Raw genomic sequence first — 72089 nt, 5'->3', positions numbered from 1 at the left:
AACAATGTGAGATCTCTCTAGCAAACTGAAAGGATCAGAGATTATCTACCCAAGGCAGATGGAGAGTCTCGTGAGCTAAATCTGCTATCACAATATAATGTTCAATTAAACTTACCGGACCTGAACCACAAAAATCCAGAACACAACTGGGTTGGTTGCAAAGAGATACAGAAAACATTATCTCTTTGCTGCTACCTAAGTTTATGGTGCTATAAACTTGTTGTATACTGATGCTCTATTTCCCACTTCTGCAACAAGATGACAGAAATCCAGGCACGGGGAGAGAGATGCACCCAACAGATTTTAAGGTAAAGGTAAAGGTTCCCCTTGCACATACATGCTAGTCATTGCCGACTCTAGGGGGCGCTGCTCATCTCCGTTTCAAAGCCAAAGAGCCAGCGCTGTCCGAAGACGTCTCCGTGGTCATGTGGCCGGCATGACTCAATGCTAAAGGCGCATGGAACGCTGTTACCTTCCCACCAAAGCTGGTCCCTATTTTTTCTACTTGCATTTTTACGTGCTTTCGAAACTGCTAGGTTGGCAGAAGCTGGGACAAGTAACAGGAGCTCACCCCGTTACACGGCAGCACTAGGGATTTGAACCGCTGAGCTGCCGACCTTTCGATCGACAAGCTCAACGTCCTAGCCCCTGAGCCACCGCGTCCCCTTCAACAGATTTTACCTTTTGTCAAAATTTCTGTGGCTCTAAAAATAGAATTAGGAAGCAGCTGCCATTATCTGGTACAGGTAGTCCTCAACTTACAACAGTTCATTTAGAGACCGTTCAAAGTTACAACATCACTGAAAAAGGTGATTTATGACCGTTTTTGTACTTACAACCTTGCATAATCCCCATGGTCATGTGATCAAAATTCAGATGCTTGGGAACTGACTCATATTTAAGTTGGTTGTAGTATCCTGGGGGTCATGTGATCACCTTTTGCACAAAGATTATCACAAAGGTGACAAGCAAAGTTAATGGGGAAGCCAGATTTACTTAACAACCAGGTTATTAATTTAACAAGGGCAGTGATTCACTTAATGACAGTGGCAAGAAAGATCGTAAAATGGGGCAAAACTCCCTTAACAACTGTCTCACTTAGCAATAGAAATTTTTGGCTCTATTGTGGTCATAAGTGAAGCACTACCTGTACTGGGGACAAATGCTATCATTGCTCAAATGTAATGGCAAGAATCTAACCCACAATATCCAAGGTAAGGCTATGGCCCAGGCAATTAAATACAGCTTAACTGCTATCTCAAATCCCAGCAGGTAGAATTCATATAAGCAAGAAGATAATTTTTTTTATCAGGTTTTTCCTGAAGTTGAAATGAGCTGCCTGCAATTGATTCAATGTCTTCCATGAGCAGATAACAGCAAGAAGGAGAATTCCCACCGATCTTAACTTAATGCCTTTAGAATTTGATTTTGATAGAAGAGAATATTTGATAGAGGAATATTTGGTAATTGATAGAGGAGAAAATAGCACTGATCTGATGATGTTACCTAGTTTGGGTAATGAAAGGTCTGCAAGAGAAGTTATTTCCATAATATATTTAAGGTTATATTTAAACTCTTCTTTTCAGTATAGAAGCCCTTAAAGTAGCAACAGTAGGAAAACAATTAACAAAATGTTACTTTCTAACAAGCTTTTTCTCATCAGAAACTCGCTTTAAGTTTTAACATATGCAGCGATATACAATAATTATTTCAGTTTATAGCATACCTGGGCATTTTACAGCCCTTGGGCCACATCTGGTCCTTTGGCTGTCCTTGTCCAGCCCATACGGATTGCTTTTATTTTAAAGGTGACTGCTTTTTTTTCCACTTTACATAAGTGCATGCGTGCATGACTAGCTACCTTCGCAGCCATACTGGGTCAGCCCTCCACGATAATTCCAGGTTCTGACGTGGCCCCTTGGGGAAATTATCTGCTCATCCCTGGTTTATACATTAGATTTTGACAAGTAATGAATTTATCCTGGAGTATACAAATATAATTCCTCTCCCCCCACCCCACTCCCTGGCACTCATGTAATGCATTCAAAAGTTGTCTTGTAGCAAAATGGGCAACAAATAAGTTTAATGAACAAATAATTTTTTTAAAAAATTTGAATTTTTATCCCACCCTTCTCCGAAGACTCAGGGCGGCTTACAATGTGTTAAGCAATAGTCTTCATCCATTTGTATATTATATACAAAGTCAACTTATTGCCCCCCCAACAATCTGGGTCCTCATTTTACCTACCTTATAAAGGATGGAAGGCTGAGTCAACCTTGGGCCTGGTGGGACTAGAACCTGCAGTAATTGCAAGCAGCTGTGTTTAATAACAGGCTTCTTACAGCCTGAGCCACACCGCGGCCCTATATATATCGCCAAGACACTTCTAATTTTACACGGGAGAAAACCCGAACAACCAAAGACCTACATACAAACACCCGTGAAAACCTCAGAAAACATATATATATATATATATATGTATATATATATATATATATATATATATATATATATATATATATATATATATATATATATATTTATGATGATTATGATTATGATTATGATTATGATTATGATTATGATTATGATTATGATTATTTATTGAATTTCTAGACCGCCCTTCTCCCGAAGGACTCAGGGCGGTGTACAGCCAGGCTAAAAACATACACAATATACAATATTAAAAGCTAAATTAAGACACTTATTACACAATTTGGCCGAAAAATTAAAATAATTAAAATCTAAAAAACCCCAATTTAAAATATAATAGAATTTAAAATTTAAAACTAAACAGTTTAAAAACGTTTAAGCTAGCCCCGCGCGAATAAACAAATATGTTTTCAATTCGCGGCGAAAGGTCCGAAGGTCAGGTATTTGGCGTAATCCAGGGGGAAGTTCATTCCAAAGAGTAGGAGCCCCCACAGAGAAGGATCTTCCCCTGGGGGCCGCCAGCCGACATTGTTTGTCTGTGAGAGCGTACGGGACAGTGGGAGGCATGAGGTAACAGCAGGCGGTCCCGTAAGTACCCAAGCCATGGTCCCAAGCCATGGAGCGCTTTGAAGGTGGTAACCAAAACCTTGAAATGCACCCGAAAGGCGGTAGCTAGTGCAGTCTGCGCAGGAGAGGTGTTACATGGGAGTTACGTGGAACTCCCTCTATCACCCGCGCAGCTGCGTTCTGGACCAACTGAAGCCTCCAAGTGCATCTCAAGGGGAGCCCCATGTAGAGAGCATTGCAATAATCCAGGCGAGAGGTAACGAGAGCATGAGTGACCGTGCATAAGGCATCCCGATCAAGGAAGGGGCGCAACTGGCGAACCAGGCGAACCTGGTGAAAGGCTCTCCTGGAGATGGCCGCCAGATGATCTTCAAACGACAGCCATGCATCCAGGAGAACACCCAAGTTGCGCACCCTTTCCCTTGGGGCCAATAACTCGCCCCCAACAGCCAGCTGCGGCTGCAGCTGACTGTATCGGGGTGCCGGCATCCACAGCCACTCCGTCTTGGAGGGATTGAGCTTGAGCCTATATATAAACAAACAAACAAATAATATAAATAAATAAATAAATAAATATTAAGTACTTTCTTGCCAAACTTTCCATCCTTTCTGGATTTCTAAGGAGTGGAGTTGGAGAGTAACACTTTGCCAGACATGACAACGTTGTGCAAATGATACAGTTTACGTACTGCATCATTTGTATCATAAAACAACTGGTGCAAATAATTTGTTTTATTTGCACGATGATCTTGTGATGTATGTAATGTCATTATGATTTCCACCAGATGCCTCAGCTGTGGCAATCATAGTGCTGGCAGGGATCCAATTCTTCCAGTCAGTTATGCTGTCATTTATGAGGGAAGAATAGAATTAGAATCACAATAGAACTTTATAAAAAATATATTTCAATTATTTTACATGTTCCAGAATTGACTGCAAAGGGCTTAGATTGTTAAGGGCATAGAACCTTGTTGCTTTCCCAAACCATAGATGGACAAATTATGGCCTGCATTTATATTTCTGAATGTCTTTTTACAGTCTTCATCATCATGGAAAATTGTATTGCTGAAATTGCAAGTCAAATTGCCAAATGGCAGAGATGCAGTTTTTGCAGTTTATACACACACATTGCTTGATAGGTAGATAAGTAGGTAGGTAGATGATGATAGATAGATAGATAGATAGATAGATAGATAGATAGATAGATAGATAGATAGATAGATAGATAGATAGATTTCATTTCATTTCATTTATTAAATTTCTATACCGCCCTTCTCCCGAAGGACTCAGGGCGGTTTACAGCCAGTAAAACATAATTTATAAACAGACTTAAAATACAGTATAAAAATCTAATTCTATTTGGCTAATATCAATTAAAAATTATGCTAAAAACAATAATAAAACCCCATTTAAAACAATAGTAACGTAGGCCAACCCTGCACGGTGGAATAAAAAAGTCTTGAGCTCGCGGCGGAAGGTCCGGAGGTCGGGGAGTAATCGTAACCCCGGAGGAAGCTCATTCCAGAGGGTGGGTGCCCCCACAGAGAAGGCTCTCCCCCTGGGGGTCACCAGCCGACATTGTTTGGCTGACGGCACCCTGAGGAGGCCCTCTCTGTGGGAGCGCACAGGTGTGTGGGAGGCTATCGGTGGCAGAAGGCGGTCCTATAAATAACCTGGTCCCGTGCCATGGAGCACTCTAAAGGTGGTTACCAACACCTTGAAAGATAGATAGATAGATAGATAGATAGATAGATAGATAGATAGATAGTTTTATTACCAAGGCCCAAGTAGTGATTACTAAACACAATTCAGTCCTCAACAACTTATTTTATTAAAACAGCTGAGAATTAATTCATTCTCAGCTTAGTCCAAAACAAAATTCTTAATAACCAATCCATCTGCCTTATCATCAACATTTGATGTTTTTGGCAACATGCCAAAGGCTTTTCTTGGCAAAAAACCCACAAAGTTCAAGAGACGCTGATAAGAAGCACGGAAATCAACGTTGTTTTCCTACAAAGAACCCAATAGCTCGTTGCTGCTCTTTTAAGCCTTATGGGAGGGGCCAATCATCTTCTGGCCTTACTCCCAAGTTCTCCTTTTTTCTTCAGCTGCTCTTGCCTTCTGGCAGCTCTTCGCATGTGTGCACTAGGAACAGGCTCCTCCTGTTCCTCTGCCTCTCTGCTGTCTGCCTCTGGAGGCTCCAGAGTCCATGCATTGCTCCCAGATGGCCATGGCTCCATTTCTGCCTCTGATGCAGAGCCCTCGTCCGGGCCTTCCCCTGACTCCAGGACTGGCCCATTGTCCTCTGCAGCCTCCTCACTGTCTGACTCTGTTGCTAGGTCTGCAGGCTACTGGCGGACCACAACGGATAGATAGATAGATAGATAGATAGATAGATAGATAGATAGATAGATAGATAGATAGATAGATAATGGATGGATGGATGGATGGATGGATGGATGGATGGATGGATGGATGGATAGATAGATAGATAGATAGATAGATAGATAGATAGATAGATAGATAGATAGATAGATAGATACCCTGTTTCTCCTAAAATAAGACATCCCCTGATAATAAGTGCAATCAGGCTTTTGAGCGCATGCGCTAAATCCCCCTCCTCAAAATAAGTCCTTCCCCAAAATAATTCCCCCCCGAAAATATTTAACCGCATGCACAGCCGGTCCCTGCCATTTCCTCTGGTTAGGGTTAGAGAGACAGAGCTGGAAATCCAGTAAGACGGCAAGAGGAGCCCCATCTTGTTCCACGCGTCCCAAAGTAATAACACATCCCCGAAAACAAGGCAAAGCACTTATTTTGGGGTTCAAAAAAATATAAGACAGGGTCTTATTTTTGGGGAAACATGGGTAGATAGATGAGAGAGAGAATAGATAGATAGATAAACCAAATACAAAAAGTACTACTATCTCAATTCAGTCATTCATGCTATTCCTACCTATCTAACACATGGCCATTAAAAACGTATATATATTTCCTTAAAATTCTTGCACACTATAAAAATCATCTGGCTCATCTTCATGTCTTGCTAACCATGGCACAAGAATCTGTTACTAACTGTTATTACAGGAGGACACAGTCTGATGACATCACCTTTATCTTATTCCCAGCCTCCTCCAAATTCAACCTTTTACTGTTTTAAAGCAGCCTTTCTTCCTTCCCATGGCACCCTGGCATTGTCAGGGGCTGGTATTTGTCTACTTCCTGCCTGCTATTTTTTATTTTAAATTATACTCCATTTATTTTAACCTTTCAGGATATATCCATAAGGTTTTACAAGAGAGACTGTATAGTGACAACAATATCACTATTAACACTTCAGATATAATTATATTCCAATGCATATTTAGCAGCTTTCCAAAATCAGGCCTGATTAAAAGCTCGGAATAAGAAAAAGATTGCACCAACATGAAGGCAAGAACACAAGTCTGGAACACGGAAAGAAAAGTGACAAAAATATTTTACTTTTTCAGCTGCTCAACAGTCTTCATATGGAAATCATTTTCGATTGCTGGGGACAGAAATTTTTAACTGATATAGAAAATTTCTGTCCCCAGCAATCGAAAACTAAAAGGGTTATCAGTGCATGTAACATAGATGTCTGTATGGGTAAGACTATCAACCATGCTATCAAGCAAAACCAAGCATTTAACAGTGAATGCCATACCATGTGCACTAAACCAACAGGTGGCATGAAAGTAGGGGCAGTCAACACAGGTTATGTAGACAGTAAACACAAGATCAATCCAAATGGACTCAAATGTCTATACACCAATGCACAGAGTATGAGGAATAAACAGGGTGAATTAGAAATCCAAGTAAATGAGGGTAGATATGATATTGTTGCCATTACGGAAACTTGGTGGGATGAAACTGACAAATGGAACATACAGCTAGAGGATATAAATTATTTAAAAGAAATAGACCAAATAAAAGAGGAGGTGGAGTTGCACTATATATAAGAAATAACTACATCTCTACAGAAATAGAGCACAACAATGATGAAAATCATCTTGAATGTATTTGGGTCAATATAAAAGGGTGAAAACGATATTGCCATAGGTCTATACTATAGGCCACCCAACCAAACAGAGGAAGTAGATGAACTTTTGCTAGTCAGCTAACTAAGGTATGTAGGAAGCACATCACAGTAGTAATGGGGATTTTAACTACCCTGACATCAACTGGGAAACAAACTCTGCACCAAGTGGAAGATCCAACAGGTTCCTAACAAACCTAGCAGACAACTTTGTTTCCCAAAAATAGAGAAGGCGACAAGGATCAGCCATATTGGACTTAATTCTCACTAACAGAGATGAAATGATAGAAGGTGTTGAAGCTACAGGAACCTTGGGGCAAGTGACCACGCAATATTGGAATTCAACATTAAGCAAATACAAGTAGTAGAACAAAGTCAAACTAGAGTCTTGGACTTTAAGAGAGCTAATTTCAATAAACTTAGAGAGATCTTGAGAAGGATTCAATGGATGAGAATCCTCAGGGGGAAAACAACTCAAGAAGCTTGGGAAATTTTGAAAAGTGAGATTATAAAAGCACAGTCTAACACAATACCAATGAAGAAGAAAATAGTAGATCACAAAAGAAACCAGCATGGATGCATAAAGAACTATCTGACAAATTGAAAGACAAAAGGACAAATATAAAAAGTGGAAAGAGGGCAAATAACTAAGGCAGAATATCAGCAACAGCCCGAGCCTGTAAAGATGAAGTGAGGAAAGCTAAGGCTCACAATGAACAAAGGCTAGCGACAAAAGTAAAAATAATAAAAAGCTTCTTCCAACATGTTAAAAACAAGAAAAAGTCAAGGAAACAATTGGCCCATTGCTGGGAGAAAGTGGCAAGAAGATGACAAGCAACAGGAGAAAGCAGATCTACTTAACTCATATTTTGCATCTGTCTTTACACAAAAGGAAAAACAATCCAACCTATCAAAAACAGCACTACAAAAACAGATTAGAAACACAAGTTAAAATAGGGAAGAAAATGGTAAGTGAACACCTGTCTACCCTAGACGAGTTCAAATCACCAGGACCGGATGGATTACACCCCAAGGTTCTGAAGGAACTGGCAGACGTGATCTCAGAACCACTGAACTATATCTTTCAAAGATCCTGGAGCACAGGGAGCTGCCAGAGGACTGGAAAAGAGCTGATGTAGTTCCCATCTTCAAAAAGGAAAAAACAGATCCAGGAAACTACAGACCTATCAGTCTGACCTCAATACCGGGAAGATTCTGGAAAAGATAATCAAGCAACGAATCACCGAACACCTAGAAGCAAACAAAGTAATAACCAAAAGCCAACATGGGTTTGTCAAAACAGATCATGCCAGACTAATCTTATCGCATTCTTTGACAAAATGACAAAATTAGTAGACCAGAGGAATGCTGTTGATATAATTTACTTGGACTTCAGTAAAGCATTTGATAAAGTAGACCATAACCTACTACTAGATAAAGTAGAAAAATGTGGGTTAGACAGCACCACCACCAGATGGATTCGTAACTGGCTGACCAACCGCACTCAACGTGTAGTCCTCAACGGAACTACATCCACATGGAGGAAGTATGCAGTGGAGTACCCCAAGGCTCTGTTTTAGGCCCAGTACTCTTCAACATCTTCATCAATGACTTGGACGAGGGATAGATGGGGAACTCATCAAATTTGCAGATGACACCAAGCTGGCAGGAATAGCCAACACTCCAGAAGATAGGCTCAAGTTACAGAAAGATCTTGACAGACTTGAACATTGGGCTATCTAACAAAATGAAATTCAACAGTGAAAAAGTAAGGTTCTACATTTAGGCCAAAAACAAAATGCACCAGTACCGTATATGTGGTACCTTGCTCAATAGTAGTACCTGTGAGAGGGATCTTGGAGTCCTAGTGGATAACCATCTAGATATGAGCCAGCAGTGCAGCAGCTGTTAAAAAGCCAACACAGTTCTGGGCTGCATAAACAGAGGATAGAATCAAGATCACGTGAAGTGCTAGTACCACTTTATAATGCCTTGGTAAGGCCACACTTGGAATATTGCATCCAGTTTTGGTCGCCACGATGTAAAAAGATGTTGAGACTCTAGAAAGAGTGCAGAGAAGAGCAACAAAGATGATTAGGGGACTGGAGGATAAAACATATGAAGAACGGTTGCAGGAACTGGGTATGTCTAGTTTAACAAAAAGAAGGACTAGGGGAGACATGATAGCAGTGTTCCAATATCTCAGGGGCTGCCACAGAGAAGTGGGAGTTGGGCTGTTCTCCAGAGCACCTGAGGGTAGAACAAGAAGCAATGGGTGGAAACTGATCAAGGAAAGAAGCAACTTAGAACTAAGGAGAAATTTCCTGACAGTTAGAACAATTAATTAGTGGAACGACTTGCCTGCAGAAGTTGTGAATGCTCCAACACTGGAAATTTTTAAGAAAATGTTGGATAACCATCTGACTGAGATGGTGTAGGGTTTCCTGCCTGGGCAGGGGGTTGGACTAGAAGGCCTCCAAGGTCCCTTCCAACTCTGATGTTATGTTATGTTATGTTAAATGTTCAGGATCCATCTGTTAGGATATGGAGTCACTTTTCTATAGTCTGTTCTTAGAAAAGCATTCAGTCCAGCTTGGCCTTCCATGTAGGCAATCCTTGAAGCTCTTACTATCATATGCTGTCCAGCTTCTTTAAAACAAATGGAGTGATGCGCAGCACGGCTACGTAGATGAGGAAATTGCGGACCGAAGAGAGAATGTTCTCACGCATTTTGCGCTTCAGCTCCTCCGGGTCCAGCTTGGGCTCCAGACCCTCAAGGTGGAACATGGTCTCAGCTGCCAAAGAAGCTCCCGAAAAAACTACCCAGGGGCTCTCCTACTTCCCACCTGCTATTTGTGGTGCTATAGGTATATGCCATTCCAATCACTGGCATGGATTGTCAGAGAGACCGGATATTATGGAGATTCTTTTTAGAAATGGGTTTAATACTCTTCGGAAAGAATCCTAGACATGTTCTTAAGCATGTGTTCAGTGGTCTTTTGAAAGAGTAGTAGAACCATCTTTTTTAAAAAAAAGACAGGAACTCCAATTAATTTAAATTGGGAAAAGAGCCAAATTCTGCAGCTCTTTGCATCTGATTCTGCCCCAAAGGCCTGCATCCTAAAGTTTTTAATTTGTTGGTGTTGATGTTGCTTTGGAGTTTTGCATGGCTGTACTCACTGTTTTATTATTTGAGGAAATGCCATTCAATTCCTGCCAACACTATTTGGGGTACCTTCTGGATTATTTCCAGATCCACAGCTGCTTGCTGTCAATACTTCATCTTGCAGCATTTATCAATAACTCCTTCCTAATTCATCCCATGTTGACTGACAAGAGTACATACATAGTGAAGACAAAGAGCAAAGCAAGACAAAGCTCTTTTGTCTTGTCTCTTTGCACTTTGGAAAAAGTGCAAAGAAGAGCAACTAAGATGATTAAAGGCCTGGAGACTAAAACATGAAGAATGTTTGCAGGATTTGAGTTTGGCTAGTCTAGAGAAAAGAAGGAGCAGGGGGGATACGATAGCAGTAATCCAGTATTTGAGAGGCTGCCACAAAGAGGAGGGGGTCAGTTTATTTTCCAAAGCACCAGAGGGCAGGACAAGAAACAGTGGATGGAAACTAATCAAGGAGAGAAGCAACCTGGAGTTGAGGAGAAACTTCCTAACAGTGACGACAATCAACCAATGGAACTGTTTGCCTTCAGAAGTCATAGAGGCTTCATCACTGGAGGTTTTTAAGAAGAGGCTGGACAGTCACTTGTCTGAAATGGTATAGGGCAGTGGTGGTGAACCTTTTCAGCACTGAGTGCCCAAACTGGAATGCGCATGCAGGTGCGTGCATGTGCACACCCTGGAGTGCCGGAAACCCAAAGACCAGCTGGTTGGCGCACGCATGCCTGTTTAACAACAGGGTTGTTAAATGAATCTGGCTTCCCCATTGCCTTTGCTTGTCAGAAGGTTGCAAAAGGGGATCACATGACCCCAAGACTCCGCAACCATCACAAATATGAACCAGCTGTCAAGCATCTGAATGTAAATCACGTGATCATGGGGATGCTGCAATGGTCATAAGTATGAAAAACGGTCATTCAGTGCCATGGTAACTTCGGACGGTCACTAAATGAACTGTTGTAAGTCGAGGACTACCTGTATCTATTAAATGACGGAAAGGTGTGCTGGCGAGGGTGAAGCCTTTGTGCAACTTTCCCTCTCCTTCTCCGGCAGCTGTGTGAGAGAGCAGCAAGACAGACAGGTGCCACTCACCTTCATCCTCTTCAGAAAGATATCAGGAGGTTGTGGACGGGCTGCTTTACGATACTCCTGGTTGAAGTCACTCCTGCATCTGCTTCTGTGGTTGCCATAGAAACCACTGGCGTGCTAAAGAAAGATAAGCAAGAGGGAGTCCCTAATTAGTAACTGGTCAACAGGATCTCACGGATGCTCCAAACTTTCTTGTTAGCTTGATACTATAAAACAGGGGGAAATCACGTTTTGTCTTTGACAATGAGAGAAAGAACTTAAAGAACTTAAAAGGATTTGTTATTACAAACCTGGGCCGTGGATAGCTCAGGCTGTTAGGAGCCTGTTATTAGAACACAATAGCCTGCAATTACTGCAGGTTCAAGCCCGGCCCAAGGTTGACTCAGCCTTCCATCCTTTATAAGGTAGGTAAAATGAGGACCCAGATTGTTGGGAGGGCAATAAGTTGACTTTGTAAATATACAAATAGAATGAGACTATTGCCTTATACACTGTAAGCCGCCCTGAGTCTTCGGAAAAGGGCGGGATATAAATGTAAACAAAAATAAAAAATTACAAGTGAAGAACCAAAGAACTAGGCGAAGAAATATTACGGGTGGTCTTCGACTTATGACTAGTGGCTTAGTGACTGTTTGAAGTTCCAGTGAACCCATCTGTGGGATATTTATGACCCAGATTCAAAGTTCCAATGGTCTCTCTACCCCACTCTCATGGTCACGTGACTGCACTTCAGGTGCTTGGCAGCCAAGCACGTTTATGGCTGTTTCCAAGCATCCCACAATCACATGAAGTATTGGTATGCTTAATAACCACAGTGTTCACTTAATGATCGCTACAAAGACAGTCGTAAATTAGGGTTAATCACATGACTGCTACATTTTTGCCACCATCACGTGGTAACGGGCAGTTATGACATGATGGGCAGGCTTCATCATGATCATAGCTCACGGATTACCCGTATTTGAAGAAAGGCAGATTCCCAAGCCAACCATTAAGCCATTAAATTCAACCTGAATTTAATCTCCCTGTTTAGGATTCTCTCATGAATATTAACTATTCTCCATTGATGGCTGCTTGGTTCACAATAATGTCTTGGTTGAAAGGTTTAACAAAGGTTGGTTATAGCATATGCTACAAAGAAGCACGGTGGTTGAATCTCTTAATACATTTTAACGCAGCTATTTCACAGTGGAGTTAATCTTTGTAATTTTTTGGCTCAAGGGTCAGCACTTTAATTGGAGGTGCCAAATTTGAAAGATTTATTAGTTAGAATAACAGGCCATATCCCTGTATTCCAGTACAGGAACCAAGCTTGGCAGCAGATCTGCATACCTCTATATCTATTCTTCCTCTGTTCTAAAAACTTAGTACCATGTCCCACAACACTGTGAAATCACACAACTGCAAGCTTTTGAATGTGGCATGCGCAATCTTCTGTTAGCATTACACTATAAATTGGATAAATTGGCTAATCCTTACATAAAAGAACAGAGACAAAATGCAGTATGACAAGATTATATTTGTTGGAAGAAATGTCCATCTGGGTTCAGTTCCAAGTGGGAAGAAAGACACTGGAAACATGGTGGCTGATTGGAAAGATGGTTTTTAATGGTGGACAGGACCACATGGTTTGAGGTCCTGAGCAAAAAAAGAAGAGATGGAGAAAGTCCCTGGGTTTTATACCCTCTCTGGCTTTGAACTTCCTGGGGCACAGGAAGAGTATCCTGATTGGTTGCTGTCAGAGGTCATAGCTAGCTTTTTAGATTGTCTCTGTGTTAAGTTTGGTTGAATCTTGCTGGGTGATAGAATAGAATAGAATAGAATAGAATAGAATAGAATAGAATAGAATAGAATAGAATAGAATAGAATAGAATAGAATTTTATTGGCCAAGTGTGATTGGACACACAAGGAATTTGTCTTGGTGCATATGCTCTCAGTGTACATAAAAGAAAAGATACGTTCATCAAGGTACAACATTTACAACACAATTGATGATCAATATCAATATAAATCAATATCAATATAAATCATAAGGATTGCCAGCAACAAGTTATAGTCATACAGTCATAAGTGGAAAGAGATTGGCGATGGGAACCAGACAGTTATAGAGGTGCAAATGACAGACTCAATAATTCCTCTGTAGAATTGGATCAGCAGCTCCTTGGGCAGTTTGAGCTTACTGAGTTGGCGCAGAAAGAACATTCTTTGTTGTCCTTTTTTAATGATGTTTTTGATGTTAGCTGTCCATTTGAGATCTTGCGATATGATAGAACCCAGAAATTTGAAGGTTTCTACTGTTGATACTGTGTTGTCAAGTATTGTGAGAGGTGGAAGTATGGAAGGGTTTTTCCTAAAGTCTACCACCATTTCTACGGTTTTGAGTGTGTTCAGTTCCAGATTGTTTTGGTTGCACCACAAGGCTAGTCGTTTGACCTCTCGTCTATATGCGGATTCGTCATTGTCTCGAATGAGACCAATCACTGTTGTGTCATCTGCGAACTTCAGTAGCTTAACAGATGGATCATTGGAGATGCAGTCATTGGTATACAGAGAGAAGAGAAGTGGGGAGAGCACACAGCCTTGGGGGGCCCCTGTGCTAATTGTACAGGTATTTGATGTGATCTTGCTTAGCTTCACCTGCTGCTTCCTGTTTGTTAGGAAGCTTGTGATCCACTTACAAGCCTGTTCCGGTACCTGTAGCTGGTTTAGCTTAGTTAGGAGAATGTCTGGAATGATGGTATTGAATGCTGAACTAAAGTCTACAAAAAGGACCCTTGCATAAGGTCTTTGGAGACTCAAGATGTTGTAGGATGTAGTGCAGAGCCATATTAACAGCATCATCTATTGATCTATTTGCTCGGTATGCAAATTGCAAGGGGTCTAACAGCGGATCCGTGATGGTTTTCAGGTAGGAAAGCACTAGCCTTTCAAAGGTTTTCATGACTACAGATGTTAAAGCAACTGGTGATGATGTAATGAAAGGGCTTTGGGCAATTCATACTATGGCTCTGCCTGAAGGAGGTAAATCTTTGTTATGCAGAATAGACTGGCCCATTGACAAAGTGGGGGGGGGTGAGTTTCTGCCTCCCTTTTAGGGGAAATATCCTGCCCTTTTAATATTTTCTAAAATATCTCATTTTCCTAGGAGAGGGGTGGGTGCTAACTTCCTACATATTCAAAAATCAGTTCCTAGGAGAGTCCGTCACAGGCCTCAAGCAGGAAATTATTGAGCAAAGAATTAAAAAAAACTAATTTCATAATGAGGCCGCTGAGCCAGAACTTTTAATATTTTAAGTCACACTATAAATATTAATTGATCAAGGCACGATATTATAAACATAATATTCAGGCACTGTACTTCTTCTATTTAATTCTACTACTTTTTCTCCACTCTAAACATGTCTGTACCAGAGGTGGGTTCCACTTACCTTTACTACCGGTTCGCATGATGCAGATCGCTTTTGATGATGTTCAGGTCAGTGGGCGGAGCCTCCCGCCGGTTTTACTACCGGTTCTATAGAACCAGTCTGAACTGGGGGCAACCCACCACTGGTCTGTGCTTCTCTGTCTCAGAATAATGCTCTGCGCATCTGATCAAATGCCTCAAAGGTGCTTTTCCCTTCCGAAAAAGCACCTTTGAGACAACTATGATCTGGATGAATTTCCACAGACATCTGATCAAATGGATTAAAGTGCATATTAAATCTGTTTAGCTTTTAAACCATTGCAAAACACCCAAATATTTTTTTTGTTGAAAAGAGGGTTACAGTCTAAACCAGTGGTAGTCAACCTGGTCCCTACCGCCCACTAGTGGGCGTTTAGGCTTTCATGGTGGGCGGTAGGGGTTTTGTCCTTTTTTTTAATTTAATTGACTTTAAAAAAAAATTTCATAGCATTATTTAAAAACATTTTCAATAGGTTTTGATAAAATTCCCCGTGACAATTTAAATTTCTGAAAATATACTATTTGTATCACCTGCGCATAAGTTTAGTTCACGTTACGTAAGTGAAATTAAATGACGCTACAGTGCAACCGCAAAAAAAACAGCCTTGTCCCAGAATAGCTCGCGCATCTCCTCCCACACCACCCAGCTGTAACAGACAAGCAGAGCTGGTAGCTGGCGTCCCCCCCCAAACCCAATCCACGATGCGCGAGAGGCATGCGCAGATGACGATACACAGCGCATTACCGTGGAACCGGTGGGCGGTTAGAAAATTTTACTACTTACAGAGATACAAAAGTGGGCGGTAGGTATAAAAAGGTTGACTACCCCTGGTCTAGACTCTAGACCAGGGCTCTCCAACCTTGGCAACTTTAAGACTGTGGACTTCAACTCTCAGAATTCCTTCCAGCAGAGCTGGCTGAGGAATTCTGGGAGTTGAAGTCCACAAGTCTTAAAGTTGCCAAGGTTGGAGAGCCCTGCTCTAGACATTGCCACAGTTTCCAAACACTAGTGCAAGACTTAGAAGCTGCAAATGGACCAGTATAATAGAAAGTATGACATAATGTATAAGTAGGGGTAAGTGTGCTCTTCACTTAAAAAAATGCCCTGCACCTATTTTATATTAATTTATGCTGTGATGGTCTCTCCTACACTAATTTAAAAGGCAAAAGAGAAACTATTTTTCTTAAAGAAGTGCTTGCAAGAACTATTTTGTACTATTAATTATTCAGAATATAACCCCTACATAATCTGGAGGGTAAACTGGCAGATTGTGCATTTTATGAACTTTAAGCGATTCTTCAGATGTAATTATCTATATTGTAGATAAGTGACATTCATCCACATAGAAGTTTAACTTGCCTTTACTCAAATAATAATAACTCTAATAACTCAAGCTCTTAGCAACACAATTCCCTGAACAAAAGCCGGGACAGCAATTTACTGCCAATCAGAATTAGAAAATAGAAGCTATTTCTGGCAAAGAGGAGAACCGAGATGCTTGTAATTATGAATAATAGGCCAAAAAGGATCTTGGATTATCAGACATGACACTGAATTCCAAAGCAATGTTTAGATTCTTGCCCTTAGATTTTCCAACTTATTTTTACTGACTTTACTGGATTAAAAAAAATTTTTTTTTAAAGTGAATGCCATGATACGTTGACTTCTGCACCTCTTTCATGCATGAGATTTTAGAATAGTCACATAGCAACATACAGCAAAAGTTCTGTATTTGTGCTTCTGGAAAAGAATGGAACGAAATGGAAGATGGAGACAAAAGATTTCTCTGCACCATTTTCTCTGAGTCTCATTTTTGACATTTATAGACAGCTCTCAGGGCTACTGCTAATACACAGTTCCATATTTCATCTAATATGGCAGTCTATATCATACAAACTGCCACCCAAGGTAGGTTGTGATTACAATGCATCTTCAGCTTTTCTTGGAAGGAAGGAAGGGTTGAAAGAGGATAAATTGAATGTTTCCTTAAGCTGTATTTCTAAATCAGGCATTGTGAAGGACATTTTCAGAAAAACATTAGGAAAATTCTCTACAGATGAGCAGAATTTGGAAATGGGTTGCTTTCATTGAAGGTTTGCTAGAATAGATCAAACTATCATAGTATGGGTCTTTTATAAGCATGCTGCTTCACGGCAGAATCTGGACCCAACGTGGAATAGCTATGATTTAAGGATATTTTTCTGGAATTCAGAAGTAATAATAATCAAGCAACATCATCTGTCTATCCCAGGTCCCTGGGAAAGACTTGATAGATGGATAAAAATGTCAAATGCAGTCTAAGCATCTGGCTGAACATGCAATGAGCCATAATAATAATATGTGGCAAAAGAAAGCAAAGATAGTTCCAAGAGTTTCAGGTGCCCTTGGGTGCAATTCCAAAACATCTGGACTACCACTTGAATACCGTCAGCCTTGACAAAATCGCCATCAGTCAATAGCAAAAGGCAGCTTTATTTGAAACAGCTACATCCTGTGATGATACATTAACACCATCAAACAACAACATCTGCCTATACCAGCTCCTTGGAAAGGATTTAATAGGTGGATAAAAATGCTAAATCCAATCTAAACATCTGACTGACTGCAACTAATTAGGAAACTTGCAAGCTGCTCGACTCTCAACAACACAATGGAGGAAAAGTTAACACTTATTGTATATTTGAGCCTAGATAGTATTATTTAAAATGCTATCAAATTCCAAATCTCAGCATTTTATTTTATGATTCATGTTCTTTCTACCAACTAGTCAGCTTGTCATTATACTTAAAAATGTACCTTTGGAACACAAATATAACATAATCTATATGCTACTAAAACTCTTGAATCTGTAACCCTTAACTGGGCAAACGGGGCATCATTATGCAAAACATTTTCAACACAGATAGCTCAAATAGGCTAAGGTATAGAATGGTGGGATTTATGACTCCTGAGGGAATGAAGTTTGGGGAAATTGTGGCTGCTTTAGTGCTGTCAAGCTACTGCTGCTTCAGCAACAGTCAGCTGCAGTCTGGCAGGGCAGAGCAGGAAGGAGGGAGGGAGGGGAGAGGATGGAAGGAAATGAGGGAAGGGGGACAGAGTGATGGAAGGAAGGAAAAAGAAAGGAAGTTGGAGGAAAAAGAAATATTTCTGATGCTCACTGGCAGCTTCCCGCAAGGAAACTCAATGAGGAAGCCAACAAGAAGTCAAAAAATATTCCCATTAAATTTTTGCCCACCCACGATCGTTCTATTTCTCTGTTTAGATATGGAAATATCTCTGAAATTATGATCCAACAGGTCACTGGTTGTCCAGTTGTTTCTAACATCACATAGTCTGAAACATTACATCTTTCTTGCTCAAACCATGGTTGGCATCTTTGAAAGGTCTTTCTAATTACTTGAAAATTGCTTGTCAATTATTTTAGAAACCTTTGAACAGACAAGTGTCACAATATTAGGTAAGTTTCCTTCAAACTTTAGCAAAATAATACAAGTTTAAGGACTACAAAACATTATTTTGAAATAAACAGGGAAAGGGTGATTAGAACTTGGATTTTGGAAAGTTACAAACAGATTAAGAGGTGAGATGGATTTGAAATAAGATTTTGGAATTAGTTATAAGAATCCTTCCCATGGGAAAACATTTTTCTTTTGAATTCTCTTTAAAAAACAGGATGAGACTTTGAAGGTTGGCTACCAGAGGGAACCAGAGGAACTGAAGATTACAATTAAAGGAGAAATTTGACTAATTAACTTGATTAAACAGTACTTCTTGTTTAACAACTGGTTGCTTAGAATCCAGTTCCTGAGTTCTAACTGAAGCAACTCCCCACTATCTCATGGCTGCATTTTGGACACTTGGCAACTGGCTCACTGTTATGGCCAGTTGCATGATCCACAGTAATGTGACTACAATTTATTATATTTTTGGCCAGTTTCTAGCCTTTTAGTAAGTTTTTGGCAAAAACACCCATAAGAATTAATGGATTTGCTTAATGACCACTGTGTTCACTTAACTACTGCTGTGTTTTTAGCTAATGCTGCATTCACTTAATGACCATTGTATTCACTTAATGACCATCACAAAAAAGTTGTGAATCGGGGGTGGGTCACATGGGTGCTTTGACTTTTAACCATCATGACTAACAATGGAAATTCCAGGCTCTTAATGATCTTAATTCAAGGATTCTCTATAATACAGAATGAACACTGGACACACTAAAGTATATTTTTCAACTATGGACCTGGAAGTTAATTTTAAGGACGTTTGTCTTTATATTGCGTGTACAGGCTATAGAGTGTACTCTAAAGACTGTGTTTGAAGACTGTGTTTAAAAGATATTATGAAAGTTTTATAGGGCAAGACTGAGGCTGATCTCAAAGTAGATTTAAAAATAACAGGCTACAAGAAATGACATGGGAAAAGTTCGAATATGCAAAAGAAACAAGTTGATGTCTTAATAATTAAAACAAATATAGTGTAGAAATAACAAACCAAGAGAGTGGCCTGGATAATTTTCCTATATTAGATTTCCAAAATAGTTTTGTTGAATCATTAAAGAATTTTGTGAGAAGGAATAAAGAAAAAAATAAAAGAAATCAAGTTCTAGGACATTATTTGAAGGGACTTGTGACCAAGATTGTTAAAAGTAAGGAATATAAAGTTAGTTTATCTGATCCAGCTTAAAATAGATATATTTTAATAGATTTATGCTGTTATGTTTGGTAACCCTTAATGAACTTTTGCTGATCAGGACTGAATGATGAGGCTTTAAGAATCTGTTTATAGGTAGGAGTTGGGATAAGGGAAGAAGAAATCATTTGTTGTATGTTAAAAGAAGGTGATAAGTTACTAAAATTATTTGTAATTACAAAGAATGGGGAAGTATATTTATGTATTTCTTTTCTATATTCTTTTTTCAGCATTTTCCATTTTTCTGTCTATTTTTTCAGAATTTTCTCTTTTTTCTTTTTTAGTTTCATTAGTTTTTATTTTGTAATTATAATTTTTTTAAATAAAATTATTATTAAACTGAAACATACCCTCCTTCAGTAGTACTCCAAAAATTAAAAGTTAAGGGCTAAGTTGCTAGTATGGTAAAATAATTACGTAAGATCCATATTTGCCTGTTCTGTAACTCATCTTTCACTTCTTCCTTGGGACATACTACTATTTTAATTTATTTATTTGTCGAGTACATATTAGATAATATATATAAGTTTAAGCATGAATTGAATACATAAAATGAATACAATTAAAAGAAATACTAGGACATGAACGGTAGGCACGCTGGTGGTCTTATGCACGCCCCTTACAGACCTCTAAGGAATTGGGAAAGATCAATAGTAGCCAGTCTAAGATTAAAATTTTGGGGGTTTGGGGATGAAACCACAGTCAGGTAGTGCATTCCAGACATTGAACACTCTGTTACTGAAGTCATATTTTCTGCAATCAAGTTTGGAGCGGTTCACTTTAAGTTTGTATCTATTGTGTGCTCATGTATTGTTGTGGTTGAAGCTGAAGTAGTCATTGACAGGTAGGACATTGTAGCAGATGATTTTATGAGCTATGCTTAGGTCTTACCGAAGGCGGTGTAGTTCTAAATTTTCTAAGCCCAAAATTTCAAGTCTGGTGGCATAAGGTATTTGTTGAGAGCGGAGAGGTGGAGGACTCTTCTTGTGAAATATTTCTGGACACTTTCAATTGTATTAATGTCCGATATGCAGTGCGGGTTCCAGACAGACGAGCTGTATTTGAGAATTAGTCTAGCAAATGTTTTGTATGCTCTGGTTAGTAGTGTAATATTACCAGAGAAGAAGCTACGCAAGATTAGATTTACAACTCTTAATGCCTTTTTGGCGATGTTGTTATAGTGGGTTTTGGCATTTAGATCATTTGATACAAGTACTCCAAGGTCCTTCACAGAGTGAGGTTCATCTACAAGGTCATGTCCATCCAGTTTGTATTTTGTGTTCTGATTCCTTTTGCCAATATGTAAGACAGAGCATTTATTGGTTGAGATTTGGAGTTGCCAATTTTTTGACCATTCTGACACAAAGTCAAAGTCTTTTTGAAGGGTTGATGGTGTTAAATAGTTGAATAGCGCAGGCTGGTAAAGCCTGTTATTAAGCCTGTTATTAAGAACACAAAGCCTGCAATTACTGCAGGTTCGAGCCCGGCCCAAGGTTGACTCAGCCTTCCATCCTTTATAAGGTAGGTAAAATGAGGACCCAGATTGTTGGGGGGGCAATAAGTTGACTTTGTAAAAATATACAAATAGAATGAGACTATTGCCTTATACGTTGTAAGCCGCCCTGAGTCTTCGGAGAAGGGCGGGGTATAAATGTAAACAACAACAACAACAAATCATCGGCGAAGGGAATGCAGTTACTTATAATATGATCACAAAGGTCATTTATGTATAGTATGAAGAGTGTTGGTCCTAGAAAGCTGCTTGGGGGACACCGCTATTAACAGGTGCAGGATTTGATAGGGCGCTCCCTATTTTGCCACTTGTCTGTTTGCAGGAACGCTGTTATCCGATTATGGAGGGGTCCAGAGATGCCATAGGATTTTAGTTTTAGAAGTAGTTTGTTATGTACCACTGAATCAAAGGCTTTACAGAAGTCTATGTAAATTGCATCTATTGCTTTGCCCTGATCAAGATTTGCAGTCCATGTTTTTGCAGTGTAGAAATTATAGATTACAGGATAATTTTTTTCTGAAATCAAATTGTTTATTAGAGTGTAGATTGTTTGTTTCTAGGTGGAGGGTAATGGATTGGTTGATGATTGATTCCATGACTTTGCAGGTGACATAGCATAAAGATATTGGTCTGTAATTTTTGACTAGGCTGGGGTCTCCCTTTTTGAAGATAGGGATGACCGTGGCTAGTAACCATAGGTTGGGTAGGGATCTGGTCCTGAAAGATTTTTCAAAGGTTATGCTTAGGAGTTCTGCTATAGCAGTGGAAAGCTTTTTTTAAGAAGTATGCACATTTATTTATTTATTATTTACATTTTTATACCGCCCTTCCCCGAAGATTCAGGTCCATCAGGTCCAATAGAGAGAGATGGTATTAATCTATGTAGTGCCTTTTCAATTTTATTTATTTATTTATTTATTAATCAAATTTATATACCGCCCTATCTCCCGAAGGACTCAGGGCGGTTCACAGGCAAATAAAAACATAAATACAGGTTAAAATGACAATTAAAATTTTTTTTACCTTCTGTGAAATCTATTTGTGTTAGATCATTGTAGTTATTTGTGGTACGACTAGGGAATATTGGGCATAAGCCATTGCTGTTTACAAAGACTGAGCCAAAGAATGTATTAAAGAGGTTTGCTTTAACTGCTTCATCATTGCATTCGTTACCGTTACATCCTTTTCGGGGTGGGATGGATCCCCGAGCCTTTGTTATTTACAAAATTATAGAAGGCACAGTTGGATTTCATGCGCAGGTTTTCTTTTTGTTTGATGTGGTAATTGGTGCATTCAGTCTTTATATGGTGGCATATATTTTTGTATCACCTTTTAAAGTTAGCTACATAGCCATTTTTGTTTTTTCGCCAGAGGGATTTTTTTTTTATTGGAGCTTTCTTATTGATATGGGTAATTTGTTTTTCTTGGTTTTGGTGGTGATTAGTGGTACATATAGTTTAATAACTCTATTGACTTTGAGCAAGAAAATGTTATAATGGTCTTTGGCAGTGTTTCAGTCAGAGAATAGAATTTGGCAATCAAGAGATGAGAGGTCGGTGTCTATGAGATCATTGTTGGCTTTTTTGAGTTGTAGTTGAGTATCCCATTATTATGCTGATTTTTGTAAGGGCGTATATTGAGACAAAAGTCAACCATGCTGTGGTCACTGTTGGAAAAGGGTTCTTTTAATTGTAGTTCATAAATTGAATTTAAGCTGTTGCAGAAGATGAGATCAAGGCAGTTGTTGAGTCTAGTGTTGCTAGTTACTAGTTGATCTAGACCTAGATTACTAACAGCATTATATAGGGTTGTATGGATGGGTTCAATTGTACATTCGTTTGTTGTCCAATTAATAAAAGGTAGGTTGAGGTCACCCAGAAAGATGAGAGGGTATGCCATGTTAGTAGCATAACTTGTTCACATGTACAATGTTATAGTCGGGGGCTCTGTAACATAGTAAAAAGCGAAGTGTGATGTTTAAGGACAGTTCGCAGACAATAATTTCTGGAAGAGCGAGTTCAGGTGCAACTTGAATATTTTTTAGGTTTAATGACTTTTTGTAAAAGATAGCTACTCCACCACCTCTGCGGGTTTCACGATCAAACCAGTAAACGTGATATTCTCTTACTGTGATAATGGAGTCAGGAAGGGATGAGTTTAGCCATGTTTCACAGACAAATATAATGTCAAATGTAGCAGTATTTAATAAGAGGAGGAGTTCAAGCATTTTGTTTACGATGCTTCTTACGTTTATTAGTTTGCATTTGAGGTAAGTAGTATTGAGGAAGTAAGGGGCGTGCGTACCTAGTTTTGGATGAAGGATGGTTGGATGTTCTGGATGATGGATGTTTGGATGTTTTGGGTGATGGAGGGTTGAATGTTGGGTGATTGATTGTAGGTTTTACTTTTTATGCAGTCAGCACAGTAGTTGATGTATAGGTTAGATTCACCTTGGTCTTGGAGTCTTTTGAGTTCTGTGCAGAGTTCATGGGAGAGTATCCATTGTAGAAAGGATAGGTCAGGCTGTGATCAAAGTTTGCTGTAGTTGGAGTTGGATCTGGCAATTGAATTTATAGTATAAATGAGCTTTCGTTTGCTGACTCTACCCACAATTTTGGGGCCACTGACCCATCTCTGTTTTTGTATTCAGGTCCACCTCTGGAGATTTTGATGATTTCGTCAGAGATGGTTGGTGTATTATGGCTGCTAATGATGTTACGAACCTTTGTAATATTAGGTTCATGTGTGTCATCCAATCCAAATAAGATAGCATTTTGACGTTTTTGTTCTCGCTCAATGGTATCTTTGATGAGTATAGAGATGTTGTTTGGTTGGTTGGCAGATATTTGTGTTTTTGGTTGTGGTTGAGGTAATGTTTGTTGAATTGGGCCAGGATTTTGATCTGTTGAGTTTTCATTTCTCTGCGCTGTAATTTTTTCCCCAAGATATATAAAATGTGATTCTAAACATGCTAGTATAAAAGTAAAGGTAAAGGTTCCCCTCGCACATACGTGCTAGTCGTTGCCAACTCTAGGGGGCGGTGCTCATCTCCGTTTCAAAGCCGAAGAGCCAGTGCTGTCCGAAGACGTCTCCGTGGTCATGTGGCCGGCATGACTCAACGCCAAAGGGCATGGAACGCTGTTACCTTCCCACCAAAGGTGGTCCCTATTTTTTCTACTTGCATTTTTACGTGCTTTCGAAACTGCTAGGTTGGCAGAAGCTGGGACAAGTAACGGGAGTTCTCCCCGTTACACGGCAGCACTAGGGATTCGAACCGCCGAGCTGCCGACCTTTCATCGACAAGCTCAACATCCTAGCCCTTGAGCCACTGCTAGTATACATGCTTCTAAATTTGTTTCAGTGGAGTGTATGGTTGTTTGCTGTGTCTTTATAGTACAGTGTTTTTATACTACAGTGGCAATCTTCCTGCATGGCACTTACTTGGTGTGGTATTCAGTTGCTCAAAATCTTAAGGGGGGAAAGAATGGCAGCTCTAATGGAAAATAAAGGTTAAGAAATCAGAATCAAGAAAAAGAAATAGCTAGTAGCCTTCTAAACGGTCAGATGAGAATTCCAGGCTGTCTGATCTGCCGAAGTGTCCACCATTAACAGCCTGGAGAATTGTTATAATTTAAAGAATGGAGGAGTGAGGTTTGGTGGAAGTTTGCAATACAGTAACATACTGTATATTAATGAAGACAAGTAGACCATGTACAGTTATGGGGGAGGGCAATTGTCATTTTTATCATTGGCCTAAGTCGGCTCCCTGTTTTCTGCCTGAGATGAACATGCTGTGGTTGCCAGGCAACAACAGGGCTTATTCCCTAATCATTTTCTTTTGAGGAAAGCAGAGAGGGGCCCAGCAGTGAGACTGTAGGGAGAGAGGCAGCAGCAGAAATAGGGGAAAAAGAGATGTGAATGCATAGGATCCTATCTCCAGATTGACCTAATACAGAGATGATTGTAAGGATTTCTATCAAACTAACCCTCATCATTTCTGTCCTCTTCAACAGTGAAACACCAGCCTAAAATCATCTCTTACCATCCCACAATATAAACAAGGCTACCATTTAATTATCAGGGGAGAGAAGTGAAATTGGGTCACCTAGCTGACCCCATCTCTGCCATTCGGAACTGGACTGATTTGTTGCAAGGCCAAATTAACCTCAACAGCCGAGTCGTGTCATCCCTTAGGCACTTTCGTGCCCTGGTTCAGTGACACTAATGTGCAAAGCTTTATCCGTAATACAGAAGGCCAAGATTCAATTCTCAACTGAAGGAACGATAACAAGTATGAAATATTCTCTTTAGCAACTTTTCCCCCCTAAGCATCGATCATCATGGCAGGCAGGGCAAAGTTTGTAATTTTAAGCATATTTTTTTTAAATATACCAAATCAATGAATCAAGTCCCTCTGAAGCTTAATACGCTTACTGAGCTACCTTCTCTATGGGCAGAAAAAGAAGGCATCAACCATTGGCTGTTGAATTTTGGACACTGCAATTCTCTTAAGGATTGGAAACGGAGGCTGGTCAGATCCAGTCATAGCCTTTAATTCCAGATCAAAGGGGGATATTTGCAGATGCTTCTTTGCTCTTTGAAATAGAATAGAATAGAATAGAATAGAATAGAATAGAATAGAAGTCTTTATTGGCCAAGTGTGATTGGACACACAAGGAATTTGTCTTAGGTATATATGCTGTCATGGTACATATGGAGAATAAAATATATTCATCAAGAATAAAAAGATACAACACTTAGTGATAGTCAAGGTTACTAATAAGTTATCAAATCATACTAGGAAACAAATAAAATCAATATAATTGAAAGATACAAGCAACATGGTTATAGTAATAGGTGGGAAGAGATGGGTACTAGTAAGGAAGAGAAGAATAATAGTAATACAGTCTTAGTAAATTATTTGATAGTTTTGTGGGAATTAGATGTTAAGCAGAGTGATGGCATTCTGGAAAAACCACAAACCATACTTATCACAACAGTTGAGCTTACCCATGTCCCTACAATAGGACTTGGCATCCCCTCACAGTTTGAGGGGAGCCTCCTAAAAGCAGCCAGTCCCTTCTGCTTTTACAGCAGTCACCTGAAGCTGGCTGTGATGGGGACTAGAACCCTCCGTGTTTATGCAGTTGCTAAGCAACCATTTTGTGAGGAAAGCAGTTAGATTGTTCCAACAAGGCCAAGACATTTAGTGGTACCCAAGTGCTCTTTCATCCTGGAAGAACCTTATCTCAGGATGTAAACACTTGTTAGTTACTAGTTCCTTGCCACAGGTGTGTGTGTCCACACACAGGTGTGTGAGTGTGGTGGTAGAATCACATGTAGGGTCTATAGCAGTGGTGAAATCTCAACCGGTTTACTACTGGTTCACTGGCTGCGCATGTGCATGCACCAAATGCAAGGTGCGTGCGTGCAGTGCACGGCAAAAGGAGATATGCAGTAAGTAGAATACTGCAGGGGGGGGGTGATCCACTATGGTGCGTGAACTTTCTTTTTTTACTTTTAAAAGCATTTTTTACAACCTATTCAGTCAAAGAGCTTGTAAAAAAATGCTTTTAAAAGTAAAAAAAAAGCCTCTGACGATCACACGGCTCAGCTGGGATCGTCAGAGCCTTTTAAAAGCATTTTTTACAACCTCTTTGGCTGAAGAGGTTGTAAAAAAATGCATTTAAAAGTAAAAAAAAAGTCTCTGAGGCTCAGCTGGGCATGGGCGGGGGTGGGAGGGATTTTTGCTACTGATTCTCCGCACCACCCGCCGCCATCGCTACCGGATCATCCGATCCGGTCCAAACCGGGAGCATTTCAACCCTGATCTATAGTTTAGTTATAGTGATATTTTCTCGGTAATAATAGACATTTAAAAAGGGGACAAATCTGAAAAAGTTTCATAAGGATAAATTTTAATTGTTTATATTTATAATTTGCTTTGCAGTGGAAAATTCAAGAGCAAAACCAAGAAAAACTTTACAGAAATGTATATTCTAATAAATACATCTAAAATCAAACACCAGGTATAAAGGTATTTTCAAAAAAATCTATTTCCATATTTTTCCCAAGAATGTGAAAGAATGTAATCCTACAGATTTAACAGAGTTTTATTTAATAAAAATTTTATTTCATAAGTTTTATTTATGATGACATGAAGTCTTTATCAATGACTGCATCTACCTTCTGTAAATCAAATTACTTTTTTTAAAAAAGAGCAACCAGGACCATTTCTACAGTAAAATTTGCTTTTGACAAACAATATAGAGAGCTAAGATTTAACAGATGATACTTACTGTGTTTTTGGAATATTAAAATGGAGCAGGATGCATCTGTCCTTAAATTGTTATAGTTATTAAGGGTAGGAACCTGGATGTCCTTGTCAAGTATTCATCTTTCTGGCTATGCCTTGATATTGATGTTTCTACTTGCTTAAAAGTACAATCTCACTTTGAAAGATGAACACATTCAAAGGCATGTATTGAAATGGCTACTTATTACTTACATGTTCATAAATTTAGATTTGTGCTTTGATCTATTACTAAGATGTGAAGTTCAGTAGCATTATGCATAGTAAAATGTTGTTCTGAAATCTCAAAGGCTAACAAAGTCACAATCATGCTTAAGGACAAAATTGAAGAATGTTAAACAAGTTCAGGAAACCATGTTCAGGACAGGACAGGACAGGACAAGACAAGACAAGACTTGGAAGAGACCTTGAAGGTCTTCTAGTCCAATCCCCTACTCAGGCAGGAAACCCTATATCATTTTAGACAAGTGGTTGTCCAATCTCTTCTTAAAAACTTCCAGTGTTGGCGCATTCACAACTTCTGGAGGCAGGTTGTTTCACTGATTAACTGTTCTAACTGCCAAAAAATTTCTTCTTAGTTCTAGGTTGCTTCTCTCCTTGATTAGTTTCCATCCATTGCTTCGTGTCCTGATCTCAGCTGCTTTGGAAAATAGCTTGACTCCCTCTTCTTTGTGGCAACCTCTGAGATATTGGAACACTTCTTGCTAGAAGAATCATGCTGAGTGAGCCACGCAAGTGTTTTGAGATGGACTGGCTCAGTGATTTTTCTCATAGTTTTATATGCATTAATTTAACTCAAATAAATTGATTTTACATCTTTATAACTTCCTGCAGCACCTTAGTTTTAGAAATACATCTTCTATCCCACAGCTATGCTCATTATGGTGATCCCTGAGGGGAAACAATTCAGAGGAAAGTAGTCTCTAATGAAATTTTTATACCTTCAAGAACTTCACAGCCGGTGTCTGACACTAGCCCTAAGCTCTGAATTTTGGAGGAGAAAGAAAGGAGACGGTGATGATGCATTAACAATCATAAATGTCAATAGAGACTTTTTTCTTCTTCAATATTTTTAATGTTGGTAAATAATCCCTTTAAACCAAACTTTTACAGCATCCCAAAGAAACAACTTACAATCTTAAGAAAGTTCAATCTCCACAACATCATCTGAAGCTGGATATTTTCTGCATAATAGCAGAAAATGACAAGACAGTCCAATGCCAAATTTAATTGAAACTGTAAAGCACAAAGTACTTGGTAGGATTTTTGTGGAGATTATGACAACAAAAAAGAAAATTTCCATAGAAATAGACAAGTTAGAAAAAGCATTTATGCAGTGTAGGTGGGATGCACACATAGATTATGATTCATTAAATAAATTACAGTGCCTAATTTACACATAATGTTATACCAGTGTTTGAGTTTACATGTATAATTTTGTATATAAAGCCACTGCTACATTATAGCTTTATGCATTGCATAAATTTAGTCATAAACTATGTACTTACACACTACAAAGTAGTATGATTCAGACATCTTGTGCAGATTTTAAACATTGAGAATCTAAATTCTATAAAATATAGTCATTTTTGGCTTTCTTAGGTGCAAATAAAAAATTAATTATGTGCAAGCCAAAACCCCCAAAACAATTTTTGCAGCATTGTTATTATTGGTCTGGGGCAAGAAGATACTACTCTCCCAAGTGTCTTTCTTACATAGCTTGTGTTTGAATGTATTTGGGTATATTTTAGGGTTCAAACATTTTAATATACAAACCATAATGGTTGACTTCTTTATTGGAATAAGCCATAATAAGGTTCCTTTGATTTTGGCCTATGAAGTATGTGACTCTAATCTGTAACTTTTTTTTACTATGTAAACCATTTCTTGTTAGTTTGATGTAGTGCTTAATGCACCAGGATACAGCCTAGGAGACCGTGAGTTCCAGTTCCACCTTAGGCATAAAGCCAGCAGGGTGATCTTGGGCTAGTCACTTTCTCTGAGCCCCAGGAAGGAGGCAATGGCAAACCACTTCTGAAACACCTTGCCAAGAAAATTGCAAGGACTTGTCCAAGCAGTCTCTAGGAATGAGACACAATTAAATAGAAGGGGGGAAAAAACAATTTCCTTGTTTGAACTGAATTTTCTTTCACTTTCAGGAATATATTTTCTAATTATTATTTTTTTTTGTTTACATTTATACCCCGCCCTTCTCCGAAGACTCAGGGCGGCTTACAGTGTATAAGGCAATAGTCTCATTCTATTTGTATATTTTTACAAAGTCAACTTATTGCCCCCCCAACAATCTGGGTCCTCATTTTACCTACCTTATAAAGGATGGAAGGCTGAGTCAACCTTGGGCCGGGCTTGAACCTGCAGTAATTGCAGGCTTTGTGTTCTTAATAACAGGCTGTACCAGCCTGAGCTATCCGGCCCCTATTTGGGAGGAGAGATTGAAATAATTATTAGTTTTTTCTAATATCAATTGCCACATAATTAAATTTAGTAAGTCATATTATTTGTGAACTAGATTTATAGAAGAATGAAAGTTCTGATTTTTTGTTCCTAAATATTTCAGTACATAAGTTTTTGCATTTAAGACATAGAAATGAACTTCTAGATGCAGACTGACTAATCTCTGAAGCAAAATCATTATTATTAATTTGTATTTAGATTGCTTAAAATGGAACACTGTATAAAGCTTTTTGTATGGAGAAGGTGTAGTACACTAAAAAGAATTATCTTTTGTGCCTAATTAATATACAAAACAGGTTTTTTTGTGTAATATGTAAACATTATTAAACTGCTAAAGTATAAAGGGAATGCACCAGTAGTGGGTTCCACTTACCTTCACTACCGGTTTGGAACTGTAAGTGCGTGTGCACGCGCACTTGCTTTGCTTGTGTGTAGCGCTTGTGTGCATGCGCAGAATCTTTTGCTGATGTGCAGAGAATCCATGATGACATCCAGGTGGGTGGGCGGAGCCTCCTGTTGCTGCCACTACCAGCAGAAACCCACCATTGGAATGCATGCTGTTCAGGTTATGCTATATATAGTGTTCATGAAATAATATGCAAAAAGTGTAGTGTTGAGTTAGTTACGAAGTTTTAAAGAAGATGACGTATAAAATTTATAATTGTGAAGAAAAAAAGGATATTACTCCCTCTATCTGCTTTTTCAGTTCTTTAGCAGGATACTGAAACAATTAATAGTTAATAAGTCATTACATCTGTATAACCAAGGCTGAAATCTTCCCTCATGGATTATTTACCTATCTGTTATGATGGGAAAAATTCACCACTCATAACTGGTCCGTAAGTAAAATCCCCATAGTATTCATATGTTATAAATACTAACATTTCTGATAAGAGATAAATACAAAATATTATAGTATCTATCATAAGATAAAGAAAATAGCCAGTAAGTTATGAACAACAGATGGCAAGTGATAGTAATCAAACATCCTAAAATTCCAATTCTAAACATACCAGTAAGCCATTTTATCATAATTATGGAAATTGAATTGCTATTATATCTTTGAATCAAGCTGTAAAGCAGCACACATTTATAAAATGTAGGCACTACATATAATAACTTTTAATTGACTTTGAGAATTATCTTTTTTTCGCTAAGTGAAAAGAAATTATACAAGGAAAACTAAGGACTCCTTATATAGTGTGTATCTGAATGGATATTGTTTGGGAGAAGTCCACAGGGGAATTTCAGTAAGAATTAATGACTTTAAACTTCTCTGATACATTATGGGAAAAGATTGTTTCCTCTATTTTATAACTTTTACATAGAAATCGGGTTTGTAATTGAATGAATGTCATACTGTATGTCAATATAGGACCTATTTTCCTTTTTTAATCCTTTAAACTCTTGAATGAAATGATATATTTTTTGTCTTGATTTTGTTCTCTGGTGAATGAATTGAGGTTATTAAATAGCAAGTATAAAGTTCTTCAATAGAAAGTCTTCAGGATCAAAATCCAGCTCAAAGCTTCTGCCCTTTTGAAGTATCAGGGGCTGTCTGCTGCCTAAATTAAATGTCTTTGTTCTGCCATTGTTAAAAGATCTGCTGCAAAGCACTTTATACAGCATTATATGAAAAGTATGAGGGCTAGGATTAATGTCATGACTCATTAGGAATCCAGTCAAGCAATCCTATCCCCAATTTATTCTACCAAACAGGAAATCCCTACACTTTAATGAAGGTTAATAAAGGGTTTATCAACAGAAAGATCTTGTTTTCAACCAATCCCCAAAACGTAGGATGGTTTACCAACACTTGCTTAGAATTTAGAATAACAGCTGGAAGAGATCTTAGAGGTCTAGTTCAACCCCAAACAGGAGACCCTATACCAGGGGTGTCAAACTCAGGGCCCGGGGGCTGGATCTGGCCCGTGGGGTGCTTAGATCTGGCCCTGAGGCCGCCCTGGAAACAGCAAAGGACCAGCCCACAGTGCCTCTCCCAGCGAAAACGGAGTTAGGGAGGACCATGTGCAGCCCTCCTGAGCTCCGTTTTCACTGGCAGAAGGTTGCAGGAGACCGTTGCAGCTGAAAAGGGAGCTCAGGAACCCGTTTTTGCTGGCAGAGTGCTTGGGCCACCACAGGCACTCCCAACACCAGTGATGTTGAGCTGGCCACGCCCACCCTGGCCACGCCCCAAGCCCCCTCCCCCGAGGTCAAACACAACCCTAATGCAGCCCTCAATGAAATCGAGTTTGACACCCCTGCCCTATACCATTCTGAGCAAATGGCTGCCCAATCTTGACTTGAAAATTTCCAGCGATGGAGCACTCCTGGAGGCAAGCTGGTCCATTGATTAATTGTTGATAGAACTGATTAATTAACTGATGGCGCCTACACTACAGCAGATTTTTCCCTCTCTGATTCTTATAACAAATAGTATATTGTAAATGGAAGAAAAAACATAGAGTGAAGTTTGAATGGAACTAGAAATGAAGATTTTATGCTCCATTAAAGAATCCTCCTCCCCGCCCCCCCCATTCTACTTTTAAAATGTGGCATATATTAAAACACTGTTGCTGAAGTGAATAGAAAATGCCAAATGGCACTCTACCACTCTTTCAGACAAATCGGATATAACTTTTTAGCCTATTTTTTATTTATTTATTTATTTATTTGTCACAACAGTATATATAAACATAAGCATGAAATAACTATATGATATATAAGCATATATATAAACATAATTATGTAATATTAATTGGATATAATGAAAGGGAACATTAGGACAGGAACAGTAGGCACACTTGAGCTCTTGTGCACGCCCCTTACAGACCTCTTAGGAATGGGGTGAGGTCAATAGTAGATAGATCCTATCACAGTTCCAGCATATATAAAACCCAAGCAGGGACCACATTCAGCATACATCTGCCAAGATAAGAGATGAATCTTGCAGGATGGTCTAATGAAGGAAAGTGCAATGATTTATTTATATAAGCAGCTGATGCTTGAGTGCAACAAAGGCAAGTGTCTCTTCTTATCTCCTAATAGACTTTGTCCTTTGTGTGAGTCCTGCCCAATCCTGACTTGAAAATTTCCAGTGATGGAGCGCTAGTCCATTGTTGGTAGAACTGATTAATTAACTGATGGCGCCTACACTACAGCAGATTTTTCCCTCTCTGATTCTTATAAATAGTATATTGTGAATGGAAGAAAAAACATAGAGTGAAGTTTGAATGGAACTAGAAATGAAGATTTTATGCTCCATTAAAGAATCCTCCCCCCCGCGCGCCCCCCCCCCCACATTCTACTTTTAAAATGTGGCATATATTAAAACACTGTTGCTGAAGTGAATAGAAAATGCCAAATGGCACTCTGTCTACCACTCTTTCGGACAAATCGGATATAACTTTGTAGCCTATTTTTTATTTATTTATTTATTTGTCACAACAGTATATATAAGCATAAGCATGAAATAACTATACGATATATAAGCATATATATAAACATAATTATGTAATAACTATATTAATTGGATATAATGAAAGGGAATATTAGGACAGGAACGGTAGGCACGCTTGAGCTCTTATGCACGCTCCTTACAGACCTCTTAGGAATGGGGTGAGGTCAATAGTAGATAGATCCTATCACAGTTCCAGCATATATAAAACCCAAGCAGGGATCACATTCAGCATACATCTGCCAAGATAAGAGATGAATCTTGCAGGATGGTCTAATGAAGGAAAGTGCAATGATTTATTTATATAAGCAGCTGATGCATTTTGAGTGCAACAAAGGCAAGTGTCTCTTCTTATCTCCTAATAGACTTTGTCCTTTGTGTGAGTCCTGCCCATTACAATTCAATTCAACTGAATCCAATCCAATTCAATGCAATTCAGTTTGATGTTATGATCTCCCAGTCCATTAGACAGCTTACAAAATAAAAGAAACTAGGTATTAAAAACAGTTTTAAAAAACACAAACAAGCAACCAGAATAAAGCAATCAGAACAAATAAGCAGTACAGTTATGACAGGGACCTCACAAATATATTTGCTTGGTAATATATATTACCAAAGACAGTAGTCCTAGGCTTGGGACACCATCAAGTGCCTTTTGAGATCCCAGGAAAATGGGATATTCTTTTGGAAAGCAGAGGCAACAAGACAAAAGACACACTTCCTTGATCCCACAAGATGAAAACATATAACTGAAGGGATACAGAGCTGACTCGCTCTGTCTAAACATACTGGGCAGGCAGAATAATGGCTTCCTAAGTGACAGCTTGTGGAATAGACACGATGCCAAGAAGGCACTTTGCGCAAATGCCCAATAGCAGGGGACAACTAAAATATAAATGAATGATATTTGGCATATGTGAGATAAAGGTCGAGGAGCCCGGCCTGATTATGCCACTGAAGCTCATGGGGTACCTTTGGACTACTCACTCACTCTCAACCCAACCTCCCTCCGAAGGTTGTGGTGCAGAAAAAAATAGAGTATTATGTGCACTGCCTGGAACTGCTGAAGATATGGTGGTATTTCAAAAAAAAATAAAAATCAAATGTGATTTCCAGTGCTTTTTTTAAAAAAAAAGTTAAACAGTATGTTGACTTTAAAACAAATGCTGGAAATATAAAGATACATATATACATTTCATCAAAGTATACAAGCATTGAAGTGAATGAAAAATTCACCTCATGGATGGAATTGTCTTTATAGTCTTATTCTGATGGCCTACAAATGCATATCATTGCTAGGCCATCATTCCTTGGCTTGATATCTGAAGGAGATGGGAGTTGTAGTCCAACTCTGGGCAATCTGATTGTGGAATTTGCTATATTTTATACTAGTACTATCAGTATCAATTTTATATCATTCTTTGTCAAGTTAATACAAATAGCAGGTGGGCTTAAATGAGTTTTTATTATATATTGTATGGGGCTTATTGTTTTACACACACACATATATATTCTATACAGTGTTTTATTGTTTGTAAGCCACCTATAGTCGCTCTGAGCTAGTGGGCAGCTATATACATTTTCTAAATAAATAAATAGTGGATTTTTTAAAAAAATTGTAATCTTCCTCCTGCAGTCACCTATGTTTGAGTTGGGCTGTTATAATTTGTTTAATAAATAATAATGAATCACCTTTTCCCTTTTACCCTACACTTTTTCCTCTTCCCCTTCTCATCTCCTACTTTCATATTGTTTTCTTTTTTCTTTGCATTACTGCATTTTATAATTTGATCAACTAATAAAAAAATGGAAAATCAACAAAGGAGAAGAACAGCTTCTGAGGCAGGAGAAATGGGAGGGTGAAATGCCAGCTCATCCCTGAACACCCCTTCTCACCTCTGAAAAAGATAACAATAAAAAGTCTGCCATTTCCCAAAGGAAGGAAGGAAGGAAGGAAGGGGGAGGGAGGGGGAAGAAAGGAAGAGAATGAGAAAGAAAGAGAGAGCAAGTGGAAAGGAAGGAAGGAAGGAAGGAAGGAAGGAAGGGAGAGGGAGGGGGAAGGAAGAGAAAGAAAGAAAGAAAGAAAGAGAGAGAGGAAGGAAGGAAGGGAGAGGGAGGGGAAGGAAGGAAGAGGAAGGAAGGAGGGGAAGGAAGAGAGAGAGAGAGAAGAGAGAGAGGAAGGAAGAGGAAGGAAGGAAGGAAGGAAGGAAGGAAGGAAGGGAGACAGACAGGCAGACTCTCGGAAGGGGTAGGTTTGGCTTTGGCGCGTGGGGTTCCTGCAAAGTACCATATTAAAGTTTGCGGCGCGCGCGGCTCCCGGGAATGATCTTGCGAAGGAAAAAGGCGGCGAGCACGCCAGTTCCCGCGCCCGGCCTGGGGACACGTGATTGCCTTCAGACGGCCTTCGTCCCCATGTTGTCCGGCTACGCGACTGTCGCGTTAAGTTCTCTTTTGCCTGAGAAACAGAACTGAATTGTCAGACTCCTAGGGTAGAACCAGTAAGAGTAATGGGTGCATTGTGGTGAGGAAGATAGGAAGCCATTTCCTCAGTGGTTGGAAAACTAGCTTCTCATGGGTTCCTCTCTTGTCTCCCTTCTCCTGCAGGTCCTGTATAGAGAAAAATACGTACGAGACTGTAGGCGTTTATAAAACAAGAGTGTGTCATAGGCTGTTTGCTGCATCGTTATTATTATTTTATTAATAGGAGTATCCTTTTGAAAACGATTTTTTTTAAGTTATTGCTTGTTTGCTTCGTTTAATTCAGAGTAAAATAACGATGACTGGTTGACCAGAAGTTGGACTAGAAGTCGGAGGAAGTCCCTTCCAACTCTGTTATTCTATTCTATTCCCACATTTTCTGTTAGACTTCTGTGTTTTTAACAGATGGCATTGCCTAGATACAAGTTGGCAGTGCATTATTAGACAGTAAACTTGTGGGCATTATATCGATTTTGATTTAAAAGTGAAAATGGTATTGGAGGTTTGGGATTCATTCTAACCACTCTGAATTAAGATCCTGGGTGTGACACAAGCATAGCCTGGTATGCTAAAAGGAAGCAGGAAGCAGTGTTGAAGAGGTGCTCGTACCTACTGGCAGGGCAGTAGGTCCTCTGGGATCACCTTTTTGATCCAAACTGGAAGCTCCCTTAACAGGAAGGTGCCCATACTTGACAGAAGGAGTCAAGTCCTTCCCAGAACTTTTTCTGAAAATTGTAGGAGGATCCACCCGGCTAGGCCAAAGTGAAAAATAAAACCTCACATCGGAGAGGGAAACATGGGAAGCAGTAGCTCGAGGGTGGAGGGAAATCCCTGAAAACCTGCTGGGGCCTGAGTGCCCGGAGGCTGCCAGTTTTACCTGGTATGCGGAAAAAGAAATTGAGGAAATTGTGTAATAAAGATGAGAATAGGAAACAAATTTGGCTAAATAAAGGTACTTAAAAGAAAAGGAAATATATAAATAGGAATGTTTGGGTTTTGTTTTGTTTGTTTGTCTGTCTCTTTCTCTGTCTTCTATTGAACCACGTGGTCTGTCTGTTAAGATTTGTGCCTTCCCTAATTTAACTGAGATTTATGGCGGGAATGATCAGTGTGTGTGTAAATCTCAGAGTTTTGTTTTCCTCTCTGTCCTCCTTGTTTTTATGTGTGTATGTCTCTTTGTGGGCCCTTGAAGTAATTGTAACTGTAAAATGTATCTGATCTCTAGAGACAAGAATTTTAAATTGTTAGGGAAAAACAAAAGGTTGAAGCAATAAAATAGGGAAAAGAGAGAGAGAGAGAAAAGAAAGAAAGCCTTTGCCCTATTTTCGTGTGGCCACCGGGAATAGGGCACAGAACTTTTCATTTCTGCTTTTTTCTCCTCCTCTTTATCTTAAAGTAACAACTCAAGTTTATAAGGAAACATTTTAAGTTCACTTACAAGATAAGTTTATGAGGAAATGTTTTAAGTTCACTTACAAGAGAAAAAAAAAAAATTCAGTCTTGCATTTACTGTGTGTTTAAATGATTTTACCTGTTCACCCTCCTGAAGCATGTGAATCCAGTTTTTTCTTTCTCATCAGTTGTGTCTCCATTTGGTTGAAACTGCATTACCTTTTAGTAACTGCAATATTGATGTGTTGTTTCTTTTCAAACTCTGCCTGCAAGATATCTACCCCCCCCCAACTTTTTAATCCTGTTACAATGCCTTTCCTGAGAAGATTACCCACAAAAGTGGGGAGGAGATCCTGTTCTAATGTCTTTCAGCCCTGAAAAGATGACTCTGCAACTGTGGAAGCAGAGCACATGGTTCCAGATGCTGCCCCCAGAGGAGACCTTCCATTTGTTGGAGCCAGGAATTGAGTTTGAATCCAGCCCCCACTGAAAGTCATCACAGCAACCAGATTGGAGCAGACCTTTCCAAACCTGACTGACCAACAAGCATGCCACCCAAAAGATATGAAAGAAAGGACCCTGAGATGTACAAGTAAAGACTAAAAGACTCTTTTCAATTCCCAGAAGACAGCTGGAAAGACTACGGGGGAGGTGGAAAATTCATTGTAAGGTTTTCTTTCTTGTCTCATTTACATTGTAATCAGTCTAAAGTACTCATGTAAGGATTGTATTTGAGTGGCTACCACAGCAAGTTCTGAACACCTTAGATTTTTGTCTGGTGGGAGGGAAATATGTCCAAAATGTTTGTATTGCCTGTATTGTAAAAGTAGCTGCATACACAGGCACACACAGAGAGACACACCATTCAGAATTAGTCTATTCCTTCACTTACCTCCACACAAGACTTTTAGGTTGATTTTGCTCTGTGGCACTAAAAGCCCAAGGAGTCAGATCTCCTGCTAATTCCATGGGGAGGCATCCCCTCAGGCAATTCCTCACTTGAAGAGATAGCAGAAAGTGATATCCAAAACCCAAGCCCTGACTATGACTCACAAATGATGCTGCCCAGTTGCCCAGTAAAGCAAGATATGTTGCACTGGTGGTCTCATGAGTAAGTCCCAGGGCTCATTGTGTGTAATTTAAAAAAAAGAAGAAAGGAAAAGCCTGGATTGCACACTGATTAACCTCAATTTGGACTGGAAAAAATCTTGGATAGACTAGTAAGAGCTAGGGCAGGTTCAGTAACCAACCCTTGGAAATGGGCAGCCTGTAATTTAAAGGAAAACCATGGCTGTGAAACTTTTGGGATGTGTGCTTGCTTGACCTGACTGGAAGCTCTCAGAAAGTGATATCTAACAGCTGAAATTAATTGGCATAGAAAATTGGATACTGTAAAATTCTTACCAGAACTTTTCCCCTGGCTGCTAGACCTTCATGGTTGAAAGTTTTTGGCAGCCACTGAAGGAATCTTTTTTCTGGTGTCTCTACCGATGGCTTCCTAAGTGACAGCTTGTGGAATAGACACGATGCCAAGAAGGCACTTTGCGCAAATGCCCAATAGTAGGGGACAACTAAAATATAAATGAATGATATTTGGCATATGTGAGATAAAGGTCGAGGAGCCCGGCCTGATTATGCCACTGAAGCTCATGGGGTACCTTTGGACTACTCACTCACTCTCAACCCAACCTCCCTCCGAAGGTTGTGGTGCAGAAAAAAATAGAGTATTATGTGCACTGCCTGGAACTGCTGAAGATATGGTGGTATTTCAAAAAAACAAAAAACAAATGTGATTTCCAGTGCTTTTTTTAAAAAAAAAAGTTAAACAGTAAAGTTTACTGTTTACTGTTTTAAAGTTGACTTTAAAACAAATGCTGGAAATATAAAGATACATATATACATCTCATCAAAGTATACAAGCATTGAAGTGAATGAAAAATTCACCTCATGGATGGAATTGTCTTTATAGTCTTATTCTGATGGCCTACAAATGTATACGATTGCTAGGCCATCATTCCTTGGCTTGATATCTGAAGGAGATGGGAGTTGTAGTCCAACTCTGGGCAATCTGATTGTGGAATTTGCTATATTTTATATTAGTACTATCAGTATCAATTTTATATCATTCTTTGTCAAGTTAATACAAATAGCAGGTGGGCTTAAATGAGTTTTTATTATATATTGTATGGGGCTTATTGTTTTACACACACACACATATATTCTATACAGTGTTTTATTGTTTGTAAGCCACCTATGGTCGCTCTGAGCTAGTGGGCAGCTATATACATTTTCTAAATAAATAAATAGTGGATTTTTTTTAAAAATTGTAATCTTCCTCCTGCAGTCACCTATGTTTGAGTTGGGCTGTTATAATTTGTTTCATAAATAATAATGAATCACCTTTTCCCTTTTACCCTACACTTTTTCCTCTTCCCCTTCTCATCTCCTACTTTCATATTGTTTTCTTTTTTCTTTGCATTACTGCATTTTATAATTTGATCAACTAATAAAAAAATGGAAAATCAACAAAGGAGAAGAACAGCTTCTGAGGCAGGAGAAATGGGAGGGTGAAATGCCAGCTCATCCCTGAATGCCCCTTCTCACCTCTGAAAAAGATAACAATAAAAAGTCTGCCATTTCCCAAAGGAAGGAAGGAAGGAAGGAAGGGGGAGGGAGGGGGAAGGAAGGAAGAGAATGAGAAAGAAAGAGAGAGCAATTGGAAAGGAAGGAAGGAAGGAAGGGAGAGGGAGGGGGAAGGAAGAGAAAGAAAGAAAGAAAGGGAGAGAGAGTGGGAAGGATGAAGGGAGGGAGGGAGGGGGAAGGAAGGAAGAGGGAAGGAGGGAGGGGGGAAGGAAAGAAGAGAGAGAGAGAAAGAGAGAGAGAGGAAAGAAAGGAAGAGGGAGGGGGAAGGAATGAAGAAAGGGAAAGGGAGGGGGAGACAGACAGGCAGACTCTCGGAAGGGGTAGGTTTGGCTTTGGCGCGAGGGGTTCCTGCAAAGTACCATATTAAAGTTGGCGGCGCGCGCGGCTCCCGGGAATGATCTTGCGAAGGAAAAAGGCGGCGAGCACGCCAGTTCCCGCGCCCGGCCTGGGGACACGTGATTGCCTTCAGACGGCCTTCGTCCCCATGTTGTCCGGCTACGCGACTGTCGCGTTAAGTTCTCTTTTGCCTGAGAAACAGAACTGAATTGTCAGACTCCTAGGGTAGAACCAGTAAGAGGAATGGATGCATTGTGGTGAGGAAGATAGGAAGCCATTTCCTCAGTGGTTGGAAAACTAGCTTCTCATGGGTTCCTCTCTTGTCTCCCTTCTCCTGCAGGTCCTGTATAGAGAAAAATACGTACGAGACTGTAGGCGTTTATAAAACAAGAGTGTGTCATAGGCTGTTTGCTGCATCGTTATTATTATTTTATTAATAGGAGTATCCTTTTGAAAACGATTTTTTTAAAGTTATTGCTTGTTTGCTTCGTTTAATTCAGAGTAAAATAACGATGACTGGTTGACCAGAAGTTGGACTAGAAGTCGGAGGAAGTCCCTTCCAACTCTGTTATTCTATTCTATTCCCACATTTTCTGTTAGACTTCTGTGTTTTTAACAGATGGCATTGCCTAGATACAAGTTGGCAGTGCATTATTAGACAGTAAACTTGTGGGCATTATATCGATTTTGATTTAAAAGTGAAAATGGTATTGGAGGTTTGGGATTCATTCTAACCACTCTGAATTAAGATCCTGGGTGTGACACAAGCATAGCCTGAAATTTCTCTGCTTTATGCATTTTTTTAAAAAGTTTCAGAAATAACTCAGTTACTGAACGTGTGATTGACTTTTCACACATTTAAAATGCTCTATAAAGCTTCTAAAAGTTTTTTTTTAATCCATCCTTTTATTATCAATTTCAAGATAATAGATTTGAGAAAGCACCTGTGACAACATATAGTTCATCGTGGAATTGAGAATATCTGGAAAACCTGTCTATAGTGCCTTTCTGCACAATATTTTTATGCAGTCTATGTGTCAGTTGTCAGTTGTTCTAGGGACAGGCAGACTTCAGTGCTTTAGGATTTATCTTCCTCTCTTATTTTTTGCCACACTGCCAAGACCCAGTAATTAAAACCAAATGCAAGTGAAAGTATGAATTAGACTGTGAATTGAAAATATGAATTAAAAATAAGAGCATGAATAGAAGAATTAGGAGTCTAGCCTAAGAATTTTTTTGAAGGTGTATTTGCACTATTGTATGTGGAAGTTGCAATCACTGCATGCAGTTTTCCACTCCAAAAATAATAAATCTGCTTAAGAATAGAATAGAATAGAATAGAATTTTTATTGGCCAAGTGTGATTGGACACACAAGGAATTTGTCTTGGTGCATATGCTCTCAGTGTACATAAAAGAAAAGATACGTTCATCAAGGTACAACATTTACAACACAATTGATGATCAATATATCAATATAAATCATAAGGATTGCCAGCAACAAGTTATAGTCATACAGTCATAAGTGGAAAGAGATTGGCGATGGGAACCAGACAGTTATAGAGGTGCAAATGACAGACTCAATAATTCCTCTGTAGAATTGGATCAGCAGCTCCTTGGGCAGTTTGAGCTTACTGAGTTGGCGCAGAAAGAACATTCTTTGTTGTCCTTTTTTAATGATGTTTTTGATGTTAGCTGTCCATTTGAGATCTTGCGATATGATAGAACCCAGAAATTTGAAGGTTTCTCCTGTTGATACTGTGTTGTCAAGTATTGTGAGAGGTGGAAGTATGGAAGGGTGTTTCCTAAAGTCTACCACCATTTCTACGGTTTTGAGTGTGTTCAGTTCCAGATTGTTTTGGTTGCACCACAAGGCTAATCGTTCGACCTCTCGTCTATATGCGGATTCGTCATTGTCTCGAATGAGACCAATCACTGTTGTGTCATCTGCGAACTTCAGTAGCTTAACAGATGGATCATTGGAGATGCAGTCATTGGTATACAGAGAAGAAGTGGGAGAGCACAGCCTTGGGGGCTCCCTGTGCTAATTGTACAGGTATTTGATGTGATCTTGCTTAGCTTCACCTGCTGCTTCCTGTTTGTTAGGAAGCTTGTGATCCACTTACAAGCCTGTTCCGGTACCTGTAGCTGGTTTAGCTTAGTTAGGAGAATGTCTGGAATGATGGTATTGAATGCTGAACTAAAGTCTACAAAAAGGACCCTTGCATAGGTCTTTGGAGACTCAAGATGTTGTAGGATGTAGTGCAGAGCCATATTAACAGCATCATCTGTTGATCTATTTGCTCGGTATGCAAATTGCAAGGGGTCTAACAGCGGATCCGTGATGGTTTTCAGGTAGGAAAGCACTAGCCTTTCAAAGGTTTTCATGACTACAGATGTTAAAGCAACTGGTCTGTAGTCATTCAGTTCCTTGATGGTGGGCTTCTTCGGCACTGGGATGATGGTAGAGCGTTTGAAGCAAGAAGGAACATAACACATCTCTAGTGATTTATTGAAAATATGGGTGAAGATGGGGGCCAATTGGTCAGCACAGACTTTTAAGCAAGAAGGAGTTATCTTGTCTGGGCCTGGAGCTTTTCCTGGCTTTTGTCTGTGAAATAGGTCCTGCACTTCCTTTTCTGTCGTAACTATAATTTTTTTATACATTCACTATGAGAAATCTTGATAACTTTCCATGTAGCATCCTTTTTTTTCTTTAGTGCATTTTCCCCCCGCTACTTTTCACTTCCAGCTGAACTTGCTAATGGAATGACAGGAAGCTAAGTGTGTCAGTTCTTGTGCTGATTTTCAGTGCTGAGTGCTATTACGACAATCCTTTTTTGCATTACTTTTACTTTTAAGAGGCAATATGGCAGACTGTCGCTGTTAACAGATACTCTAAAAGAGCTGGATTTGACAAGAAAGTGTAGATATTGTTCTAAGCATTCAAGATAAAAAAAACCCCAGCATTTAGGGACGCTGTTACTGAGTGCATGCTATTGCAGTCTGTAGCAATTTTTTTCCTGAACTTCTGTGAATCAGAAATGCTATCCTGCATGTAATCTCCTTTGGGCAAGTGATCATCCCTCAGCATCATCTCCCTTGGATCATTTTGATGTTAAATATAATTGACTTTCTACTGACGCTCAGATACAAATGTAAATAATAACTAGTATGATAATGCCAGGCAGCATCTTACGTAAAGTAGCTAGCAGCAATCACTGTTAAAGAGAATTTAATGAGTTTCAATCTCCCAGGCCAGATTAACTATATTCTGTGATACAGTAGAAATTTAATAATAGTCTCTCTGAAACTTTTGTTTTTCTTCCTTTCAAGAAATTGTTGAGACGTGGAGGAAGTCAAATATTCTTTCTCTGTTTAACAAAGGGAGGAAGGGACAATCTGGGGATTTGAGACTAATCAGTCTGACATGTCTGAAAAAATTATAGTACAGACTCAAAGAGAGATCTATACGCATCTTGAAAACAGTGCAATAATTGTCCACAACCTGGATATGGATGAAACACTGAAATTTAGAAAATTGCACAGAAAAACTTCTTAGACAACATAAAGAAGAATCTTGCCATGACATACTTATAAAATTTACATATTTCAAGACAAAACAGGCAATACTGGAATTTAAAACCTGAAAATATAATTAATTTTTTAATCAAATGTACCTCCAGGCATACTCAAGAAAAGGAAAAATATGAGTTTTTACTACTGTTTAGTGATTAAGGTACTGGTCTATAAATCAGGAGACTGGGTTCTAGGCCTCCCTTAGGCATGGAAGCCATCAAGGTGATTCTGTGCCAGTCACACTCTCTCACTCAATTTACCTGACAAGATTATTGTGGGGAAAATAGGAGAAGGAAAGAATTAATTATGTTTGCCACCTTGAGTTATTTATAGAAATAATAATGGGAGGATATAAATAAATATCTTTTGCTACTAGTTAAGACTTCTTCATTTTATATAGTCTTTATGGATGCTGGCAAACTGTTTGTGAACTGCACTGAATATGTCACATTTCTCTCCCTTATTTATATTATGGAAATATAAACATCCTAAGAAGAGAGTTTATTCTTCAGTTCATAAAATGTACCCAATAATAGATATGAGTAGGATTTTTATTTCATTGTTGATTAGCTCCTACCATGCAGATTATAATCCAATAACTTTAAGACTAAATAAAGACATTTCCAAATTGAAAAAAGGAGATTAATGAACTTTTATTATCACAAGAGGATAGTAGACTGAAGTATCATCAGGAACTGAAGAGTTTATATCAGTTTAAACCTTTATTGTTTTCTTTACCCAGTGGATGGAATGCCAACAAATAAATAAACATGAGAAACAGTATACATTGCTCAATGAACAGAAACAAGTAGAAAACCAATGTTAGGTTTAGTGCAAAGGATAAAAGCAATCAATAAAATTGATTGCTTGTTAATGCAAGTAAACAAGACTTACAAGAAACTGAATTTATTAAACTGAAATTTTTTAGAAAGGCAACCTTAAATAAATTGTTGGCCTAGTAAATGCATAAGGAAAAAAAACAAATGTAATATTATTTCTATTTGGATAGAACCAAATATATTTATATATATTATCAAAGAGATGATGAAACAATTTATTAATTATTATTCCAGATTTGATAATAAACAGATATTTGATCTAGACATTGAAGAATATTAAATCAAACCTTACTTACAAAATGTATAAGACAACAAAAATAAGTCTTATTCATTCATTCATTCATTCAATTTCCTTAATGTATAAGTGAAAAGAAAAGCAATAAATATCAACTAAAGAAATAGAAATTAATGGAAAGCTACAGGATACTTAGGTTGGTAATAATACTTGTAAAAATACTGGAATAATAATTGGTTTTCAACTGAATAACAGGCAGCAAAGTGATGTATATATCACTATCACACTTATATATATGGCTGCAAAAAAACCACAAGTTCAGTTTTGCCTCAACAAAAGTTATTTATTCTCTATTGCTCCAAAATACAAGATCTGGAATAATGGATTCAGGTTACAAATCAGCAGATTCTGATTGAATGTTAGAAGAAATTTCCTAATACTGTAATGACAGGATAACTAATTATCTAGAGAAGTACTGGACACCCCTTAACTGAATGTATTCAAGCCCATTCTGTTGGACTTTGAAATTATTAACTCAGATTTCTGCACAGGCTTGGACACATTAAGCTAAGAACCTCCTTTTAAACATATGCTTTTGTGATAGACATAGAAAGATGAATATAGCATAACAAGCCTCACATATTTCTCTATCTTTCTTGTAACAGACAAGCCTAAAAGATGAATCTGAATCTTTGGAATACCAAAGATATATTTATGACTCCAACAAAAATGGGGTAAGAAGCTTATTGCTGCCGTTGTTACTGATTTGTACTACTTTGTAATGTTCAACATCATGGCTTTCAAACCATGTTTTTTTAAGTTGAAAGCAAGATGCGGTCAGTAATATTCACAAATTGTTCAGCGTGGACCGTATGTCAAATTCTTGTTAAAAATAATCTTAAATTGAGGAGAACAGGACTGGATAGACTACAGGAGTGTCAAACTGGCAGCCTGTGGGCCAGATGCATCACGCACAGGCCATGCCCACTCCAGCTTCGTGAAGGTGAAATGTCACTTGACGGGCAACATGATGCCGTGAGTTTGACACCCATGGGATAGAGTTTATACATATAGCCCATTTCTACAAATTAAACTCTGATTTCACTGTAATGTCCTGACTGAATCTTTGAGACAATGTAGTTTAAGATTTGGACAAATTGTTGCTCTTTCTTTCTTTTTTTTTCAATTTTAAAAAGTTCTATTTCAAATTGTTGCTCTCTTAAGTAGTTCATTCACTTGACTAATATAGTGACTAAGGTTCACTCAAACAATTAGAATTGATTTAAAAGATCGGCCTAAAGCAGGGGTGTCAAACTCAATTTCATTGACGGGTGAATCAGGACTGGTTGACGTCGGGGGGGCTGGCCAGGCGTGGCTGACTGGGTGGGCATGGCCAGCTTGACGCCACTCCCCAAACTGATGGCATGTTTCCTCTTTGCATTGGGTAGGCCAGGCTGAAGCAACGCAGATAGACTGGGCCAAAGCAATGCGGGCTGGCCCCTTTCATTTTCCAGGCCGGATCCAACCACATCGCGGGCCGATCTGGCCCTTGGGCCTTAAGTTTGACACCCCTGGCCTAAAGTCTATCTAATCTAGCTTCCTGTTTCTGACAAAAGTAGTTGGATGCCTTACTCATAACCAGAGAACTGAAGCAATAGGCATTTTTATCTTCCATAGTTCATATTGATAGGACTCTACTACAGTACTCTTTATTTGGCAGTCCTGTTTAGGTGCTTGCAATGACTAGTATTTCCAAAAAATATACATGTATCTATTTGGGACTAAAGGAATTTCAAATTGGGAAAGTTACTGCTTAGTCATCCATGAATATGTCAGAAGAGTTGCTTAAGTGCTATTTATTTTATAAATATATTATATATTTTAAACATTCTTAAATACATATTTAATTGCTTTGAAATTTTTGATTTGTTCTGTTAACTGCCTTGGGCATTACTTTTGGCTGGAAAGGCACAGCGGAGAATTAAATGCATACATAAGCTTTTCTCTGATATTACACTCAAGAGAACAGTAGTTTGTTCATGTTCTGTAACTGTTTTCATGAGATCTGAATAATTCCCAGTGATCAAAACAGCATACTATCTTTGCTTTTGGAATAGGACATCAAAGTTGCCTCAGTGAATTTACATCAAAAGCATTTCTTTGGTTTATTTTCAAATTTAAAAACAAAGGATGCAACACGATGATGTATTTTGAAGCCAATAGATTTATAAATTAATGAAATCTGTAATATGAATTTATAGAGTTGATGCTGCTAGTATTTCTTGTAATGTACAGATATATCCACTACATTTGAGAGAAAGTATATTTTGCTATTTTTTTCTGCAAGTATCAGCCTTCTTCAGATTGGAATATTGGCCTGATATTTACTGGAGGAGAAATATTAAAATATGCATAAATTATTGTTTGACTATCAGATTAAATTTCTGGAGGCTTTGTAAGCATTTTATTGCTGTGATTTCTCTTGTGCTTTTTTATAGTACAGAATTTATTATGTGAAAAGGCCTCTTCAGTGTTGATGAAGACCGCACTGAAATGAATAATGATGCTTAAAATATATATCAGTATAGGATATTTTACATGCTTATGGGCTTGGGTATGAGTTTCTGATTAGACTTTATTTCTTTATCAAATCACATTGAAATAGATCTTGCATCTAAACAGTAGCAAGAGCAAACATATTTTTCCCTGTAGATTAACCAGAACAAAATAATGGCAAAGGTTTTTTTTAAAAGACATGACAGACAAGAAGAGAAAGAAAATAGAACATCCTATAATCAGAATAATCAGAATGCTAATTGCAATGCAGTTAAGTGAGGAACGGGGCCAACCAATCATGTGCTATCATATAGTAAATCTTGTGAAAATCTACCAATGTAGGTACCCAATTCCCTGCCCTCTTGCTTTGCTGTGACGATGGTAAAAGGAGAAAATTAAAGCAAGAAAATAATTATAAGCAATGCAAAGAAGGCAAATTAATAGAATTTGTAAAGCAGAAGGTGTTAACATGGAAATAGTGCAATTAATATTTCTGACAGGATTTCTATTGAAATAATCATATGCTGCTTGATAGTGTTATGATTTAGGATTAGGAATTTGGATTTTTTTTATAAAGCTCTGGTATTAAGCTGATTAGATTCATATCCAAATCACTTCCAGTATTACATTTTTTTCTCAGAGCACATAAGGAGCACATTAGCTCAGGAAAATTCATAAAGAAAATCTCAAAGGGAGGAAAGGATTATCCTTTTTGAAAATAACACTAAAGATCTTTCTTCAGGAATGTGAGATACATTTGATTTTCCAACTAATGATACAGAGTTATTTACAAACCCTGGAGAAATAAAAGGTCTAGAATGGCTGCCAGCCATTAATGACATGCCAGCTTAGTTTTGATGCCTTTCTGTAGCTTGCATATTTTCCAGGAAGTTACAGTGAATTGTAGCAGCCGAGTTAAAATATCTGAATTGTTTGTGCTTGTTGAACCGGGCAGCAGTGTGACACAGTATATTCACTTTGGATGTACAGTTCAGATTTTGTCGCAGTGTGTGCTATGGTTAAATCTATCTGACGGCAAAGATTAACTTCTCACAGACACGCTGACACAATCCGTTTCAGGGCTGGGAAACTGTCCAGAGGATGCAAATGTAAAAAAAAATAATTAAAAATGTGCAGAAATTATAATGTTTGAGCTGTTGGTGAAGCCAAGCCAAGCATATGCCTTCTCTACAAGAAAATTTCCCCTATACTTACACCCAAGGAAAAACCTTTAAAAAAAAACCCACAATATTGAGACTAATTAAGTAAATAATATATTTTAATATTTGGATGGTTTTTTTACGAGGAGAGAATTTGGCCCTAGTTTTGAGCTAAATGCATAATCTGAGGCATCAGATCCTCTACCTATTTTATTTATTTATTTATTTTATTTTATTTGTCAACAAATACAAGAAAACAAGTAACGATAGACACAGAAATGGACAGATGAAACATTTTTGGCACCAAAAAAAAAGATATAAATTGGCAAAACATAGCCATAAACACATAGAATGATTACATATAATCGGGAACAGTAGGTTAGGGATGGTAGGCACACTGGTGCACTTATGCACATCCCCTTAGGGACCTCTTAAGAAACATGAAAGGTCCAGGGTAGACAGTTTACAGTAAAAGGTATGGGGATTAGAGAGACTAACAACAGGATCAGGTAGATTGTTCCAGACATTTACTACTCTATTGCAAAAGACATATTTCCTACAATTAAGATTAGAGCAAATTACATTGAGTTTGAATCTATTGATGGCCCTTGTATTATTATGGTTGAAATTAAAGTATTCATTTACAGGTAGAACATTTTGATAAATAATCTTATGAACTAAGCATAGGTTGAAACGTAGAGGATGTAGTTCGAGGCTTTCTAGACCTAAGATTTCAAGCCTGGTGGTATAGGGAATTTTATTTCGAGCAGAAGATTTGAGAACTCTCCTAGTAAAATATCTCTGGACCCTCTCTAATGTAATGATGTCTGAAATACAGTGTGGGTATGCTAAATTCTGAATGCTAAATACTTTATTTATTTATTTATTAAATTTTATGTGCTGCCCATCTCATGGGAGTTGATTCTAGGCAGCTTACACATATTAAAATAAATAAAAACAATAATAAATACTGTTAAAAGATGGGAAGTAATGTAACACACAGCACGCAGGAGAAGGTGGGGTCTTTCCTAATTCAATAGCCACCTCCAGAGTGGTGCACCTCCATTGGTGCCCCAAGCTAGCTGGCAGAACAGGGTCTTACAGAAGGTCAGAAGGGTGGGTGTGGATCTCACCTTGGTGGGTACAGTGTTCTAAAGGGCAGGAGTCTTGGCAGAATCGACTCTTCTCCTGGACCCCATCAACTGAAAATCCTTGACTGACAGGGTTTGCAGCATGCTCCCTCTGCCGGGATGGATGGGGCAAGCCAATCCTATTAGGATAAGACTGTTGTGACCCAGGCCCAAGTAGGTAGTGGTAGATGCAATCCGTCCAAAAACAGACAGACTTTATTAGAACAGCTGAGAATTAACTCATTCTCAGCGTAGTCCAAACTAAATCAAAGCAAATTCTTCCTTACACATTTCTTCAGTCTTATCATTAACCTTGGTCTAATTAGGCAAACTGCCAAAGGCTTTTCTTGGCAAAAGCTCAAAAGCAGAAGACGCCGACAAGAAATAAATGCAGCAAGACAAGGAACAAGGCTATCAATGTTGTTTTCCGGAAAAAAGCCCAAACACCGCTGCTGGTCTTTTAAGCCTTAGGGGAGGAGCCAATCATCTCTTGGCCCTACTCCCGAGTCATCCTCTCGGGAGTCCTTTGCTTTAGCTGCTCTTGCCTTCTGGCAGTTCTTCTCATGCGTGCAATAGGAACAGGCTCCTCCTGTTCCTCTGCCTCATTACTGCTAGCCTCTGGAGGCTCCAGAGTCCACACATCACTCCCCGATGGTCCTGGCCCCACCTCTGCCTCCAACGCAGAGCCTTCATCTGGGCCTTCCCCAGCCTCCAGGACTGACCCATGTTCTTCCTCAGCCTCATCGCTGTCGGACTCTGTTGCCAGCTCTGCAGGCTGCTGGCGGACCACAACAAAGACAGTAATTAGGGTAAACATCAAGATACAGCAAAGTAAACCCAAATCATAACATTTCCACTACCATGCTTGACAATAGATAAGAGGTTCTTGAGGTGAAATACTGTCTTTGGTTTTCATCAAACGGTTCTTCTGGTCCTATGGCCAAATAGTCCTATCTTTGCTTCATCTGTCCAGAACACGTTGTTCTAAAATACTGTTCTTTGCCTAGATGTTCATGAGACAACTATCTGAAATCTTTTCCGCTTGTAGATAATCTTCCGCATAGTAGAATGATTGATGTTCATTTATTTGGCAATCTTTGTAAGTTCCTTTTAGGCATCTCTGATTTTTTTTCCTTTCTGAAGGCCTCTGAGAGCTTATTCAATCTAGGAATGATGATAGCGCACACTTCAACAACAAAGAGCAAATCAAAGTAAATTTCTAAGGTTTCAGCAAGGCAGGTTCCAACCAGATCTTCTCTAATGATATTCTAATCATTTGCACCTGATAAGATGCACCTGATTCTAATTTTAGATAATGGTAGGGGCGTACCTATTTTTTCCACATGTAAAATTTGCTTTTATATTTATTTAAATTATGCAGTGAGCTACACAGAGCATAATATTTTATCCATTTTATCGATCAGTATTATTGGCATGCAGATCAAATATCTGTATGTATCATGCAGATATTGGCATGCAGATCAAATATCTGTATGTATCATACTGTTTTGAGTATATGTGACCCATGCTATAAATCAAAGCAGTACTAGGAAACATTTTGATGTGAAATTATTGCAGATGTTCCTCTGCATGGTTTGCTATTTTAAAATACCAAGTTTGTCATTGGTATAGAACAGAAGAAAAGTATATTGTGGTAGGTGGTATTCATTTGCTGTTTAGATATGTAATTTGTGCACAGCATAGGGCTTTATCTGTATCTGGAATATGGCTGAATTCATACTTTGATTTTATTATATTTATAGAAACATTTGCATATTTATTACATTTCCATAATCATTTGCTTCCCAATCATTTTTTCTGATATGCCAGTACTTCTAATCCAATATGCTCAGGTTTCCTATAAATGGAAAGGTATGTTTTGTTGGAATAGAGCTGCTGACATCAAATAAACATGACAGTGTTTGGCTTGTGCCCAAGTACTAGCTGAAAGATTCTGAAAAATAAAAACAACTAGCATATAAGATGGCAGACATAAGAAAGGAACTGCTTAAACATTACATGAATTGTGAGGTCAAATCAGAATTTCATCCCTGCAAACTCTAAGAGATTTCCAGTGAGGAAGAATCCAAACTGAGATTTTTAGGTAAACACAGAGTTTATGGAGTGAAGATATTAGGTGTAGGCCAATTATTTTTTATTAGTTCTATATTTTAGATCAGGGATCTCCAACCTTGGGAACTTTAAGACTTGTAGACTTCAATTCCCAGAATCTGGCTGGCTGAGGAATTCTGGGAGTTGAAGTCCACAAGTCTTAAAGTTCCCAAGGTTGGAGACCCCTGTTTTAGATTTATTTATTTATTTATTTGATTTCTATACCGCCCTTCTCCCGAAGGACTCAGGGCGGTGTACAGGCAACAATAAAATACAAAGACTACAATATCCAATTTAAAATGCAAGTTAAAAAACTTGCATTATTATAATAACTTGTGTTATTATAATTAGCCTAAAACTTTTAAAAAATTTATAAAAACCAAAGACCCCTTTAAAATTAGTAAAAATTTAAAATCCATAAAATTTATATAATTTAAATTTAAAATTTAAATTGACAAGATGACAAGGTATGAAGATTGTTTCACAATTTTAGCTTCTTAGTGAAAATATGTTAGGATACCCTGTTTCCCTGAAAACAAGACATCCCCTGATAATAAACCCAATCGGGCTTTTGGGCGCATGCGGTAAAATAAGCCTCCCCCCGAAAATAAGCCCTCCCTGAAAATATTTAAATGCAGAGCTGGAAATCGGGTAAGATGTCAAGAGGAGCCCCATCTGGCTCCATGTGCCCAAAAATAATAAGACCTTCCCGAAAATAAGGTCAAGCACTTATCTCGGGGTTAAAAAAATATAAGACAGGGTCTAATTTATTTATTACCCGTATTTTCAGGAAAACACGATAGCTAAACAGTAAATGTATTTTTATTAAAGAATTTGGAGTAAATTTAGGAATCACAATACAGATAGTCCTCAGCTTATGACCACAATTGAGACCAACAGTTCTGTTGCTAAGTGAAACAATTGTTAAGTGAATTTTGCCTCATTTTATGATCTTTCTTGCCACAGTTGTTAAGTGAATCACTACAGTTGTTAAGTTAGAAACACAGTTGAGTGAATGTGGCTTCCCCATTGACTTTGTCACAAAAGTTGATCCTATGACTTCAAGACACTGCAACCATCATAAATATGAGTTAGTTGCCAAATGTCTGAATTTTGATCACGTGACTGGGGGGGTGGTATGCTGCAGTGGTCGTAAGTGCCATAAGTAACTTTTTTCAGTGTTGTAACTTTGAACGGTCAGTAAATAAACTGTTGTAAGTTGAGGACAACCCATAGAGAAAAAAGAAATTAATGTATATTATTTGTTTACTAAGAGGGAACTTTTTTCATACTTCTCTGTTTAGCTAACTATGGATTATAGTTATAACTATATAACTTATAAATGTATGATTTGTTCATGCGCCTTGCTTGAGATATTCCTCTTTCCTTTTTCAGGTCCCATAAATCATCTGGCTGGACCAGCGCTCCCAATGAACATAACAGTATGAGTGATTCTCAGTTCCTTTTTGGCTCCCAGTTTTGCCCAGAGAATTCACAATGTGCATCAGCTTCAGTTGAATTTAGTATCCCACAGAGGCAGGACAAAGGTTCACAACAGAATTCTCAGGAAGTGAGTCTAATGTATAGTGTACATATAGCGACCATATAAGAACTAGGATGATATATTAGAGCAACTTTTAGTTTAATCAAATAGGATGCTATAGTATAATTTTCATGTTACCCAAATTTTTTGACAAATTTCATGCAGTTTATAATGGAAGTGACAAGATTCCTCTATTTTTCAATACAAACCAATATTTTTAAATAGGCAGTGAGGGGATTTGCCATTGTGCTATTTTCTGGAACTTTACCAGTTTTCCAGAATTTCTTGAAGAAAATACATATGATTCGGGTAGGCTACCAGCTAGCTCCTTTAGCAGTCTAGGGTACATTTAATTTAGCCTTGGATATTCGTTACCAAAAGAACCTTCTGACTGAATGGAGTTGTAAATATTTTTGAAAAAAATACAATTATATCTAGTGCACCCACTCATAAAAGTATATTTAGCAGTGACTGAATGCCACTGATTTGGCCTTTTCATAATTTATGTTAAAAACTCACATTTTTCATTTTTCTTGATAAAAACAGAACGATATCAGTATTTTTGCCAAATACCAGTCTAAACCACAGCTCTTTGGAAAAGAGGAAAAGGAAAATGTCTCCCTTAACAATTTTGCTGGAAGATTCAAAGGAGTCATGGAGCAATTTGAAGAAAATAAGAAAAAGATCAAGGAAAAATATGATAAGTATGCAAACATTTCCGCAAGCTGGGAAATTTATTTTTCCTCCTATTAAAAATAATAATGTACAACTATATAAGCTCTACAAGAAATAGTTAATGTTTCTTTCTTGAAGTATTGTGTGTATGTTTGTTCTTACATTTTATATCATCCGTCCTTTTCTATTCAGGTGAGTACCTTGGTCCACTAAGAAAATTTTAAAAACACAACAAAAGTCTATAAAGTTAAAAATAAACTAATCCACCTGTTGTCCCAAAGGTGCTTTTCCAAAAGGAAACTGGACTTTCTTGGGGGTTTTTTCCGTGAAAATATTTCACTTTTCATTCAAGGAGATTCTTCAGTTCTAACTAAAAGATGGGAATGGAAGGATTTAAATTCTTTACAGTCATCTGGTCATTGGAACTCTGAGTGTGATTGAGGCCACTTGGGGATTAATCTGTATTCTCCGAGTCACCTGAGCCAGAATGTGGAACCTTTTTTGGGACTGCTGAAAGGACAGTGTTATAAACAGGAGACAGGTGATATGTCGTATCCTTCCCCCTCTATTGAGGGAGGGCTGCTCAATAGAACAGTTAGAACTGAAGAAGCTTCTTGAATGAGAAGCAAAAAAAATTAAGGAAAAAAAGTCCAGTTGCCTTTTGGAAAAGCACCTTTGGGACAACCATGACCTAGATGAAATGAGAATCTCCATAGACTTTAATCCACCTGTTGGAAGAGATATTCATAACATAACATAACATAACATCAGAGTTGGAAGGGACCTTGGAGGCCTTCTAGTCCAACCCCCTGCCCAGGCAGGAAACCCTACACCATCTCAGTCAGATGGTTATCCAACATTTTCTTAAAAATTTCCAGTGTTGGAGCATTCACAACTTCTGAAGGCAAGTCGTTCCACTTATTAATTGTTCTAACTGTCAGGAAATTTCTCCTTAGTTCTAAGTTGCTTCTTTCTTTGATCAGTTTCCACCCATTGCTTCTTGTTCTACCCTCAGGTGCTTTGGTGAACAGTCTGACTCCCTCTTCTTTGTGGCAGCCCCTGAGATATTGGAACACAGCTATCATGTCTCCCCTAGTCCTTCTTTTTGTTAAACTAGACATACCCAGTTCCTGCAACTGTTTTATCCTCCAGTCCCCTAATCATCTTTGTTGCTCTTCTCTGCACTCTTTCTAGAGTCTCAACATATTCAGGTAGTCTTCACTTACCAACTACAATAGGGATTGGCAATTCCATCGCTAAGCAGTGTGGTTGTTAAGCTTGACATCACTTGCCCATGCTGATTTATGACATCAGTTGCAGCTGCAGTTGTTAAGTGAAGCACTGCAGGTGGTTAAGTGCAATTTGTGGCCTGCTAGACTCCTTTGCTTTCAGAAGCTGGCTGTGAAGGTAGGAAATGGCAATCGTGTGACCACGGGAACACTGCAATGGCAGCCACTTTGAGGAGCAGTCATAAGTCTTGCATTTTATCAGCATTGTAACTTGAACAGTCACTAAACAAGTGTTCAGTAAGCAAGGACCACCTGTACAGTTTTCAAAGTGCAGAGTGAGGGGGCCAGGGAATGTATTGCAGTGTGGAAGAAGATACCCTTCTGCATGCCAAATTCTATGAAACAGGGTACATCTTCAACAGGGTATTTTATGTCACCTGAATTTGGTTGAGAAATTGTCCAATAGGAAAGTCCACATTAAAGTAGCCTTTATACTTTATATAGCCTTTATTCCAGTGGTGAAATCGAAAATTTTTTACTACCAGTTCTGTGGGCGTGGTGTGGCTTAGTGGGCATGGCAGGGGAAGGATACTGCAAAGTCCCCATTCCCTCTCCACTCCTGGGGGAAGGATATTGCAAAATCTCCATTCCCACCCCACTCTGGGCCCAGCCAGAGGTGATATTTACCAGTTTTACGAACAACTCAAAATTTCCGCTACCGGTTCTCAAGAACCTGTCAGAACCTGCTGGATTTCACCCCTGCTTTATTCTCTATATCTATACAGAGAATGATAGTATCTTGCAACGATGGCTGTAATTATTTGAAGAAGGACTTCCATCCTGTGATTTTATCCTTACTGTCTGCAAAAAAAAAAAAATTAAATGGAACAGGAATGGGGTCTTTGCAACTAGGAAACTTCATTTCTGTTGGCTGGTGTATGTATGTATGTATGTATGTATGTATGTATTTACATAAACTATCAAATACATATGCAACGGGTGAAATGTAAAATTTGTTACTACTGGTTCTGTGGGTGTGGCTTGGTGGGGGATAATGTGACTGGGTGGGCGTGGCCAACTTTTTTTTTTTTACTTTTAAAAGCATTTTTTCTACAACCTCTTCAGCTGAAGAGGTTGTAAAAAAATGCTTATAAAAGCCTCTGATGATCAGGCAACTCAGCTGGGATCACCAGAGGAGCCTTTTAAAAGCATTTTTTTACAGCCTCTTTGGCTGAAGAGCTTGTAAAAAAATGCCTAGAAAGGGTTCTGACGATCCCAGCTGAGTTGCCTGATCTCCAGAACCCTTTAAAAGCTTTTTTTTTACAGCCTCTTCGGTCGAAGAGGTTGTAGAAAAAATGTTTTGAAAAGGTTCTGACAATCCCAGCTGAGCCGCGCAATCATCAGAGGCTTTTTTTTTTTTACTTTTAAAAGCATTTTTTCAGCCGAAGAAAAAATGCTTTTAAAAGTAAAAAAAATCTTTGATGATTGCGTGGTTTAGCGGGGAAGGGGGAGGCAGGGATTTTTGCTACCGGTTCTCCGAACCACTCGCCACCACCGCTACTGGATCAGGCGATCCAGTCTGAACCGGGAGCATTTCCCCCCTGATACACATGCATTGAGAATGTGCTCTAGGATTGACAGTAAGTTGGGAGAGGGACACATATTGAATAATGTCTCTAGTTTCTTATTGGTCATTGCTTGTTTCATTGTATACCGTGTATGTTTTCAATGTTTTCAGATCTGTAGACATTAGAAAGACTGAGGGTCAAGTTTAAACTTCTTTCTGAGGAATTGGAGATGGGAAATGCATATGTGAAAATGCTTGTAAATACAGTACCAGTATATGCATAATATAGAGTTGTATATGAGCTCACTGGTTTCATTTTTCTTGTTAAATTCTGCATATAATTAATTTGGCTGGTTAAAATAATAATTTATACAGCTGCTGGCATCCCTGCTTTAGTGCTCGCCATCTGCCAGCATTTCAGAAAGACCCATCAGCTTGGGATTCTTACTAATGGGATTTATTTGGCTGTAAAAGTGAATGTTTCATAAATATTTTAATATAGAATTAAGGCATTTCCAACCCACATATTATTGTTTATTGCACAATCTTGTGAGATTCTCTTAGTCTTTCCTATTCGTTTTCTTCTGATTAATGTGCATATGAAGTTTGTAATTTTCCAATATGTCTCTTTCAGTGATCTTTTAAATGCTTTTATTTTGAACACCAAAGAGAGTCTTCAAAAGGTAAGGGAAAGTTTGATTGTCAGAAGTTGAAAATAAGGATAGAAAAGTTGCACTACATTTTGATATTTTGTCTTTCTTACTACTATGTGATAAAATACAATTGCAACTTCTCGATTTAGATGAAAACATTGAATACTCAGAACATATAATAAAAGAAATGAATACCCATCAGCCAACATTATTAATTTATTTTTCAGTTTCAATCCTCTTTCAATATGTTAGAAGAAACTCTGAAATCTGTTTTGAATGATTTGGGAAATATTTCTAAGACAAGTAAGTATGTGGAATATTTTTGTATCCAACGGAGAATAAAATCAAATGAGTCACTGTACTAACCCATTCCATTGTGGGAATATTTCCTGATGGTATGATTTGCCCTGGATTATCTATATCTATGGTATATCTATATCTATCTAGGTCTGTCTGTCTGTCTATCATCTATCTATCTATCTTTCTATCTATCTATCTATCTATCTATCTATCTATCTATCTATCTATCTATCTATCTATCTCCTGCCTTTATTATTTTTATAAACAACTCAAGGCAGCAAATATACATAATACTCCTCTTCCTATATCCCCCACAACAACAACCCTGTGAGGTGGATTGGATGGGAGAGAGTGACTGACCTAATATCACCCAGCCGGCTTTTATGCCTAAAACAGAAGTAGAACTCATAGTTTCCCAGTTTCTAGCTTGGTGCCTTCACCACTAAAGAAGATTGCTGAAAAATTCCTGAAAGACTGGGCAGGCAATACCCATTGGTCTTGATGCCTGTATATGATACCCTAAATAACAAATAGCCTACCTTAAATAATAGTTGCTGGAAGAAGCATTAAAAAAGACCTATTTTGATACTTACTTGTGTTTCTCAGCTTCCCAAATACCTTGCAGGTCATTGTGTGATACAAAATACTGGACCTCTTGCCTGATCTAGCAAGACTGTACCTATAGTCTTATCAGAAGAATGCTATATAGCTATAAGAAAAGGTTTTATGAGCTGTGATTTTCCAATCAAAAATGTCTAAATTAAAAAGGAGTGAGTGGCATCTTATTTTCAATGAGATGTTGTTTATTTTCCCATGTTTAGGCCATATTAATAAAATTTATTCTGTCCTGTTTGGGTTGCTACCTCATTTATTGGTAATATTAATATTATATTTTAACACATTTGAATATTTGTTATTACGATAAAGACCAACATTACAGAAACAACACAAGATACTAAGCAATAGAACAAGTACAGTATTTGAAAGATAATCAAAGTAGGATGTGCAAGGATGATGAACATATCTAAAATATTAAGGAAGGAGAATTTGGAGATATATCATAGCTTTCTCTATAGCTATATTTACTCATAATGTACTACCTTGAAATTGCAGTTTTTTGTTTTCTCCTGAACATTCACACAGCAATAAACCACTTGGCAAAGAAAACACTCTGTTTCGATAGTAAATATACTAAAAGTGATTCACTGTAAAAGTCCTGCATCCTTCACTTGGCCATCTGGAATTCTTCCTAGGCTTCATCCTCATTCCTTCTCTCCCCCACCCCCCACCCCAGGCGTTATCTTGGAACAAATCCCAGTCTTCTTTTTCGTCCTCCCAAGTTCTGGAAAAGTACACTTGACATTTACCAGTAGCACAAATCACATAGCAGAATGTTACATGCCTAATGAAAATGGATCCACCGCTTTCAATATATTGCACTGCCCATCCACATTGATTCGTCTCTGTAAGACTGCTAATAAATATGCTTTTTGACTTGGTACACAGTGATGATTAAATATCTTCCTACCATCCAAATAACAAAGATGGAGACGTGGAAAGATACTGTGTTCTCTTTAAAAGCCCAGTGTCTTTGCCTTCTGATTGTAGTTTGTGTTTTCCTCCAACTAACATATTTAAGAATGCAACTTGTTCCTTGTAAAAAAAATTGGGAGAAACTCTTTATATTCATTTGTATTGGTCAGTAGAAAAGCAGCAATGGTGTATTGGATTTCACAGATGCCATAAGATGGGCAATGTCCAAGTCCCTAAATGCTATGAATAGAACTTTTCTGTTTTGAGATTATAACCTCCTATAAAGAAGGCAGCAATTTAGCTTCTGATTTAAAGTTGCTGTTTGGGGAGAACAGATATGCCTTCATAGCTAAACAAGTTCTGCTATCTATTTTTGGCTCTGTGTTTGTGCAGTTCTTCAGCGATTGAATAATTGCATAGACATGCACCATTGATGCAGCACAGTAGGAACAGTGTTATAATAAAGGCTTCAGAAGACATTTAAGCACTCCATGCTGCTGCGCAAAGATGTCTACTCACTGCCAGAGCTTATGGCATAGCTTAATCAATCTTTTTTTTTAAAAAAAACCTGATTTTTTTCATGGCCATAAAAATATCATAAATTTATATAGATCTACTTAGTTATTTAAACTAATTGTAGCAGGGTAAAAGAATGGAGTTCTCATACATTTTCTCACAGAAGTCCTATGGATCTTCAGATCCTGGCCCATTGTCCCTGGGGTAGTAGCTTGTATGCTTATTGTCATCATTTCTTATCTAAGCATTACCTCATTTAGAGTCCATTGGAATTGGTTGGTTTACAAATTCAAATAAATATATAAATAAATATTTCTAATTTCTCCTATATCTTCCTATGAGGCAGGGTTGCTACAAACCATGAGCCACGGTGGCGCGGTGGTTAGAGTGCTGTACTGCAGGCTACTTCTGCTGATCACCAGCTGCCAGAAGTTTGGCAGATCGAATCTCACCAGGCTCAAGGTTGACTCAGCCTTCCATCCTTCCGAGGTCGATAAAATGAGGACCCAGGTTGTTGGGGGCAATAGGCTGACTCTGTAAACCACTTAGAGAGGGCTGAAAAGCACTGTGAAACGGTATATAAGTCTAAGTGCTATTGCTATTGGTATATTGATTTTTTTTCTGGCAAATTATGACAGTAGACATAAATAAATAAATATGCTATAGTGCCACCTCCTGGCCTTGTGACACTGAAGCATATAGCTTCTTTCCCCTCTTGTTTGGGAGACAGATCAATCTCACAAGAAATAAATAAAATCTAACTACATTTTAAAAAAGTATTTAAAACTCCCTTTTCAGCTTTTAAGTATTCACAACAAAAATATTCATTGGCAAAGGAGATAAAAAATACAGAGCTACGCTATACTTGATCTTGCAGCTCTCCAGGGCCAGCCCATAATACTTAGAAAAAACTCATTTGTGCCTTCTTTTCTGCCTTCTTTCTCTTCTACTGCTCTCACGGCACAGCTTTGTTTCCTACCTGAATAAAATAACAGTAAAACATGTATTTAAAAAATTTAACTTATGTAGCTAAGTTCAGTATGGAGATACAGAAGGATTGCTAGTTAATCAGCTCAAGATTCCCACCATGTATATAAGTCTTATGACCCCAGAGAGACACTGGTGCAATTTCAGACCAGGGACACCTGTATATGTGAAAGGGGCTGGAATTAATTCGCTACTGCATCAAAATCATTGGTCTTCTTTATGCTGATTGGCACTTCTTCAGTATTTCAGTTTATCAGAATCCTTAATGGAGATTTTTGAGACCGAATTTACACCAAAGCAACTGCTGTACCATTTACCTGGACCTCTATCACTGTACTAGAATATCTTACTTGGAATCATGGTGTTGGGATAGGAAGACTATGCTTTTATGTTAAACACAGCTAATGTTTGTGTTATTCATGAAAGTTTTGCTAAGAATGAACAATGGGCAACTAAACAGGACTATTGAAACTTTTTTTAGAACGTTATACAGTGTTCCCAAACTGCGTAATGCCAAAGCACATGCATTTTCTCCACTCCTCTGAAAGTATTTTCTGAAAAATTGATTTCCTACTGGATTATATTGTATGAAAATTTTCTTAGAATTTCAACTAAAAAAAATTAAGATTCTCATTAAAGGAAAAAAAAAAGAGAACTGGGATTCAGATACAGTAATTTCAGAAAATTGATGCATTTTGTATAAATATTAGAAGCCAGACTAAATGCATCAGTGCTTCCCCTGCTGCTTAAACTAATAAGCTCAAAACAAATGGTATGAGCTATTAGTAAAGGATCAGTCACTCAGCAGTAGTCATTTTAGGGTAGAAAGAAAAAAAATAATCCTGTTTTCTGTTGTAGGCTTGTGAAATAATGTAATATCCATTAATAACAATTGTAGATGAAAAACTTTTTATTCAAGGAAATAAATTATTTTATTATTAAATATATTATTAGATATATATTATTAGATATAATAGCTAGCCATATATTTTGATGCAACTTCTGCTTTTTGTGTAGCTTTTGAATACGGTTAAATAAGATCAAGTAATATGCTCAGTAGCAGTTGCAACATCATTGATAGATCTAACTGTTTCAGCATAAGATCTACAAAACTAATAATGAAAAATGCTAACTTTGTAATAATTTAAAAGGCAATTTTATTTAACTTTTCACATTCCTCAAGAGCAATAACCTTTTGAGAAATGGTAATACATTCAGTAATACATATTCTCAAAAGGTACTTGGTGGCTATCTTGAAGGAATAAGTGACGTTTAAATACAAGATTGAGAAGAGCAACCTAGACATTTTGCAAAATAGTGGAAAAATTCAGCAGCCCCATGAATACCAATGATTCAAATGACTAGGAAAGGTATAGACTGTATTGGATAATATAATGGAAAAGAAGGGATCCCAAATTTATAAGTTTCATGACAGGGCTGTTAGCACTGGATATACACATTTTGTGGGTGTGTAGGTGTGTTTTTCAAGTGACTTCAAGCCACTCCTAACCCAAAGCTCAAGGTAATATTAATTCTGAATGAATTATTCCTTCTCAGATAAGCCTGTCGTGTTAGGCAGGTTAGAAATAGCGATGACTCAGTTTCACCTACAACTGGCTAGTATCCTCATCCTAGATTTATTACAAAAACTTTATTGGTTTTATCTGGATTAAACTTCACAGAGTTAAGTCTACCTTTAGTTATTCTTACTGCATATTTTTTTCTCAACTATTACCAAAATAATCAGAGATAGCAATACCTAAGTTGAAGTTCTTGTAAATATGGTTGATATATTTTATTATTTGAAACTAGAGAAGAAATAATTTAAAACTATTGTGGAAGATTTTTTTTCTTCCAAGGGTTCCCTAATAAAAGATAATTATGATTAGATTGCCAACAATCAAACTTCACTTTTTTGTGAGATGGGCGCCATACAGATTTGATAAATAAATAAATAAAACCTGCTGACATACCCTAGATCAGTGTTTCTCAACCTTACCAAATGTAGGATTTGTGGAGTTCAGCTTCTCAAATTACCCAGCCATCATGCTGTTCTTAGTGATTCTACCCAGGGCTTCTTCATTCGACCCAAAGTTAGGAAAATAGAAGGCAAAGTATTTTTGATCTTCCTGCCCCAAATCCAGAATTATAGAACTTAGCAAACCATACACTAACTCTGTAATGAGAAAAATTCTCTTATAAAACCAAATTTCTAGATATGAAGAATTGTTCAGGAGAAAAGGCAGTGGTGGGATTCAAGTAATTTAACAACCGATTCTCTGCCCTAATGATTTCTTCCAACAACCAGTTTACCAAACTGATCAAAAAGTTAACAACCGGTTCTCCTGAAGTGGTGCAAACTGGCTGAATCCCACCACTGAGAAAAGGAATATATGGTGAAAATAAGAGAAGGCAACAATCACACACAGAACTCAAAATACAATACTTACATTCAGCCTAACTAAAATAAACTCTTCGGTTTCAGCAGACTTTTTTAAGGATAATTGAATAGAGACCATTCATCTATTGTACAGGTTGAATTCACAGGAAAGTCCTTACTTTTTTCCCCCTCATTGTTTTCTCTTGCCTGTTCTCTGAGCAATTCTCCCTAGTTTTGTAATACATGTGAAAGGCCCACTTTGTGGAGAGACTGCTGCTTTGTCCGTAAAGAACAATTTTCTATTTCAGATGTTCTAGATTTAGCCAGGAAATCAGAAACAAGCTAATTCCTAAACATATTTTCTTAACAACCCTTGATGGAATTATAAACATACAATCTTTATAATTTTCATCAGCTTTTCATTTGAATAAATGGGAGAAAATTGGAGAAGTACTTGGGAAACCGAAACTGAATTCCATCTATTCAGTTCTCAGCATTGTCAGTTCATTAAATGACTTGGGGAACATTGTGAGACCATATCAGAAGTAAGAGTCAGCCTCGTCCAATATAATTGAATCATACATTCGAAAACTCAGTAATTGAAATCAGAATTATCCGTTTCAGTTAGCTGCAACTGAAGCTATTCTCTTAGTAAATATAGTATTGACAATGCATTTTTCTTCTGGTTGTAGCAAATTAGGATCCGAGACATGAGTATCCATAATGTCCATTCAACTATATTATCCATATTCCACAAGCAGACAAGATTTTAGAAAAAAAGCAACTTGGTGCAAGTACCGAATGGCAGTGGTTATCCAACTACCCACAATTGGTATGGGTTGGTACCCTAGTCATTACAGCAGATGTGGAATGATGAAGAAATTGGATTAAGTGCTCTGTACCATGATCATGGACATTACCCTGTGGTGGAATATAGTCTAGATTCTCAGCAAGGAGAGGTTGCATTCCAAAGGTGCAAGAGACAGCAAAGTTTAGATTGTTTGGGAGGAAGATTGTCAAGACAGCTGCTGGCTAGGAGTTCTCTGAGTATATCTTTAATGATGCAGGGAGTTTGCTTTAGTTTGGCAAGATTGATGTCAGGCTTCAAAAAACCAAGAAAGACACACTGAGTCTTTTCAAAGCAGTTTCCTTTATTGTTCCTCTCCTATAGACAGAAATCTTGCCAAATTAAAGCATAGTACTGGCATCATTAATGATACAGTCTGAGAACTCCTAGGGAGAAGCTGTCTTGTTCCCCTTCCAACCATACTATCTAAACTTTGCTGTCTCTTGCTCCTCTGGAATGCAGCCCCTCCCTGCTGGAAATCTGAACTATTATCTATCACATCTGCCTTGATCATTAACCCTTTGACGAACTCTTCTCTTCCAAGTTTTGGATTGCAGGAAGGATGGAGCTCAGTAACTGTAATGTGGAGGTATGGAAAGGTGTTTTGGGGGCTGCCAGGAATGGTCTTTTTGCCATTGGAATATTGTTTCTGTTTTTATTGCTGTTTTTGTGAGCTGCTCAGGGTACTGAACATAAGCTGGGCAGCCATATAAGTTATTAAATAAATACTATAAATCCATTATGGAAAGCTTTCCAGAACCTCAGCTTGACAAATTTCAAAACGTTACTCGAAGAAAATATTCTCCTTTGATTCTGTGTGGATGCAGAATCTCCCTGGCTGAATATTCTGGAACGTGCTTCAGGAGTGGAGCAGAACAGAAAGGCACAGTAAGTTATGCTTTTAAAGACAGATATGTAGATATTATCACAGCCTGTTTTCTCTATATATATAATCCATAAATGGGATTTGAGACAAAAGCTACCAACTGGTTAGAATGAGTCTATTTTCATTGTGTGAAGCCATCTCAAGAGTCTCATAGCTCTTTCAATATTAACATAATTATTAGCACATTAGCTTTTGTGGATCTTTGTCTACTTCATCAAATGTGTCTGAGGTTTTTAACTACTCACAGTTGTGGGATCAGAACAGAAATGGAGAAATAAGAGTATAGAGAAAAGAGACAGAATTGGTTGAGGGATAAAATTATTTTGGATGTTGATTCTGAGTAGCAATAAAATAATAAAAAGTAATATTTCAGAAGGATTATGCTTACCAGATCAGCGTAGCAAAAATAACTTTACAGACCAAATTAAAATGGCAACATATAGTCCTTAAAGTATTTTAGTTAATTTAATGTCAAATCGAATAGCATTGTGTAAATGTTCAAGCCCTCTGTCTGAAAAATGTTATAGCTACTTCACAATCTTTGGTAACTTCATGATTATGTCACTAAACGATAGTATTTCAATCCCAGTTCCATTGAAAAACCTGGAATGGCATTTTATTCATGTATTCAGGTGACAGAATAAATGTGGTTTGTATCGATTTCTCTGTCTAGTGCAAGAAACCTCTCAGTCCCATTATGGATTGTTACTGAATGCTCTTGGTGAGAAAAATGAAATGGGACAGGTGTTATTGGGAATGGAGAAAAGGCTGCAAGAAGTAAGTATGAAATTGTTCTTTAGTAAGCTGTAATTTGTCCTAGCTTCACTGTTTCTTCAGAAGAGATAGTCTACAGAGACATAGCCTAATGTTATGTTATCATAGGTTATAAAATAATCATGTAATCTTTTAAGATATTAGACACTCTTTCTGCAGGTCAAAAACCTAAAAGTTCCAAAAGCGGCATTTTTGCCATTGTTGATAGCCTGTCAATAAAATACATTTTTAAAAAAAATTACATGATCATACATTCCATGCATTACAAATTATTTTACAGAATTTAACTTTGAATAGTAATGGAAAATTCTTACCTTTATTTAATCCTGTAGGTAGGTTCTTTGTTCAGCTAGTGAGAAAGAAAAAAAAACCCTGATATATTCCTTGAAATTTATTTGATTGGATGAAAATAGGTCAATTTTGCTGTGTTATAATTATCTGCTTAACATTAAAGAAGTATGATTGATTACTTAAATGCCAAATCTGCCTGTAAAGAAGTCTTGTTCTCAGAAGCTAAACCACATATCTTTGCTGGGAAAATATGACTTAATGAAAACAAGAACAGCTTTGCAAATAAATTAGGAAAGTTATGAGCTTACTAAGTTCATTGGTTCATTAATATCTGTGTCATGCTGATGACTTAATAAATTAACATTCTTTGCCTGGTTGAATCCTTTAATTCTTACTTTATAGATAACTAAGTTAGAGACTTTTTTAAAAGTCTTTTTTAAAGAAGACAACTCTCTCTAAAGAAATCCTTTCAGTTAAAATTTTCCCTTTTATTAGCAGAACAAAATATTTTGCCCTGGAGTTGCACTATAGCACTTTGAAGACAGCCAAGAAGCTGATATGGGTTAATAAGGGTCTTGGAGTGTGGAAAATCTATTAGGGTCACAAAGAGACCCCAAATCATAATCTTTTTTTTTCATGGATGTCAGCTTTCAAAACTACCATTGAGGAATTACATTTTTTAATACTTTAGGCTCCACAGTGGCAAATTTTTGAAAGCTGACATCCATAACAAATATTATGATTATTTAACTCTCTAGAGACAGCTTACAGCACATTAAAAGATGAAACTACATTCCTTCATGTTACAGACAATAAAACCACAGGGTTTCTCCAGGTGTCCATCTTTGCTTTAAAGAATTGCAGAGCCCTTTGGGCAATGTGAGATATAAGAGGAAAGAAAGTAAGACAATTTTATTCTATTTTATTTTTTCCTCATTTCTGAACCACCCATCTCCTTCAGAGAGGGAGTGGGTGGCATACAACTTCAAAGTATAAAAACAGTATATAAAACTCTGTTAAAAATTAATTAAGGTGATGGGAGGTTCTCATGGCACCAGCCAGCCCCACAACCGCATGGGTTCCCCATGTGAGGTCAGAGAGCGATCTTTTAACTCCTTTTCAGAAGGCAGGAGAATGAGTACCTGTCTCACCTCCAGGGGGAGGGGGGAATATTCCACAGGGTGGGGGCAATGGCAGGGAAGAATCTCTTCCTATGCCTTGCCAGGCAGAGTTCTTTTATTTATTTATTTTATTTATTTATTTATTTAATTAAACTTTTATACCGCCCTTCTCCCGAAGGACTCAGGGCGGTGTACAGCCTTCATTTAAAACAATTAATATACACGCTAAAATAACAATTAAAAAACTTATTCAATAAAAGGCCGAAATTAAAACCGTCCAATTGACCCTATAAAATACCCAATAAAATTACAATTTAAAAATTTAAAATTTAAAATTTAGAGTTTAAAAATCAGGCCAGTCCCGCTTGGATAAATAAATAAGTTTTCAGTTCCTGGCGAAAGGTCCGAAGGTCAGGCAATTGGCGCAAACCGGGGGGAAGTTCGTTCCAGAGGGTAGGTGCTCCAACAGAGAAGGACCTTCCCCTGGGGGCCGCCAGCCGACACTGTTTGGCGGACAGCACCCTGAGAAGACCCTCTCTGTGAGAGCGTACGGGTCGGTGGGAGGCATATGGAAACAGCAGGCGGTCCCGTAAGTACCCGGGCCCTAAGCCATGGAGCGCTTTGAAGGTGGTAACCAAAACCTTGAAGTGCACCCGGAAGACCACAGGTAGCCAGTGCAGACTGCGCAGGAGTGGTGTTACCCGGGAGCAACGTGATGCTCCCTCAATCACCCACGCAGCTGCATTCTGGACTAACTGAAGTCTCCGAGTGCACTTCAGGGGTAGCCCCATGTAGAGAGCATTGCAATAATCCAGGCGAGAAGTGACGAGAGCATGAGTGACCGTGCATAAGGCATCCCGGTCAAGAAAGGGGCGCAACTGGCGGACCAGGCGAACCTGGTAAAAAGCTCTCCTGGAGACGGCCGTCAAGTGATCTTCAAACGACAGCCGTCCATCCAGGAGAACGCCCAAGTTGCGCACCCTTTCCGTTGGGGCCAGTGACTCGCCCCCAACAGTCAGCCGTGGTTGCAGCTGACTGTACCGGGATGCCGGCATCCACAGCCACTCCGTCTTGGATGGATTGAGTCTGAGTCTGTTTCTCCCCATCCAGACCCGTACGGCCTCCAAACAACGGGACAGCACTTCGACAGCTTCGCTGGGGTGGCCTGGGGTGGAGAAGTACAGCTGGGTATCATCAGCGTACAGATGATAACTCACCCCAAAGCCACTGATGACCTCGCCCAACGGCTTCATGTAGATGTTGAACAGGAGAGGCGAGAGAATCGACCCCTGCGGCACCCCACAAGTGAGGCGCCTCGCGGCCGATCTCTGCCCCCCTGTCAACACCGTCTGCGACAGTTGGAGAGGTAGGAGGAGAACCACCGATAAACGGTGCCTCCCACTCCCAACCCCTCCAACCGGCGCAGCAGGATACCATGGTCGATGGTATCAAAAGCCGATGAGAGATCCAACAGGACCAGGGCAGAGGAGCAACCCCTATCCCTGGCCCTCCAGAGGTCATCCACCAACGCAACCAAAGCTGTCTCCGTGCTATACCCGGGCCGGAAGCCGGACTGGAACGGGTCTAGATAGACAGCTTCCTCCAGGTACTGAGGGAACTGCCATGCCACCACACTCTCTACAACCTTCGCCACAAAGCGAAGATTGGAGACTGGACGATAGTTACCCAAAATAGCTGGGTCCAGGGAAGGCTTCTTGAGGAGGGGTCTCACCACCGCCTCTTTCAAGGCAGCGGGAAAGATCCCCTCCATCAAAGAAGCATTTATAATACCCCGGAGCCAGCCTCGTGTCACCTCCTGAGTGGCCAGCACCAGCCAGGAGGGGCACGGGTCCAGTAAACATGTAGTGGCATGCAGCCTCCCCAGCAACCTGTCCACGTCCTCGAGAGCCACAGCATCAAACTCATCCCAAACAACATCAACAAGACGCACCTCAGTCATCTCATCCGGATCATCGCAATCTTGGTCCAAGCTATCCCGGAGCTGAGCGATTTTATCGTATAGATAACCGCTAAACTCCTCGGCACGTCCCTGTGAGGGGTCATCCCGTCCCCCCTGGTGAAGGAGGGAATGGGTTACCCGGAACAGGGCGGCCGGGTGGTTATCTGCTGACGCAATGAGGGAGGAAGCGTAGGAACGCCTCGCCACCCTCAGTGCCACTAGGTAGGTCTTTGAGAAAGACCTAACTAGTGTCTGATCAGCTTCGGAACGGCTGGACCTCCAGACACTCTCTAGGCGTCTTCTCCGGCGTTTCATCTCTCTCAGCTCCTCAGAGAACCAAGGAGCTAATTGAGATCTGCGCCGGGTCAGAGGCCGCAAAGGCACGACACGGTCCAAAGCCCCAGCCACGGCCTGTTCCCAGGCCGCCACCAGTTCTTCGGTTGTGCCGTGGGCAAGATCCTCAGGAAACGGCCCAAGCTCCGTCTGGAACCTCTCAGGGTCCATCAGGCGCCTGGGACGGAACCAACGCATTAACTGACGGGGTCTTCAACATAGGAACAGGCCAATGTAATTGGATGAAGCCAATTCTGTAGGTAGCCTGGCCCCATGCCATGTAGGGCCACATACATGTCTTGCAAGACATAACTAACGCCTTGATTGAATACCCAGGGCAGTTTGTGGAGCAGAGGTGTTACATTGCCATTCTTTGTTGCCTTGTACAAGTTAACAGTCCTCCTATACGATACTGGATTTAATTCAGACTTGATAAAATCCTGAGTTGGGGGTGGGTGGGTTTGTCTTTTTTGATACATGGGAAATTCAAAGTAAGAAATCACTTGTCTGTTTCATGATGTAGTGAACATTACACAAATGTTAAGTTATAGTTCATATATTTTGAAGATACTGCATGTTTGGCTTCAAGGCATAACAATAAACTCTTTATATGTCTCGCCTATATATATAAAAGAAACATACCTACTTCCCCCACACATTGTAAGGAAAATAGAGTGCATGAAATGCCCTTCAGCGGAGAGAAAAGTTCAGTAAATTATATGCAGTATTGTACTTGGATTGAAAGCATTTTTAAACCCATCTTAACCGTTTTCTCTGCTGTTATGACCACTTTTCACAGAAAGATACAGAAATCTCAGATCTGAAGTCTAGCCTTCAATTACTAAAAGATAGTCTGGAGCAATTTACAGTTCAGCAGAACCAGCAGCACTTGAGGATCTGTGAACAATTGGACCACATGAAGCTTTCCAAAATTCTGAATGACTTACAAGCATTCATTTCTGCACCCAGAGAATCCCATCATCTCAAGGACAACAGCTCTCAGACTTCTCCAGATACGCTGCTGAACCAATTATCTTATAGTTGCCACTTGAATGTTTTAAACATCTCTCCTGCAAACAAAGACATCTCTAATAAGGCTGCCTCAGAAAGTAAAGAAAATTTTAACATGCGGCCAAAGAGCCATATTCCAGCCGGAGGCCCCAATGCCGACAAAACGCTTTGTTGCTGCAGTGCAAGTCTTCTTGCAAAAAGCCAAGAGAGAAAGTGGTTCCTTGGTCAAGAGCCAAACGAAGCTACTCCGGTGAGGAAAGTGATCCAGAGAAACAACCAAGCAAAAGGCTACAGCGCTACGAAACACTCACAGCTAAACCATCCTGAAATGGATAATGGGTTCATGCGAAATCACGCAGGTGATGGGAAAAGTGAGGAAGTAATCCCAGGCAAAATGAATAATAAAAACAAAGGAAACAGAGTTAAACAGGGCAAGTCATGGTTGCCTAGCCAGAGGAAAAGAATGTACCCCTCCAGGAAAGGAAACGGTCTGAAATATTCCAGAGCTAATATAAAACAGGAAGCAATGGGAAAAGGACACTCCGTTGCAGAACACGCCTGTAGGGAAACGAGGGAATCTGGTAGTATTAGCTTGAGGCCTGTGGTTTTGAGCGAGAAAAAGACAGGCAGTTTCCAGGACAGAAAGGCGAAGAAATCTAAGCTCCTATTCCTTTCCCGTGAAAACCAGCAGCCCACGCCAAATCTCCATGAGAGGCCTGGCATTAAGGGCAACCATTGTGTTTGGCCCTGCTCCTCTCCAGAAAGTTCCTTTCCCCAAACCCAGATCAAGTGGCTAGATCTCTTTGATAATTACTCCCTGACTAATTGCAATACTCCTGTCCCCAAGAATGCCACGGCCTGTTGCCAATTATTTTTTGACAGCGAGTATTCTGATTAAAAGGAGTTTGTATATATCATCTGTTGTGGAACTTTCCTTGTAAAACATTACCAAAAAAGAACCGTGTTTGAGTATTGTAAATAGTAATCCCAGCATCCTCTTGGATCTACCACTGCCACCATCAATGAAGAGTTGTTTTCTGTTATAACATTTTGAGAAATACTATAGTAAAGTAGAAAAATGGAGCAAGTATCACTTAATTCCTCTGCAGTTCTGGAGATGGGAAAGGAAATATATGACTAAAATAGTTTTCTTCAATATGTCTATACCTCTTTGCTTTTTGTCTCTTCCCCAAAAATGTAATTTTACCCACTGTTGTTACATACATGATGCCCCAAATAAGAATATTCTGAACTTAATAGTATGGTTGTGAGCATAGGAGTGTTTATTTGATTTATAATATAAGACATGGTACTTGATAAATGTGTTTATTAAACCTGTACAATAAATATTTTATGGATTCTGGCCAATTCTGAAACTGGGAAGATTCTTGCAACTGGTTTTGCTGATACGCTGAATACTCTTTTTTGTGACTATATGAGGAAAGCAGCTCAAGGAAGCAGGTCCCACATGACTTGATATGTTATTTGATTAAGGAGATTTGGGACTTATCTAAACACTCTACTTGCCTTGCTGTAAAATTGTTCCACAAGCTGTTTGTTGGGGACATACCATATTTTTTGCACTATAAGATGCACTGGACCATAAGTTGCGGGAAAACAAGGAAAAAAAATTGCCTCTGGCTTCCAGCATCCATCCAGTATTTATCTGGCTAGTGTCCTTGCAGTAAACAGCTTGGTCAGCTTCAGCACGTTACCACAGCCCCAGCATGTAGCTCGTCAGGGCGCCAATCCATTGTGCCCACCACCGGTCAACTGAGCTGAGCTGCCGCTGCCAGGGAACGC

At 38.7% G+C, this 72089-nt stretch overlaps 2 protein-coding genes across 2 annotated transcripts; one reads left to right on the top strand and one right to left on the bottom strand.

Moving 5' to 3' along the window:
* Nucleotides 1-9598: 9598 nt before the first annotated feature.
* On the bottom strand, nt 9599-9854 carry LOC131191638 (mitochondrial import receptor subunit TOM5 homolog). Its single transcript, XM_058169990.1, has one exon. The coding sequence runs from the start codon at nt 9846-9848 to the stop codon at nt 9693-9695; it is 156 nt and encodes a 51-aa protein (XP_058025973.1). The 5' UTR covers nt 9849-9854; the 3' UTR covers nt 9599-9692.
* Nucleotides 9855-51621: 41767 nt separating this feature from the next.
* On the top strand, nt 51622-71530 carry IHO1 (interactor of HORMAD1 1). The gene is made up of 7 exons (XM_058171143.1): nt 51622-51672; nt 53076-53250; nt 53770-53927; nt 57329-57377; nt 57575-57650; nt 65470-65573; nt 70075-71530. Exons 2-7 carry the CDS (start codon nt 53125-53127, stop codon nt 71182-71184), a joined length of 1623 nt encoding a protein of 540 aa, XP_058027126.1. The 5' UTR covers nt 51622-51672; nt 53076-53124; the 3' UTR covers nt 71185-71530.
* Nucleotides 71531-72089: the final 559 nt, after the last annotated feature.

This window comes from Ahaetulla prasina, chromosome 2, assembly GCF_028640845.1.
Source record: "Ahaetulla prasina isolate Xishuangbanna chromosome 2, ASM2864084v1, whole genome shotgun sequence".
NCBI lineage: Eukaryota > Metazoa > Chordata > Lepidosauria > Squamata > Colubridae > Ahaetulla > Ahaetulla prasina.
This window is presented reverse-complemented; position numbering and strand designations above follow the sequence as displayed.

Excerpts from the sequence above, each read along its gene's own strand:
- IHO1 (XM_058171143.1), top strand. The coding sequence starts at position 53,125 with ATGAGTGATTCTCAGTTCCTTTTTGGCTCCCAGTTTTGCCCAGAGAAT. Across the intron at positions 53,251-53,769 it reads CACAACAGAATTCTCAGGAA|AACGATATCAGTATTTTTGC; the intron begins GTGAGTCTAATG and ends TGATAAAAACAG. Across the intron at positions 65,574-70,074 it reads TGGAGAAAAGGCTGCAAGAA|AAAGATACAGAAATCTCAGA; the intron begins GTAAGTATGAAA and ends CACTTTTCACAG.
- LOC131191638 (XM_058169990.1), bottom strand. The coding sequence starts at position 9,848 with ATGTTCCACCTTGAGGGTCTGGAGCCCAAGCTGGACCCGGAGGAGCTG.